We start from the raw sequence: 72,089 nt of genomic DNA on the forward strand, positions 1-72,089 counted from the left end.
ACACAGAGGGAATGTATTCGCTAATTAGATATTCCCTAATTATCATACATCTTTAGCTTGATTCATGGTTATTAATTAATCAGAAAGTTGATAAATTACATTCGCTAATTTGCCTCCATGAGAACGATGCTATCAAAACGAATAAACTAATATGACTATTCAATCATTTACAAACAAATTAAAATAGTATAGCTTAGGCGTCTCAATCAGAATTAGCTCAATAGAAAATACCAGATAGAGAGTATGAAGAATAACCCTGACTTGACCCTGGCAGATGTGTGTTTATCTTTTCTCCCTGACTTGACCCTGGCAGATGTGTGTTTATAATTCTCCCTGACTTGACCCCGGCAGATGTGTGTTTATCTTTCTCCCTGACTTGACCCTGGCAGATGTGTGTTTATAATTCTCCCTGACTTGACCCTGGCAGATGTGTGTTTATAATTCTCCCTGACTTGACCCCGGCAGATGTGTGTTTATAATTCTCCCTGACTTGACCCCGGCAGATGTGTGTTTATAATTCTCCCTGACTTGACCCTGGCAGATGTGTGTTTATAATTCTCCCTGACTTGACCCCGGCAGATGTGTGTTTATAATTCTCCCTGACTTGACCATGGCAGATGTGTGTTTATAATTCTCCCTGACTTGACCCTGGCAGATGTGTGTTTATAATTCTCCCTGACTTGACCCCGGCAGATGTGTGTTTATAATTCTCCCTGACTTGACCCTGGCAGATGTGTGTTTATAATTCTCCCTGACTTGACCCCGGCAGATGTGTGTTTATAATTCTCCCTGACTTGACCATGGCAGATGTGTGTTTATAATTCTCCCTGACTTGACCCTGGCAGATGTGTGTTTATAATTCTCCCTGACTTGACCCTGGCAGATGTGTGTTTATAATTCTCCCTGACTTGACCATGGCAGATGTGTGTTTATAATTCTCCCTGACTTGACCCCGGCAGATGTGTGTTTATAATTCTCCCTGACTTGACCCCGGCAGATGTGTGTTTATCTTTCCCCGACTTGACCCTGGCAGATGTGTGTTTATCGATCTTTCTTGGGTCCTTGAATCTCACCGATAATAAGCCCTTTATCGGGCAAAGTGCTTTATTAACATCAGTGCTGTGTGTGTGTGTGTGTGTGTGTGTGTGTGTGTGTGTGTGTGTGTGTGTGTGTGTGTGTGTGTGTGTGTGTGTGTGTGTGTGTGTGTGTGTGTGTGTGTGTGTGTGTGTGTGAAAGAGAACTTGTGTGTGTGAGGGCCTGAGAGGCTGAAGGTCACATGGCGGCGCACGGCTGCGAGGCGTCGGCCATGACATCAGCATGTTTATGATCCTTTTCGGTGCCATTCATCACAGAAATGAAGCCCAGAGAGAGAGAGGGAGAGAGAGAGAGAGATAGCAGCGTTCTGTATGGTTGACATCTCCTATAACCGTCCCTGACTGCTGTCAAAACAATACCTCCACAGATGCTGATGATGATTCCCACACAGCTAAACCGGTGTTGTTCTCCCCTTGACGAAGTTTGCCTTTCTTTTTAGAATCTCATCAAAGATACATTTTAGAATTGAGCATGAAGCTCCTCATGGATTGGGCTCAGGTGTGCCCAGGTGACCATGAGTGACCTTACACCCCCTTTCTAATATCAGCGCAGGCTAAACCATCGGTCTGTATTGATACAAAGAAGACCAATAGCTCAATATACAATAAACATATTTATCATACAAAAGAGCCCCAGCTCAGAGTGAAGTTTCAAATGTTTACTCAGTACAACTGAATGCATACATTCAAAACAGTGCATTTCCCAATTATACCTTCAGCTCTCACCCCCTCCCTTCCACAAAGATGTACTTCAGTACTTTTCCATCAGCCAGGATTTGTCCGTGCTCTTATGTCCATATCACAAGACTTCTTATCAGTCAGGAGAGGCCTTGAGTTATTGGGAGTACACATTCCTACAGTCCACTAAATAATTACACTCTCGTACACAAAGAACTTACATCTGTCACGTCCTGACCGGTAAAGTTTTTTTTGTTGTCATTGTAGTATGGTCAGGGCGTGGCAGGGGGTGTTTGTTTTGTGTGTTTTGGGGTTTTTGGTCTTGGGGATTTTGGTTCTAGTTTTCATTTTCTATGTTCCGTTTTCCAGGTTTGGCCGAGTGTGGTTTCCAATCAGAGGCAGGTGTCTTTCGTTGTCTCTGATTGGAAGCCATACTTAGGCAGCCTGTTTTTCCTTTGGGTTTTGTGGGTGGTTATTTTCCGTTATAGTCTGTGAACCTTATGGAACTGTTTGCTGTTGTTTGTTTTTTCTTTGTTTACGTGTTCTCTTAAAATAAAGAAAGAAGAATGAGCACTATACCCGCTGCGCCTTGGTCTGTCCTTAACGACGCTCGTGACAACATCTAACACTACTAACTAAGAAAAACAGGTTCCAAAAGGGTTCTTCGGCCGTTCCCTTTGAAGAAACCTTTTTGTTTCCAGGTAAAAGCCTTTTTGATTCCAGGTAGAACTATTTTGGTTTCCAAACAGAGCTATGTGTAAAGGGTTCTACCTGGAACCAAAAAGGCCTCTTCAAAGGGGACGGACAAAGAATCCTTTAAGGTTCTAAATAGCACCTTTTTTTCTAAGAGTGTACTGTCAATCTATAAGGATATCTATTCATGCTAAGATTATATAATTATATTAAACAGTAAAAATATAGAACACTTATATAAAGCAGTTATTTACAATCTATCAATATATTTACAGAGGGAAAATACAATTCTTAAGATTACTCGGTTGCAACAGAGAACTGATCGATTTCCTGGGACAGCCACAATTCCCATGCTTATATGCCACCTCCCAAAATATCTGAATCCATTTCTGCATCAGTTATTCGCGGTCAGGGTATACAAGACGAGGCCGGTGCCCTGGCAGGACTGCAGCGCGAGGTGAGCCGGTGAGGCCTGAACTGTTAAACGGCTGTGACGGCTCACTGAGCCGCTGCCAAAACAACCGGCACAGAAAATGACCAAAATGCATCTGGAGGCGGGCGGGGTGGCACAGAGAGGTGTGATGAAGAGATAGGATCATCCGGGGAGGCGCCCTCTGACAGAGGAAACATGCCATTAGCTATCGGCCACGGGCCAGAGAACACACAGAGAGAAGGCGAGAACGAGGGAGCAAGGGAGGGAAGAGGGAGGAGAGAGAGAGGGAATAGAGAAAGGGGGAGAGGGACAGAGAGCGATGCAGAATAGATTTGGGGTTGCAGAAGCAAGACACAGAGGTAGAAAAAGAAATATCAAATGGTGTAGGGAGAGGAAGTATAAACAGGGGCCACGCTTGGGTGACATAATCCCTAAATGTAAGGAACAAGGAACTAGAAGGATAGCAGAGCAGTAGACATGAACGATGGAGATATTCTTAGATAGCTGGGTAGGAGCCAAGGAACATCATGGGGCATGTTAGGGGAACCACAAAGGGTGACAGCCAAGAGGGGGCATGCTACTGTAGCGAATAGGGGGAGGTGGGGAGCCAGAGGCCCATGTTAGGCTAACAGGGTGAGGGTTTGTGTGAGGCTGTGTGAGCCAAGCCATGCAAACATGCTGCTGAGATGGGATCTGTGCTGTGTGTGTGTGTGTGTGTGTATGTGTGTTTGTATATATATGTGTGTGTGTGTGTGTGTGTGTGTGTGTGTGTGTGTGTGTGTGTGTGTGTGTGTGTGTGTGTGTGTGTGTGTGTGTGTGTGTGCGCGTGTGTGTGCTGTCTGTGTGGACATACGGAGGGGCTAGGGGAAGCAGAGGCATCAACAGGCATCACACACAAGCTGTCTGGCCTCCCCAAGCCAAGAGGAGAGGAAGGGAGAGGAGAGGAGAGGAGAGGAGAGGAGAGGAGAGGAGAGGAGAGGAGAGGAGAGGAGAGGAGAGGAGAGGAGAGGAGAGGAGAGGAGAGGAGAGGAGATGAGAGGAGATAAGGGGGCAGGAGAGCAGAAGAGGGGAACCCTGTCTCTCACAGACGGACAAGTGTCGTTTTAGACAGACATCTCACTACTCGCACATGCTTAGTGCCACACTGTATCCGTAGGGTGGCAACACGTCAACTGGCCGACAGATGATTCTAATGAATATCTACCTGAGATGTGTCAGGTAGAGACAAACAGACAGGAATACTCACAGGGATCTGTCCTGGCTGGCTCATCGTCAAGGCAACGGTTGCCGTGTTGTGCACCTGGCTGTTGTGCCAATGGATTTGTCAATACCGGGTTCCAAATGGAACAGCTGTAGGCCTGCTCAAGAGGTTCCCAATCAGACTGAGGTCCGTATGTGTTCGTTTGGTTTGGCCAAGAGAAGCTACGGCCAACTCACCGGACAGTAAACAAACTTTTGGTCTTCAAGAAAGCATGTCTAATGAACAGTAGTATATTCCCAGCTCATGCTATCCTGTTTACCTTTTGGACCACTACTCTGTCCATTCAAAGAGCAGTACATTTTAGGGTTCTACAGAGAACGTTCTTATCAAAAGGTTTTTTAAAACTATGCAGCAATAAAAACACATTATGAATAATCATGGGCTGCAACAACAACAATTTTCCTTCCAAAATTATTCCAGAAGGAGGCTGTTTACTGTATGTGTTTTTCTATAGTATGTGCAGAACATGAATATGCAGCTGGTACAGTACAGTAACTTCCTGGTCTGGTCCCGATGGTATTCTCCACTGCTGGTCTCTGTTGCAATGGCTGTTTATAGTTTGCCAACAGGTTGTGTGTGTGCGGAGGGGGGAAGTCGGAAGTAAAACCCTCTCCATTTGTTGAGGAAGATGGTGCTCCACCACTCCGGCAGATTCTCATGTTCAACATATTTCTACTGTAGCTTTAAGTGTCCTGAGGAAAAAAAAACGAATTCCTCAGAATGTATATCAGAATGTATATCATTGAGATGCGGTTTTAGCACTCATCAGCATGCCTTGATGTGCTTCTAAAGTCACAAGTCAAAAGGATTATGGAGTTGTGGAGGAGGTGAGTCACATACAGTGCCTTAAGTCACACTGAACCTCTCTTACTCATGTCTGGTAAAAAAAAAAAAATACCACATTATATTGCAGCGGCCCTACTGAACATTTCTAAACTGACATTTGTAATACATCCATGTTTGCCATCTTTGTATGAACAATTAGAAACTCAACAGTCACTCCTTAGAGAAAAGGCATTCACACCTACAGCCATTCAAAACATGACTTGGAATGAACCCCATCTAAGTAAGTGTTCAAGCTATATTTCCTACTGCTCTAGAAACCAACCAAAATACATGGTTGGACATTTCTCCGTCCCTTCCTCCATCTCCCTTCATGCTCTTGTTTCCACTTCCCTCGCCCCCTGGTCCTTTTTACAGTTAGCACAGCAGTGACCTCCAATGAGGCGTGAGCCACAACGTGTCACCCTCCTTCTGTCTACTCCTGTCTGTCACAGCATATCTATCTGCTCATCCAGCTCACTAGGACGTCTCTGGAACAGCTGTACACATATTTTTTTTATTTAACCAGGCAAGTCAGTTAAGAACAAATTCTTATTTACAATGACAGCCTACGAACAGTGGGTTAACTGCCTTGTTCAGAAAGACAGATTTTTACCTTGGCAGCTCAGGGATTCGATCGAGCGACCTTTCGGTTACAGGCCCAACGCTCTATACTACCTGCCGCCACACACAGCCAAAACCACACATACATGTACAGTATATAGCGCCTTCAGAAATGATTTACATCCATTGACTGTTCCCACGTTTTGTTGTGTTACAAAGGGGTTTTAAAATGAATTGAATTGTCTTTTTTTTTTGTCAATGATCTACACAAAATTATCTGTAATGTCAAAGTGAAAGAAAAAATTCTACCATTTACATTTTTATTTTATTGAAAATAAATAATGAATATACACTGAGTGCACTAAACATTAACAACACCTTCCTAATATTTTTGCCCTCAGAGCAGTCTCAGTTCGTTGGGGCATGGACTCTACAAGGTGTTGAAAGCGTTCCACAGGGATGCTGGCCCATGTTGTCTCCAATGCTTACCACAGTTGTGTCAAGTTGGCTAGATATCCATTGGACCATACTTTGAAAAACCCAGCAGTATTGCAACTATTGACACAAACTGGTGCGCCTGGCACCGACTACCATACCCTGTTCAAAGACACTTCAATATCTTGTCTTGTCAATTCACCCTCTGAATGGCACACATACACAATCCATGTCTCAGTTGTCTCAAGGCTTAAACATCCTTCTTTAACCTGTCGCCTCCCCTTCATCTACACTGATTGAAGTGGATTTAACAAGTGACATCAACAAGGGATCATAGCTTTCACCTGGACTCACCTGGTCATCCTATGTCATGGAAAGAGCAGGTGTTCATAATGTTTTGTACACTCAGTGTATCTTGATTAGATAAGTATTCACCCCCCTGAATCAATACATGTTAGAATCCCCTTTGGCAGCGATTACAGCTGTGAGTCTTTCTAGGTAAGTCTCTAAGAGCTTTGCACACCTATTTGCCCATTAGTCTTGCCATAGATTTTCAAGCCGATTTAAGTGAAAACTGTAACTACGCCAGTCAGGAACATTCATTGTCGATTTCAGTGTATATTTGGCCTTGTGTTTTAGGTAATTGTCTTGCTGAAAGGTGAATTCATCTCCCAGTGTCTGGTGGAAAGCAGATGGAACCACGTTTTCCTTTAGGATTTTGTCTGTGTTTAGTTCTGTTCCATTTATTTGTATTTTATTTAAACTGCCTAGTCCTTAATGATTACAAGCACACCAATAACATAATGCAGCCACCACCATGCTTGAAAATATGAAGAGTGGTACTCAGTGATGTGTTGTGTTGGATTTACCTCAAACATAGAACTTTGTATTCAGAATAAAAAAATGCATTTCTTTGCCACTTTTTGTGCTGTATTACTTCAGTGTCTTAATGCAAAATGGATGCATATTTTTGAATATTATTTTCTGTACAGGCATTCTTCTTTTCACTCTGTCAATTAGAATAGTATTGTGGAGTAACTACAATGTTGTTGATCCATCCTCAGTTTACGCCTATCACAGCCATTACTTTTTTCCTATCACAGCAATTAAAAATCCATAAGACTCTATTGACGCATCCTTGCTTCAATCTAACACGGAACCCAAACCGACTGCGCGTGTGCGCCATTGTGCATAAATGTATTTTGTTCCCCCACACCAAACACGATCATGACACGCAGGTTAAAATATCAAAACAAACTCTGAACCAATTATATTAATTTGGGGAAAGGTCGAAAAGCATTAAACATTTATGGCAATTTAGCTAGTTAGTTTGCACTTGATAGCTAATTTGTCCTATTTAGCTAGCTTGCTGTTGCTAGCTAATTTGTCCTGGGATATGAACATTGAGTTGTTATTTTACCTGAAATGCACAAGGTCCTCTACTCTTCCAATTAATCCAACATAAAACGGTCAACCAAATAGTTTCTAGTCGTCTCTCTTCCTTCCAGGCTTTTTCTTCTCTTGACTTTATATTGCGATTGGCAACTTTCCTAAATTAGGTGCATTACCGCCACTGACCTCGTTTATCTTTCAGTCACCCACGTGGGTATAACCAATGAGGAGATGGGAAAGGCAGGACTTGCAGTGCGATCTGCGTCAGAAATAGAACTGATTTCTATTTTAGCCCTTGGCAACGCAGACGCTCCTTGGCGCACACGAGCAGTGTGGGTGCAATAATTGAATAACATAGATTTCTAAATGTATTTTGCAACGCTTGCACACGCAACGCGAGCAGTGTAGTCAGCCTGAGTAACATCATTTTAAAAATCCTCATTAAAATCCATCAGTTTAAACCAAAGATTCCACATCTACAGTGAAAGGTGGCAGAGCTCGAGTGCTGTTTGTCAGACCATGAGACATCCCGTAAACAGTAATAAAGGTCAAATTCAATATTTAATCAAATAATGTTTTAATATATATTTTTTTATATATCCCTAAAGGGGTCATCAATTTCAAAATCAAATAGCTAGATGATCAATGGTATGACCATCTTAAAACAATTCCATATGTTAGCCCCCCCCACTCCACCCAAATGGCTTAGATTTTTTAGGTTTTAAACTGTGTAACCATTGGCTTTTTGCTGAAATCCTTGAGCGGTTTCCTTTCTCTCCAGCAACTGAGTTAGAAAGGGCGCCTGTATATTTGTAGTGACTGGGAGTATTGATACACCATCCAAAGTATATTTAATAACTTCACCCTGCTCAAAGGGATATTCAATATCTGCTTTTTTCTCCCTTTTTTTTCATCTACCAATAGATGACCTTCTTTGCGAACCATTGGAAAACCTCCCTAGTCTTTGTGGTTGAATATGTGCTTGAAATTCACTGCTCATCTGAGGGACCTTCCAGACAATTGTGTGGGGTACAGAAATGAATTTGTAAGTCGCTCTGGATAAGAGTGTCTGCTAAATGACGTAAATGTAAATGTAATGAGGTAGTCATTGTATTAAACACTATTATTGCACACGGAGTCCATGCAACTTATTATGTGACTTGTTAAGCAAATGTCTTCTCCTGAACTTATTTAGGCTTGCCATAACAAAGGGGTTGAATACTTATTGATTCAAGACATTTCAGCTTTTCATTTTAAATTAATTTGTAAACATTCCTAAAAACATAACTCCATGATGACAATATGGTGTATTATGTGTAGGCCAGTGACAAAAAATCTAAATCGAATCCATTTCAAATTCAGGCTGTATCACAACAAAAGGTGGAAAAAGTCAAGAGATGTGATTACTTTTTGGAGGCACGCATAATCAGTACACACTAAAAAAATGTGGGTTCCTGAAGGGTTCTTTGAGGAAGGTGACAGACCTATGCGGAACCACAATGAGTAAATAATCCCATGAGCTCTTCAATGGTTCTTTACAGTTCATGTAGTGGAGGCAGCTCATTGAAATATTTGGGGTAGAATATCTTGGGGAGTGACTTGCTCACAGCTCTTTTTTTGCAACAGTGAGAGTGTCAATCCAGTTGGTCTAATGGGTTGTGTGTTTCCATTACATTATTATATATCACTACGCCTAGTGTCAAATGAGAACCCTTGACTAAATTAGTCAGTTTGTTCTCAATTCTCTCCTCAGGGACCCCCAGCTGTTCCAGAGGTAGCTCACTTGATTCAACTTGTCAATTAACAGAATAATAGCACCTACTGAATTTTAACAATATAATATGGCTGACCGGAATAAAACACCCTGTACGGTTCTTCGAAAGCGTCAACTAATAACCTTTCAGATTGAGAATGGTTCTTCTTAGAACCATTCTCCATAAAGGTTCTATAAATAACCATAAACAATTGTTCTATATAGCCCCCAAAAGGGTTGTAACCATAGCAGAACCCTTTTTTAGTTCTTCATAGACCATTAGGAGAGGTTCTATATAGGACCAAAAAGGGTTCAGCTATGATTACAAGCCAAGTAACTCCTATCTGGTACTATTACGAAGAAGAAAAGCATGTGCACACACACACACACACACACACACACGACTAGTACTTCAGTGAGTCTTTCTGTTTTAAGCATTACATTAGTAATTCAGGGAGGATCTCCACTTTAATTTGCGACTGTGGTATCTGAGCGAGAAGCTCTGTTTCAACCGTTGTAGCACTAGTATAACAGAGAGTCCATCTCTGGGTTTAACCACGTTTCTTTTGTTAAACTCTGTTCACGCTCGGTGTGACAGTGGGTACGGAGGTAATTTCACACCTGACCAGGCTTACGATGCGCAGCCAAGCATCCCCAGACCTGTTCACCGTTCACCGGACGCCCCGCTGTTGCCATGGACACGGAGGTGAAAAGCATGTACAGTCACTCCGTTAAGTGACTGTTTAACATGGAGCCGCACAAAAACGGTTTGACTCCCGGGCTTCCAGAATATGCCATTATCATGTGTATTCATACATGGATAATAGAGCTATTTTATTTTATTAACTGTGGTTGAGGACACGACTGGGTCAAGTGAAGTGTTTTATGATTGAATGTATTGTATTGTTTGGGACAGAACCCCACCTCGCCTCCCACACATACTCTCCAATTCATACTGTACTTCCCACTCAACACACACACACACACACACACACACACACACACACACACACACACACACACACATGCACATGCACAAGCACTCACACCAAGGTTATTATAGTTTCGTGGTTATATATACATTTTTATTTATTTTTAAGATTTTGTTTTACTTTTTAGTTTGTTAGTTTTCAGATCCACTTTACTAGTTTTTTATGTAGTTTAGATTTTATAAAAACATGTATATTTCATATTTATATTATATCGTTTTCAGCCTATGTCTTGGAGCCATATATGTGTTGTGTAGGGTTTGTGTTTTTGGAGATGTCACGTCTTGCCACTGTGGGGCAGTAATGCATAAGGTAGGTTAGGTTAGGTTAGGTTTAAAGGTAGACTCAGCAAGATGAACAGTAGCACAGGAGGTTGCTGACACCTTAATTGGGGAGGACGGGCTAGTGGTAATGGCCGGAGTGGAAGGGTTTCAAATACATCAAACACATGGTTTCCAACAGTAGTAGTGGGTCAATTTCTGCAACAACCAGGAGAGTTGAAGCCCGTGGCTAAACTTCTCTGCTGTTTTGATCCTATAGCTACCATTTTGTAGCAGTGTGTAGCGCACCCGTGCACATGTGTAGATGTGTGACTGTGTCAGAGCAAAGTGTATCTTCTCATCTCAATGGGCGTGTTCAAGCGGATCACTTTCGTCATGTCGGTAACCATCGTTGGTAAAGCCTTTCAAAGTGTGTTGCATTCTGGGGACTTGCACCTACATGTCAACTGCATGAACTTGACAAAAATCATGTGATTACATGTCATGAAGTTTTGACTATGGGGTTAGATACATGTTTATTTAGACATTATCATTTTAAAAATGTTTATAAACAATGGCAACACTGCAATATTGATCTGAGCCTTGCTGTTAGAAAACCACATTACTGTCCGAGTTTCAGCTGTCGCAGATGCACCTCCACCGACTTCACTCTTTTCGATTTTAGTCGAAAATCGGTTGCTTTAGCCTTACCACTCAAAAGTGAACAATAATTGCGGTGCTGCTCATGGCAACGTCATCTCGCATAGTCTACCTTTAAATGATAAAGTCAATCTCAATGTGACCTGCCAGATTCAGAAGCTTGAAAACCCCAATACAAAAAAAGCTTGAAAACCCAATAAAAAAAGCTTGAAAACCCCATTAAAAAACAAAAACTTAACATAATTCAATATGGTTTTTATTTTATTTATATGTTGTAGTCAATGATAATAGTTTTAGTACAGTGGTTTCTTTCATTTCAGTTTAGTAAATCATTTTTTATGATTCATTTTGGGTTTTGGCCTAGATTCAGTCAGGTCAACCGTTAACCGGAGATAGCCAAGACGTTTTGGCGTGTCTGAGGTGTAACTGCATTGGAACTGTCAAATCGGTGAGCAGCTGCTCTTGGGATCATTGTCATAAAGCCACACCTGTCCCACTCGTGTTAAAGTTCAGAACGAGAAAGTATAGGCTACATAGAAATAATGACACTTAAATGGAAAATCATTAAAAATCATTAAACAAAATAATGAGTATTTCTATCAGACTAATCGAGTTGTAGATTACATCTCACATTCCAGTGTTCGAACTTAAACAAGGCTGCATGGGATTTCTCTCAATGCGGCTCTGTGCAGCCAATGGCAATGTCCACTTTAGGTATAATGCCAGGAGCCGCCTGTGGATTTGACAGCTGTAACGCCGTTCCAAAGCCGACACGGTCAAAACAACTGCTATGTGGATGTCGGCTAAAGCAGATCTGATTGGATAGAGCCCTGAGTTTCAGTTTTAGTTTACTTTAATAACCTTGGCTCACACACACACACGGGCACGCATGTACACACACATTGACAGCGTGTATACACACACACACACACGCACACACACACACATTCACACACAAACATTGTCACACGTACGTATCATGTAAACTTTGGCATTATTTGACACAGTATTTGCCATATTCATTCTTACCATTCGTAACACTTCACTAACCGACAGTAAGATCATTTGACATTGTGCAAAACCTTAAGGGTTATGACGGCGAGGGATATGAGGTCAAAAGGGCCTACATTTAAATAATTCATTCATATTTTTTGAAAGGGACCATTTCTCTGGCTGGAGAGTATAATTATGAAGGATGCTATGTTTAAAGGGACACATTTTCCCACTCTCGTTCAGGCTCATGCATATGCATATTCTGTGTTCTATAGTGGGCTAAAGCCTTTGTACGTTGTGTTTCTGATGACCTGAATGCAGGATGGTGTAGAACTTAACCCACCTCTCTAAATACTCCTGTCCCACACAACCTTACTGTAATATCATGTTGAATGATACATTGACTCAAATGTGTTTGCATCCTCCGCCTAAAGACTAAAGTTGCATCCCAAATGACACCATATTCCCTATAGTATGCGTTATGTAGGGAAATGCAAAATTAGAATGCAAACAACACACACATCAGGAATGAATAGTAGCATAGCCACCCAGTCTGTCTGTCTGTCTGTCTGTCTGTCTGTCTGTCTGTCTGTCTGTCTGTCTGTCTGTCTGTCTGTCTGTCTGTCTGTCTGTCTGTCTGTCTGTCTGTCTGTCTGTCTGTCTGTCTGTCTGTCTGTCTGTCTGTCTGTCTGTCTGTCTGTCTGTCTGCCTGCCTGCCTGCCTGCCTGCCTGCCTGCCTGCCTGCCTGCCTGCATGATTATCCGTCCTGATCAAAACATCCATGACAACCAGACAAAAATAATCATCACAAGATAGCGGTATGGGATATGTGTGTGTGTGTGTCAGCTGTAATCTTCCGCTTCCTGCTGCTGTGCGCTGTATGGCCTATGATGGCGGTGATCAGCGGGTGGGTGGGCTCCCCAGTCGATGCTCCTCGATACAGACATTACAGGAATCAAAGGAACCAGCTACTGTACCACCGCTGACACAGGCTAAACCAGAGCACTACAAACGCAAAGGGAAACCATGGACATTTCTTTGCGATCATGTTACTAATAAGGAGCAGTCGAAGGCTAATACTGCACTTAAAACATAATTTCCCTTGATTGTGATGGTGTATAGAATTAGCATGGTTTCTGAAATCATTCAGCATACTTTCATAACCACGGGGGTGGAGAATTGTCCTTCTAATGCCCTCCTCTTGAATAGAGCACCTCAGGAGGTCATGCATCTCCTCGATAGCCCCCACTTGACTGTACAGATATAGGATCTTAATTTGAGCCAGTTTCTGACAGCAGGAAAACAATCCTGCAGCAACAGGAAATGTGAATTATTAAGTGGATTATAAGTAAAGGACAGTTTTGAGTAGGGGTTCATAAATATTTTTGTTACAGCAAAGTCTGACATTTTAACCTGTTAGGGCTAGGGGGCAGTATTGACACGGCCGGATAAAAAACGTACCCGATTTAATCTGGTTACTACTCCTGCCCAGTAACTAGAATATGCATATAATTATTGGCTTTGGATAGAAAACACCCTAAAGTTTCTAAAACTGTTTGAATGGTGTCTGTGAGTATAACAGAACTCATATGGCAGGCAAAAACCTGAGAAGATTCCAAACAGGAAGCGCCCTCTCTGACAAGTTGTTGTTCATCTTGGCTCTTTTTATTGAAGACTGAGGATCTTTGCCGTAACGTGACATTTCCTACGGCTCCCATAGGCTCTCAGAATCCGGGAAAAAGCTGAATGATATCGAGGCAGCCTCTGGCTGAAACACATTATCGCGTTTGGATAGTGGCTGGTCAGAGTACTCTGAGACTCACGCTCGTGCACGAGGGCACGAGATGTATTTATTTTCTCTCTCTTTGTACGTATACAGGCTTTCCCGGTCGGAATAGTATCGCTTTTTTACGAGAAAAATGGCATAAAAATGTATTTTAAACAGCGGTTGACATGCTTCGAAGTACGGTAATGGAATATTTAGAAATGTTTTGTCACGAAATGCGCCATGCTCGCCACCCTTATTTACCCTTTCGGATAGTGTCTTGAACGCACGAACAAAACGCCGCTGTTTGGATATAACAATGGATTATTTGGGACCAAACCAACATTTGTTATTGAAGTAGCAGTCCTGGGAGTGCATTCTGACGAAGAACACCAAAGGTAATCAAACTTTTCTAATAGTAAATCGGAGTTTGGTGAAGGCTAAACTTGCTGGGGGTCTAAATAGCTAGCCCTGTGATGCTGTGCTATCTACTGAGAATATTGCAAAATGTGCTTTCACCGAAAAGCTATTTTAAAATCGGACATATCGAGTGCATAGAGGAGTTCTGTATCTATAATTCTTAAAATAATTGTTATGTTTTTTGTGAACGTTTATCGTGAGTAATTCAGTAAATTCACCGGCAGTGTTCGGTGGGAATGCTAGTCACACGCTAGTCACATGCTAATGTAAAAAGCTGGTTTTTGATATAAATATGAACTTGATTGAACAAAACATGCATGTATTGTATAACATAATGTCCTAGGGTTGTAATCTGATGAAGATCATCAAAGGTTAGTGCTGCATTTAGCTGTGGTTTGGGTTTATGTGACATTATATGCTAGCTTGAAAAATGGGTGTCTGATTATTTCTGGCTGGGTACTCTGCTGACATAATCTAATGTTTTGCTTTCGTTGTAAAGCCTTTTTGAAATCGGACAGTGTGGTTAGATTAACGAGAGTCTTGTCTTTAAAATGGTGTAAAATAGTCATATGTTTGAAAAATTGAAGTTTTTGCATTTTTGAGGTATTTGAATAACGCGCCACGGGATTACACTGGCTGTTGAGTAGGTGGGACGCAAGCGTCCCACCTAGCCCATAGAGGTTAAAGTGGAAATTAAAATACTTCAAAAGCCTTTTTAAATCTCGAATACACTACAAGTTTGCATTTACTGCCGTGCAGGAAAGTTCTTGGCAACAAAAGCGTGATTAATTTAAGATCCTACATCTGTACATGAGGAAAACAGACAGATGATTGAAGACACTGGACTATTTCCAGCAAGAGGGAAGAGGACAGCAATACCCGTTAATGGTTCATGGTGCTCTGAGCTGCCACAATTTTATGTGGTGTTTGGTCAACAATTACAGATGATTTTGTAGGTTTATGTATTCGACCCATCGGCTCAAATGGTCAGATTCAAAACAATTCTTGGCTATCTGCACACAGCGCGTCATCACAGTCTAAAACCGTACTCGTGCCCGTTCACACTGTGTCTCCTTCACCTTGACCTGGCCCTGTCGTGTCCCCCTACCAGGCTCCACTAGAACTGGAACACAGACACACACGCACATGCGCACGCGCACACACACACACACACACACACACACACACACACACACACACACACACACACACACACAGAGGGGCCTTTTAAATATGACTTCCAGAGCCATCTCTCTAATTGTCTCAGTAGAACGTTGCCTATTCCTCCACCAGGTCATACATTACTACAGCTGCAGCACAGAGAGGACAGGACAGGATACAAACAGAGGAGAGCATTGGTCTTTTCATCTTGAGTGGGAAAATTCTGCATAAAAATGAAATGTCATTTTCAAACATGGCCACAACTTTGGGGAGATAATGAGAGTTCAGAAGAATTGAACATGTGATAAACAACAGAGAGAGAGAGAGAGAGAGAGAGAGAGAGAGAGAGAGAGAGAGAGAGAGAGAGAGAGAGAGAGAGAGAGAGAGAGAGAGAGAGAGAGAGAGAGAGATAATACGTATGCCGCCTCACAATCATAACCATCTGAAAACTCACTCTCTCTCCTTCTTTGTCTCTCTCTATATATGTCTGTCTATGTTTTGTACATTCAGTGTATATTTCATATCAATATTAATATTATCCAAGTTTTTCTCATAATAGTCAAATCAAGTGTCTCAACGGGGGATGCAACTTAATATTAGGGAGGTATTCCTTATGTTTGGTTTAGTCAGTGTCTGCTTATGTATGTAAATCAATTATTGATCTGTTATGAATTAATATTCGGCTGAATGATTACAAATGGATTACAAGTATTACAAGGCCCCTTGATGACATGAGGCCTGAGGCAATTGCCTCTTCTGGCTAATGGTACACCTGCCACTGCTTTTATGTTAAATAATGTTTTATAATAAGTATGTGTCATCACATTCATAACCACCTGAAATTCTCTCTCTCTCTCTCTCTCTCTCTCTCTCTCTCTCTCTCTCACAATACAGTATGATGTCTGTTCACTGTTGTTATCTCACAATCTGATGGATGACAAGTCAACATCAATATTACAGTATAAACCTGGTTGTGTCTCAAGGCTGGTAATTACTCTTTCTTGTTCCTTCAATTCCATTCCAATAGAAAAGTGCCATTGGAACAGCATAACCAGCACGGCCAATCAAATGAAAATCCTTCTATCAAAATCATACAAACCCTAAGTGCCAAAACAGTAGTTATATTGTGGAACGTACGTGTCAAGCATATGGGAAATTGGTCCAGATTAGTTGGTGCAGAGAATGCAGCAACTGTCTGTGAGACAAGTGGCGCGAGACCATTTCTGATTTCCCCTGAATTACTTTCTTCTCACCCAGGGTTCTCAGGGAGGGTTTGCGATGGCCAGTAATACTGAAGGGACAGACGGGTGAAATTTGATTTTGGCTTTGTTCCTCTGCCCACCGCATACGTCCGCCAATCGCTAATTTATCTCTCTAAATCCTAACCCACACACTGGTTCCTGTAGAAAGCCCTGAGACCTTTCCCTAACATGATCCCCCCCGCACCGCTTTGAACAGACTTAATTCCCAACCTTGGAATTGTACACGTCTTCAACGCACACACCAAGAGGGAGGCTCTGGACGGATTAACCTTTTTGGAGTCTATGGTGATTTGTTGCCCTTTTCTCCATTTTTCTTCTTTCCGTTTTAATATGGAGGAAAGACTGAGTAAATTCTATCCTCTCTGTCAATAAAGCATACAGTTTGTCCTCTCATCATCCTCCTTTTCCTCTAGACAGACAAGACACAAATCCCTTAAGACTAACACCGGTTTGCCAGTTATTCTTTCAGTCTTTTGACTATGGTTAGAGAAATTATTGACAAGCTGTCAGTTTGCCTTCTTACAAAATCCCCAAATGTAGGAGGGGAGTATCATTATGAAATAACCAACCTGGCATTCCTTTACATCTTTGATGCCATGAGCTGGAGACTATGATCTGTATAATACACATTTCATTATAGGATTAACCCTCTGTAAAGACAGGTGCATGGTGTTGTGTGGCTTCCTTCCTCCTGTGCTGCCTTCATGTTGTTATAATTAGAAGGTTTTGTGGAGAGAAGGTAGGCCACCAGAGCAGCCAGGTCACTCAAGATCCACTTCGAAATTCGACATCCGTCCTGGTCCACAGGACGTCGGAGATGCCTTCAAAATCACTCGGGGCAACGGTGGGCGTTATTACCATCAAGCAGGAATGGGTTTTGCAAGGGCACTGTGGACGAGGATGGAGGATGGGTGTATTTTTTGCTGTGTGTTTTTTCCCCCTATCCCAAACATTAACCCTTAAAGGGGAATGGAAACACTTTAGGTAGTAAATCTAAGCAAAGAGATGTATTCAATCCACTAATACCAAACATGTGCATTTAACATAAAAACCTCTCTATATTTGGTCAGCGCCATTTTAAATTGCCATAGTGACGATTGACGCCATTTCTGGCAGGAATCAGCAAATTGTCTGTGGTGTTGTCTGCGGGGGAGTGAATTGAAGAGAGTGAGGTTAAGAGCGGACAACGGAGATGGCGACAACAAGTAGTAATTCAAACATGAACTGTATAGTGCCAGGCTGTATGCATTGGCTTCAGCAAAATCCCTCGGGAAACTACCATCGGCTGCCCAAGGAACCACAACTTTTGAAGAAGTGGCTGCATGTCCTGAAGAGGAAGGACGTGCCAGCTCGAACAAACAGGATCTGCAGACAGCACTTCGCGGAGGCAGACTTCATGATGAAGGGCACTTTCGATACGGCAACCGGGAGTTTCCAAATGGAAAGGAGTCATAGGTCTAAGTTGAAGCCTTCTGCTTGCGCTCCCATTTGAAATGTTGAGGGTTATGGTGTAGGGGTTACCGACCGACATTCATCAACATCGCTGACTTTGGAGTCAAGCAAAAGCGACTGAACTGACGAGGCGACGCATGTCAATGCAATGGAGCCTGTGGTAATGTTAACCGGTCATGACTGTTGTTGACTAGCGTTTAGACACTGGACAACTTTGTTGTAACTCTAATTGCGTCTGAAGTGTTTTGTGTAAAAACCCGCCAGCAAATAACGTTAGCAAACTGCATCTAAAATTGCAACACAGTTTCTCCGTGTACCCCTGTTATTAGGTAGTTACCTTAGCTAGCTTCCACCTCAGATAGTCAAGTACTGTAATACAATTTGTTAACAGATTCTTTTGTTGTAATGTTTTGTTAGCTCCACCTCATTTAGCTAGACTGAAGTTGACATAGCTAATATTTGCTGAAAAATAAATGTCCCTATATTTGCTGTGTGTGTATGTATGTGTTTTTGTGTGTGTTGACAAAGCATACAAAACAGGTAGCTTGTTAATCCCAACTGATATATTTGGGTTCAGTTGTCATAACAAAACGTTTGTGTGTTTTCATCCCTGAAAATGTTTTAATCCCTTAGGAGACTGTGCAAGAGGCAGAGGAGGTACATGCAAATCCATGTTATTTCTAAGGCTATTGTTAATTTCAAGTATATGCAGTGATTCTTGAATATAACTATAGCCTAATAGATGCCTTAACTGTTTTCTACCAACAGGAAAGAACGGTTAGTTAGTACAGCATGCCAAACTGACCCCTAGGTGCCAGAGTTTTCCTGTGCTGCGGTGGAGAAGAGGTCCACAGGGACCATCACTAAAGAGCTCATGGCCCAGCTAGATTGCGCTCACAACCATCAGTATACAAACGAGTCCTGCCCCTATACGCCACAGATGGAGCAGACGGAGAGTGAGATCAGTGAAGACCAGGACTCGCTGTATGAACCTGAGAGTTCAGAATCACAATCATCACAGTGCGAACCAAGATATACTATTGATCACTTTGGGGGAGCTGGCTGGTGTTCCGAAAATGGTGTATGTTCGAATTCAACAGCGAATTCAAAGATACACCCATCCATAATGGGAATCGGAGTGGAATTGTTTTTACACAGATTTTTTTACCCGTTTCGGATGTCAAACGGATGTCATACTTTGTCCCGGTCCTGCTGTTTCGACTCTCTCTCTCAAACTATGAATGCTCAGCTATGAAAAGCCAACTGATATTTGCTCCTGAGGTGTTGAACAGTTGCACCCTCTATAACCACTGTGGTTATTATTATTATTTTGATGTAAAAAGGGCTTTTGTAAAATACTTTTGATTGATTGTTTGCTGTGCTCTGCTGGATGCTGTGTATTCACTAACTTAAAGTCAACTTTGACTCTGCCAACTAGCTGCCCAGTGTAGTTACCATTCCTTTCCAAAAGATGGCAGCCAAAGCTAGTTGAAGTCGCTACTCCAGCGACAGGGACATGGGATTAGTGCGCACTGAAAGTAGTTTAATCTTCAAAGCAAGTTTATCTGGTTACGCTTAAACCTGTTGTTGTAGTGGACTAGCTAACTAGTACTATTCTTACATAAGGCGCAGGCATTAGGTCTATGTCTTGAAAGAAATGACAGCAGGCTAGATGTACTAAATGAACTGGTTTTATTCTAACTTAATTAAACCCTATGTACATGCCTTTGCTTCTGGGTATGCGTGCTTTATCGAAGAAACGACACACGCAGGGATGAGACGCCGTACACCTCGTCCAATTCTCCCTTGTGCCCATAGGATGAACTGGCGATAAACTGCCAGCCTGTATGCTCTGCAAACAAAATCATAAGAAAAGTTAGTCTGATACCGAAACTAAATCACAATGTATTTATAATTTATAATTCTAACCATTATTGGTTAGAATGAGATTTCATGAATCATGATGCTGTCTGCGATTCCAACTCCGGCCGTCTATTCTAAAGGTGAATGTTTTACCATCATTCTAAACAACGTTACAGTATACTGATTGTATATATTGAGCACCTACCCACTACTGATATTAACCATAAACACTTTATAATCAAACTAAATTTCACCAATTATTTAACTAGCATATCGGCTGCTGACTGGTCGAGCAACCTCTTCTGCCACAAAGTACATCATAAGGATTAGTGACATGTCCAATAAATACATCTCCATCCAGAAAGACTGACAGGAACCTCTGACTGGATGTAATACAGTCACCATCCAGACAGACTGACAGGAACCTCTGACAGGATGTAATACATCACCATCCAGACAGACTGACAGGAACCTCTGACTGGATGTAATACATCACCATCCAGACAGACTGACAGGAACCTCTGACTGGATGTAATACTGTCACCATCCACACAGACTGACAGGAACCTCTGACTGGATGTAATACATCACCATCCAGACAGACTGACAGGAACCTCTGACTGGATGTAATACTGTCACCATCCACACAGACTGACAGGAACCTCTGACTGGATGTAATACAGTCACCATCCAGACAGACTGACAGGAACCTCTGACAGGATGTAATACATCACCATCCAGACAGACTGACAGGAACCTCTGACTGGATGTAATACTGTCACCATCCACACAGACTGACAGGAACCTCTGACTGGATGTAATACAGCCACCATCCTCTGGGATTTTGTGCTGTATCGCCACCATCTCTCTACAACACACACACTCATACTCTAGCCATTATCTGGCAGCTTCCCCACTCACACCACTTTGTGTTTGGCTACTCCGACCCTCTATCGGAGGTGTTTCAGGCGGCATGTCTGTGTTGTTACTGCTAAGAGAACTAACTCTTTGAACTGCGGCGACGATCGGCTCAAACATTAACAGCTTCAGTATGTTTATTGGCTCCCTAGTTAACGTTATTTCATTCTCTGTAATAAACTAATTCTCAGACTCGGAGCTACTCTGTAAATTCAGCTATTTTTGTTCCAAAGTGTTCTCTCCTGCCAGTGATGAAACATTGCCAATATGGCGATTTACAGTTACAGTCAGTGGGTGTTCTAAATCCTAGTGTTTCGGGAATGAATGCCTAAACTTAACCATGGAATTGATTTTGTTTTAAGCCTATCCCAAACCTTAACCATTAGAATTAATGCCTAAACTTAATGGAAAACAGACAGTCAAAAAATAAAACAGAAGGAATAAGGTTTTCTGTCCTATACCAAGGAGAAACAAATTTACACAAATGTATAAATTTTTTCAACTGGTACCAGGTTACCTTCAGACAAGTCCAGTGACACTTTTGGGGGTCGTAGAACAATACGGAGAACACTATAGTATGCGCAACAGCTTTATCTTTCCATAGAGCCTCATCTTTCCAAGTTCATCTGTAGGCAAAACCATTACAGACATTTTCGTGAGAAGACCGATTTTCGGGATGTCTCCTGGTATGACGAACAGCACTGTAGCTCTGCCACTTTCCACATCAGATGCGTAAGACCGACATCGGTGGATGTTGCGGCCCATGCAATTGAGATGCAGCCCATGCAAAAATAAAAATATATCTCTAGCTTAAACAGGGATTTTTAAGATTGTTTTAATGATTATCTTAATTAGATTGACACACAGGTGCATCAATTGACTCTAGTTAGTTTTTACCCTTCAAAATGTGACGTGTATGGACAAAATTCGCATTCTGCAGTAAATCTGTGAGAGCTTGTTGACCAGAGACTCCTCAGAGATGTAGCAGCAGGTAATTTCTACACATGTCACTTTTTTATTTGACCCCATCTGCTTAGTGATATCAAGGAAATAATATTTGCCTAAGTCGTGTGTTCTTTTAGCTCCTACAACTTTAACAGTAGGTACATGAAGTGACGCACATACTTTAAAACCTGTTAGGGCTAGGGGGCAGTATTGACACGGCTGGATAAAAAAACATACCCGATTTAATCTGGTTACCACTCCTACCCAGTAACTAGAATATGCATATACTTATTACATATGGATAGAAAACACCCTAAATTTTCTAAAACTGTTTGAATGGTGTCTGTGAGTATAACAGAACTCATTTGGCAGGCAAAACCCTGAGACATTTTCTGACAGGAAGTGGATACCTGATGTGTTGTATTACCTTTAAACCTATCCCATTGAAAAACACAGGGGCTGAGGAATATTTTGGCACTTCCTATTGCTTCCACTAGATGTCACCAGCCTTTACAAAGTGTTTTGAGTCTTCTGGAGGGAGATCTGACCGAACAAGAGCCATGGAACGATGATGGCCCATTAGACACCTGGCGCGCGAGTTCATGTTGGGTACCCTCGTTCCAATACGTTATAAAAGAGTATGCATTCGTCCACCTTGAATATTATTCATGTTCTGGTTAAAAAGGCCCTAATGATTTATGCTATACAACGTTTGACATGTTTGAACGAACGGAAATATATTTTTTCCCCTCGTTCATGACGAGAAGTCCGGCTGGCTTAGATCATGTGCTAACAAGACGGAGATTTTTGGACATAAATGATGAGCTTTTTTGAACAAAACTACATTCGTTATGGACCTGTGATACCTGGAAGTGACATCTGATGAAGAGAATCAAAGGTAATGGATTATTTACATAGTATTTTCGATTTTAGATCTCCCCAACATGACGTCTAGTCTGTATCGCAACGCGTATTTTTCTGGGCGCAGTGCTCAGATTATTGCAAAGTGTGATTTCCCAGTAAGGTTATTTTTAAATCTGGCAAGTTGATTGCGTTCAAGAGATGTAAATCTATAATTCTTTAAATGACAATATAATATTTTACCAATGTTTTCTAATTTTAATTATTTAATTTGTGACGCTGACTTGACTGCCGGTTATTGGAGGGAAACGATTTCCTCAACATCAATGCCATAGTAAAACGCTGTTTTTGGATATAAATATGAACTTCATAGAACTAAAAATGCATGCATTGTCTAACATAATGTCCTAGGAGTGTCATCTGATGGAGATTGTAAAAGGTTAGTGCATCATTTTAGCTGGTTTTATGGTTTTGGTGACCCTGTCTTTGAATTGACAAAACATTACACACAACTCTTGTAAATGTACTGTCCTAACATACTGTAAATTTATGCTTTCGCCGTAAAACCTTTTTGAAATCGTAAAACGTGGTTAGATTAAGGAGATGTTTATCTTTCAAAGGGTGTAAAATAGTTGTATGTTTGAAAAATTTGAATTTTGACATTTATTTGGATTCAAATTTGCCGCTCTTGAAATGCACCTGCTGTTGATGGAGTGCACCACGGGTGGCACGCTAGCGTCCCACCTAGCCCATAGAGGTTAACAGCCTCACCCGCAACAGAATCAGAAAAAAAGCCAGGAAAAAAAGGAAAACAATTATACGAAAGAAAGCGGCTCAAAAAAGAAGCGTGCCTTTGTACTGACACGTGGAACAAGATGTTTCTCCAAAGGACGTTCAAATTGCTTTCAACAGAAATGAAATATAACAGTTTCAAACACACTTGACAGTGAAAAGTCACACAACACATATCCTAATTAGAAGGAACAAAAAAAATCCAGACATTTTAATATTTTAAAACCCCGGCAGGCGGTACATTGTTAGACAAACGGGGTGTCATTGTGTTGATTTTTTCCCCCCGTGCTCTCTTCCCTTTTTCTGCAGATTTATTTATTTATTTCAGGCTCCTGCGGTGCATTTTAACAAGGCTTTCGCTCTTTGAAGAGTTGGCCCGTCACATGGGATCAGCTGAACTCTGTGAGCCAACACTCCCCACAGAATTACTGTGACTTAAGAGAAGATTCAACACACAGAGACACACAAGCAAGCACACACATAAACATTTGCATACACACATAAAGCCACACACCCCCCCACACACACACACACACAAACACACACGCCAGGAGGTAGAGTCATTAGAATAGGAAATGCATGTAAGGTGTGTATGTATGACAGATGCCTCTCATTCCACTTTATGTAAAGATTATTTGCCCTACAGTGTAAAGAACATACGTTGTAAATATGAAGATCTAGACTGTGTGTTATAAATGCATTATACAATGATGGGTCTAATACTGGATGCTGATTGGTTAAAACCGCGTTCCAGCTCTTGCTCTGGAGTTACCACCTAGCTTGTGCTAACTCCAGCTGGAAAGCGATTTTAACCAATCAGCATCCAGGATTAGACCCACTCATTGTATTATACAGTTATAACACACAGGCGAGATCTTCATTTTTACAACGCATGTTGTAAGGCTATGATGTTGAAACGTCTATTCAATATTCCATCTGACTGCGCAATCCACTGTCTCATCAGCCCAGCCAGGCAATTTATAAACTTGATATCCACCGTAAAAAGCATCAAGACATTATCTCCCATATATTTTAGGGACTAGCATTTGGCTTTAAACAGCAGAGATTTGTATTAACCTTGCTGGCTGTCTCTCTGACATTTGCAACATTGTTTCAATATTGAAATTCGAACTCCAGCTGTCCCATAGTAGGCCTAATGAGCGTGTCGGGAGTTGGAATGAGACAGACAGTCTGGCAGCTTTTCTCAGCCAGTCGAAATCATGAATCAGCATCATTTTTATGGATATATACAAAGAAATGCCAATAGAAAAACACGAAATGCAGCTGTCATTCCAGCTTCAGTTTCAAGTGATTGTGTTAGCTGTGTAGTTGGCTACTCGTCCGAACAGTGTGCTGGCGAGAGAGAAAATGTTCTATGCCAGGCGAAATCGAGCATCATTGTTATGGATGTACTGTATCCCCATAAATGCACTAGAAAACAGCTTAAACAAATGCAAATGCATATACTTTGCTGTTACTCTGGTTGCACTGTTTGCTGTGACTGTGTTAGCAGATGTTGGCTAGTTAGCAAGCAAGTGATAAGAATGTTGCCAGCCATCATGGCAACAGAACATTTAGAATGAATGACTTCGTCACATCCATATATTTACAACAAAAAGACTGGGGCGCTTCTCAGGCAACCGAACTGATAGAAAGAACGACCAGCCAGCTTGGGTAGCAACCCTAGATTTGTGTAGGGACTATATCTAGTTGAAGGATGAAATAGCATGAATAAAAAAATCAAAATAATGTGAAAATATGTCAATCATTACTTGAATATGTTGGTAACCCGTTGTATAAAAGTGACAATACCCTCGAAGCCGGTGTTTGGAGGATATATTGAAGTTCTTTGAGAGACTAGTCAAGGATCATATCACCTTCACCCTACCTGATACCCTAGACCTACTCCAATTTGCTTACCTTCCCAATAGGTCCACAGACGACGCAATCTCCATCACACTGCAAACTGCCCTATCCCATCTGGACAAATAAATACCTATGTAAGAATGCTGTTTATTGACTACAGCTCAGCATTTAACACCGTAGTACACTCCAAACTCGTCATTAAGTCCGAGACCCTGGGTCGAGACCCGTCCTGTGCAACTGGGTCCTGGACTCCCTGATCGGCCGCCAAAAGGTAGTGAGAAAGAACATCTCCACCCCGCTGATCCTCAACACTGGGGCCCCACAAGGATGCGTTCTCAGCCCTCTCCTGTACTCCCTGTTCACCCATGACTGCGTGGCCAAGCACGCCTCCAACTCAATCGTCAAGTTTTCAGACTACACTACAGTGGTAGGCTTGATTACCAACAACAATGAGATGGCCTACAGGGAGGAGAGGGCCCTCGGAGTGTGGTGTCAGGAAAATAACCTCTCACTCAACGTCAATAAAACAAAGGAGATGGTCATGGTATTCAGGAAACAGCAGAGGGAGCCCCCCTCCCCCCATCCACATCTACAGGACAGTAGTGGAGAAGGTGCTAAGTTTTAATTTCCACGGTGTACACATCATAGACAAAGAGAAATGGTCCACCCACATAGACAGCATTGTGGAGAAGGTGCAACAGCGCCTCTTCAACCTCAGGAGGCTAAAGAAATTTGGCTTGTCACCTAAAAAATTCACAAACTTCTACAGATGCACATTCGAGAGCATCCTGTCGGGCTGTAGCACCGCCTGGTATGGCAACTGCTCCGCCCACAACTGCAAGGCTCTCCAGAGGGTGGTGCGGTCTGCACAACCCATCACCAGGGGCAAACTACCTGCCCTCCAGGACACCTACAGCACCCGATGTCACAGGAAGGCCAAAAAGATCATCAAGGACAACAACAACCCGAGCCACTGCCTGTTCACCCTGCTATCATCCAGAAGGCAAGGTCAGTACAGGTGCATCAAAGCTGGGACCGAGAGACTGAAAAACAGCTTCTATCTCAAGGCCATCAGACTGTTAAACAGCCATCACTAACATTGAGGAGCTGCTGTCAACATACAGACTCAAATCTCTGCCCACTTCAATAAATGTAATAAATGGATTTAATAAAGGTATCTCTAGTCACTTTATATAACACCGCTTTAATAATGTCTACATATCTTACATTTCTCATCTCATATTTATATACTGTATTCTACACTGTCTACTGCATCTTGCCTATGCCGCACGGCCATCGCTCATCCGTATATTTGTATGTACATATTCTTATTCATCCCTTTACATTTGTGTGTATAAGGTAGTCGTGAATTTGTTAGATTACTTGTTAGATATTACTACACTGTTGGAACTAGAAGCACAAGCATTTCGCTACACTCGCATTAACATCTGCTAACCATGTGTATGTGACCAATAACATTTGATTTGATTTGATATTGGCACGGTTTACCGGCCCATGGCTTTGTCTCGGGCCTAACAACACCCGTGCCAATATATCCTCCAAACACCGGATTCAAGGGCATTATCATTTAATTATGCATGTGACTGTGTGCATTATCTGGTGGGTGTTTACTAGCCTCACCAAAACATTTAATTAGCACATACTTGTATCCTCTACAGCCTTGGAACATGGTCACTCATGTCTAGAAGGTGCCTGTATTATTCATGTCTGATTTGGCCACAACCCCTAACGCTTCACTCAGTGAGCTGTTGGTCTGTCAGCCTGTCTGTCCTCTCCATGTCAGCGTGTCTCATTAGACAGAACAGCAGCAGAGCCATGTTTGATCATCATTATGTTTGACCTGAAGGGTCCTGCCTCAGTTAGAAAGGGCAACCACTCTACCCCCTTCACCAAAAACAGGAATACTAAGAGACGTTTCATGACATGGCCCCAATTCATTTGTCTGAGATTTTAACATCATTGCTTTTCATTTTAGTAATCGCCTATGAGTCATGTCCAAGGGACTTGATTCAATTGAACCCACGTTGCAGTATTCACACACTAGGATACAAACAGCTTTTCAAATAGAGTTTCTATTGCTAATACTATTGTGCTTGTCTACATGTTTATAGCACATACACTTGCACTTGTCTTTATATTAGTTGGGGAATATCTGAGTTCCCTTAACAGTCCTAACAGTTTCCTTTACACTAATGGTGAATCAGTGGCTAAAACAATTATCCTGCACCATGCATTATAACTATAGAGAACATTTAGCCACGCAGTATAGATCATACAATCACGCCCTGTGTGGGTTTGACTGAGTATATAGAGTCTACTACACTGTATGTTTACCTAATTTGAACCCTTCAGAAAGTAAACTATATAAAGCAACTTGTTGAAAAGACAAAGTGGAGAAAGCAGAATACCCATTTGATACATTGAGTGGCTAAAATTGCCTATGCGATGAAAACTTCTGCTCCTTCAGTCAGCAGTTTTATCCCAGAAAGCTATTTCCGTCAACAGTATTTTATCCTATCAGCTTTTGTGTCTGCCGTTGACTCTGCCTCTGTGTGAATATACTGGTCCCCAAGGTCAACGCTACTGTATGATGTTCCTCTGCTGTTCAGAACTAGTACGCTAATCTTTGTATCAGCATGTGACTTCATGCAGGGTTCCATTGCTTGCTTCACATATGGCAACCCTAAGGGTTCTTCATAGAACCCTTTTTGTAGGGTTCTTTGATCAGAACCCCAGGGCCCGGTTGCACTAGTTGGTCATAACTGGGTCGTAACGCGACGTCCAATGTAAAATGCACTTTATGCCGGACCTAAAAATGATACCTGTTGCACCACCTGGGCGTAAGCCTTTCGATAAGATACATCTGATATGTTCTACGCCTAGTAGAGAGCAGGTGTATGGTGTTAAAGTTGGGGACAATCTTCATCATTTTTAAAAGGATGTGAGTTTTGTGTTCATATTTAACAAACGTTATTTATACTACATGAAAGCATGCTAAATGTACCTGATCAGTGATAGACTAGCAAACAAATAGATGAACCACCCCCTCCACTTCTTTGCCCAGCATGATATCAAATAATCAAATATACAGATGGAGATTCAAAGAAAGATATTCACATTGATTGATTATCAGACAAGTCAAGGTCTTGTAGCTTATAGTCTATAGGGATTGTATGCAGGGCTTGTATTTAGGCTACTGTTGGGTAGCTAGGCAACGCGAGTGAAGAGCAAAATAATCCACTTTTTATACTAGGCTACATAACATGCCAGAAGAATGTTCTGATCAGTGGCAATACAGTGCATTCGGCAATACAGGTATTCAGACCCCTTGACTTTTTCCACATTTTGTTACATTACAGCCTTATTTTTTGTAAATGTATTAAAAATAAAAGTATTCAGACCCTTTACTCAGTGCTTTGTTGAAGCACCGTTTGCAGCGATTATAGCCTTGAGTTTTCTTGGGTATGCTACAAGTTTGGCACACATATATTTGGGGAGTTTATCCCATTCTTCTATGAAAAACCTCTCAAGCTCTGTCAGGTTGGATGGGAAGCATCGCTGCACAGCTATTATCAGGTGTCTCCAGACATGTTTGATCGGGTTCAAGTCTGGGCTCTGGCTGGGCCACTCAAGGACATTCAGAGACTTGTCCCAAAGACACTCCTGCATTGTCTTGGCTGTGTACTTATGGTCGTTGTCCTGTTGGAAGGTGAACCTTTGCCCCAGTCTGAGGTTCTGAGCTCTGGAGCAGGTTTTCATCAAGGATTTCTCTGTACTTTGTTCTGCTCATGTGTCCCTCAATTCTGACTAGTCTCCCAGTCCCTTCCGCTGAAAAAAATCCCCACAGCATGATGCTACCACCACCATGCTTAACTGTAGGGATGGTGCCAGGTTTCCTCCAGACATGGAGCTTGGCATTCAGGTCAAAGAGTTCAATCTTGGTTTAATCAGACCAGAGAATCTTGTTGGCAAACTCCAGGCAGGCTGTCATGTGCGTTTTACTGAGGAGTGGCTTCCGTCTGGCCACTCGACCATAAAAGCCTGATTGGTGGAGTGCTGCATAGATGGTTGTACTTCTGGAAGGTTCTCCCATCTCCACAGCAGAACTTTGGAGCTCTGTCAGAGTGACCATCAGGTTCTTGGTCACCTCCCTAACAAAGGGCCTTCTTCCCCGATTGCTCAGTTAGGCCAGGCGGCCAGTTCTAAGAAGAGTCTTGGTGGTTCCAAACGCCTTCCATTTAAGAATGATGGAGTCCACTGTGTTCTTGGGGACCTTCAATGCTGCAGAAATGTTTGGGTACCCTTCCTCAGACCTGTTCCTCGACACAATCCTGTCTCGGAGCTCTACGGACAATTCCTTCGACCTCATTGCTTGGTTTTTGCTCTGACATCCACTGTCAACTGTGGGGTCTTATATAGACAGGTGTGTGCCTTTCCAAATCATGTACAATCAATGGAATTTAACACAGGTGGACTCCAATCAAGTTGTAGAAACATCTCAAGGATGATCAATGGAAACAGGATGTACAGTGGTTGCTCCACTAAAAGTTTTGCGATTGTGCTGCTGGACTTAGAGGTAATTTGTGGTTTAGTATGGTACCCTGCTTCACTACTTCATTGCTCCAGACCAGTGCAAGGGGGAGTTAGAGCACTGATTATGCTTTTTGGTGCCAAGGCACTACTGTGTCTCTGTAGTACTGCAGCCTACTTCCGACCGGTTATGTTGTACAGCGCCTTAGTGGCGCTGTGGTTTAAGACACTGCATCACAGTGAAAGCTGTGTTACTGTAGATGCCGGTTCTATACCTCAGCTGGGAGATCCATGAGATGACTATAGGTATTTGGTTTCTCAACCTCTAACTGGTTGGGGCTAGGGGGCAGTATATTCACGGCTGGATGAAAAACTCTGGCCCAGAAAATAGAATATGCATATTATTAGTAGATTTGGATAGAAAACACTCTGACATTTCTAAAACTGTTTGAATGGTGTCTGTGAGTATAACAGAACTCATATGGCAGGCAAAAAACCTGAGAATATTTCAATCAGGAAGTGGGAGAAATTAGAAATGTAGTTTTTCTTTTTAATCCCTTGAAAAACTACAGTGACATAGGATTTACGTTGCACCTCCTAACTCTTCCATTGGCTGTCAACAATCTTTAGGAACTGGTTTCATCCGTCACCTGTTACCGGGTAGAAAATTGTGGCTCAGTCAATCACTGGCCAGTCTGAGGACAGGTGTCTTATGACGCGCATGCACGTGACTTCGTGGTTTTTTATTTTTCTTCTGGGATGAATACCTATTACCCGGTTGTAAAAATTATCGCAATTTTACGTTAAAAAATACCCTAAAGGATTGATTGTAAACATCATTTGACGTGTTTCTACAAACGGTAATGTATCTTTGAACATTTCGTCTATGGATTTGCGTCCACGCCACATGGCATTGTAAAGTGTTCTGGATGGGTCAACAAAACGGACATATTTGGACATAAATGATGGACTTTGCAGAACAAATGAACATTTCTTGTGGAAGTGGGTGCCCATCCGAGTGCATTCCGCCAAAGATCAGCAAAGGTAAGTAAATATTTCAAACATATTTTTAGAGATTTGTCGACGCTGTGGTTGTAGGCTAACTGTATAGCTTAGCATTGAAGGCTAAGTTCTGTACTCAGAATATTGAACAATGTGCTTTTTCCGTAAAGTTATTTTGAAATCTGACAAAGTGGTTGCATAAAGGAGTAGATTATCTCTAATTCTTTAAATAATTGTTATAAATTTTGTCAACGTTTATGAGTTCTTCTGTAAATTAAATGTGCCTATTCACCGGGGGTTATGGGGAGAAAACATTTTCTGAACGTCACGCGCCAATGTAGAAATTGGGTTTTTGGATATAAATATAAACTTGATCGAACAAAAAATGCATGTATTGTCTAACATGATGTCCTTGGAGTGTCATCTGATGAAGATTGTCAAAGGTTAGTGCTTAATTCTAGCTGTATATCTGGTTTTGTGATGGCTATCCGTGCTTGGAAAATTGCATTTTTTTTTGTTGCTAAGGTGCTATGCTAAAATAATCTAATGTTTTGCTTTCACCGTAAGCCTTTTTGAAATTGGACAATGTGATTGGATTAATGAGTAGAGTATCTTTAAAATGTCGTATAATACTTGAATTTTAATTTTGAGATAATTTTGGGGGGAATTTCGCGCCTTGCTATCTCACTGGTTGTTGTCCAACCAATCCCTTTAGCGGGATTGTATCTCGAAGGGGTCCTCAAACCGAACTAAATCATTCCAAATAACAAACTGGCTTTTTTTACAAATTAGTAACAATGTCTCACCACATGTTCAAAAATGTCCTTTTTCTCTCTCATTTTACATTATTTTAAAATGAAATCATCTCCAAAATAACAAAGCGATTATTATTATTATTATTATTCATTTAGAATTATATAAAAGACCCTTGGATATTTTCACAGATACATTATTAACCCTGTTATTGGCAGGACAATATATATTGGTCATGGTTTCCGAGTGCCGCACAATGGGATTGCCTTAATGTTCTCCAGCTGTATCCACTGAAATAGCGGTGGGCACACGAGGTTCAAGGCACGAGGGCAGGGGGCACAGGATGGGCCGCAGAGCCGCGCACAGAAGACTGAACTAGCCCACGAATTTGAAGGGCAGATATTATTAAATATTAGAGCATTAGACCTCTCACTAAAGGCGTGTTACGTTCCCCAGTTTCTGTGTTGTGGTTTGTATATTTTCATGTAGGTATTTCAGGAAATGGCTTCATGAAATTCTCCAAGCAGCTGATTGGTCGGCCCCATTGCTGATTGGAGAGCTGACCCCGCCCCCTCGTCAGGACGCAGCTGTCTCCCATTAACAACTCCTTCTGAAGCTTTATAAGCCAGTGTTCTGTTCCTCAGAAGAGAGAGATATTTGCTGAGAGAGGAGGCTAATGATTATAGCATGTTGGTTGTTGCTAAGACATTTGGTATGTACTGTGTTAGTTGTTGCTAAGAGAGCTGATTGTAATGTTCTGTGTTAGTTTGTTGCTCAGAGAGAGCTTCTTTAATGTCCTGAGTTTTTTTTCTCAGTTTTGTGGTGAAATTGTTTTGTTATTCTGTTTCCTTTGTTCCCAGGGGGGAAGGGGAAGGCACCTAGGGAGTGCTTAGGCAAGAGGCCCGCGGGCATACATTACCCGTAGTAGTTTGTTGTCTATACACACTAGGAAAGACCTGGGCAGACCATCCCCTGTATTTTGGTTAGTGTACCAGGTGGTGCTAAGTTCCGGAACTCCAATTTGAGCAGCAGCAACTGAAAAATGAGCTCCTACAAATATTGAAATTTACATGGTTTTTAGAGTGAAGTACATCGGAAAAAAGCAAAAGAGAACTGCAAGACTGAATAGGAGAAAAAACAAGCAACAAACAAAGATAGGCTTTTGAAAAATAACTATTTTTCATAAAATTGTAGTTATCTTAGCAAGCTGAATTGTTTACCAGTTGCTAAGCAGTTGCTAGGGACTCTTTTGGAAGAAGCTAGCTAGCTATCGAAGAACAACAAAGAATATCTAGTTAACAGAAGAAAAGAAAGAGAAAATCAGGACAGAAGAAAAAGGATATCAAAGTGAAACAGTTCTCTAAAGACACAGGAGACAATAATACAAGAAACAACACTTCTGTAGCTTGTCAACTATGTGTCTGTCTTCCCTGTTCTCTCCTCTCTGCACAGGCCATACAAACGCTTCACACCGCGTGGCCGCTGCCACTCTAACCTGGTGGTCCCAGCGCGCACGACCCACGTGGAGTTCCAGGTCTCCGGCAGCCTCTGGAACTGCCGGTCTGCAGCCAACAAGGCTGAGTTCATCTCAGACTATGCTACCCTCCAGTCCCTAGACTTCCTGGCGCTGACGGAAACATGGATTACCACAGATAACACTGCTACTCCTACTGCTCTCTCTTCGTCTGCCCACGTGTTCTCGCATACCCCTAGAGCATCGAGCCAGCGGGGTGGTGGCACTGGAATCCACATCTCTCCCAAGTGGACATTCTCTCTTTCTCCCCTGACCCATCTGTCTATCTCCTCATTTGAATTCCATGCTGTCACAGTTACCAGCCCTTTCAAGCTTAACATCCTTATCATTTATCGCCCTCCAGGTTCCCTTGGAGAGTTCATCAATGAGCTTGACGCCTTGATAAGTTCCTTTCCTGAGGATGGCTCACCTCTCACAGTTCTGGGTGACTTTAACCTCCCCACGTCTACCTTTGACTCATTCCTCTCTGCCTCCTTCTTTCCACTCCTCTCCTCTTTTGACCTCACCCTCTCACCTTCCCCCCCTACTCACAAGGCAGGCAATACGCTTGACCTCATCTTTACTAGATGCAGTTCTTCCACTAATCTCATTGCAACTCCCCTCCAAATCTCCGACCACTACCTTGTATCCTTTTCCCTCTTGCTCTCATCCAACACTTCTCACTCTGCCCCTACTCGGATGGTATTGCGCCGTCCCAACCTTCGCTCTCTCTCTCCCGCTACTCTCTCCTCTTCCATCCTATCATCTCTTCCCTCTGCTCAAACCTTCTCCAACCTATCTCCTGATTCTGCCTCCTCAACCCTCCTCTCCTCCCTTTCTGCATCCTTTGATTTTCTCTGTCCCCTATCCTCCAGGCCGGCTCGGTCCTCCCCTCCTGCTCTGTGGCTCGACGACTCACTACGAGCTCACAGAACAAGGCTCCGGGCAGCCGAGCGGAAATGGAGGAAAACTCGCCTCCCTGCGGACCTGGCATCCTTTCACTCACTCCTCTCTACATTCTCCTCTTCTGTCTCTGCTGCTTAAGCCACTTTCTACCACTCTAAATTCCAAGCATCTGCCTCTAACCCTAGGAAGCTCTTTGCTACCTTCTCCACCCTCCTGAATCCTCCTCCCCCCCCCCCCCTCCTCCCTCTCTGCGGATGACTTCGCCAACCATTTTGAAAAGAAGGTTGACGATATCCGATCCTCGTTTGCTAAGTCAAACGACACCGCTGGTCCTGCTCACACTGACCTACCCTGTGCTTTGACCTCTTTCTCCCCTCTCTCTCCAGATGAAATCTCGCGTCTTGTGACGGCCGGCCGCCCAACAACCTGCCCACTTGACCCTATCCCCTCTCTTCTCCAGACCATTTCCAGAGACCTTCTCCCCTTCCTCACCTCGCTCATCAACTCATCCTTGACCGCTGGCTACGTCCCTTCCGTCTTCAAGAGAGCGAGAGTTGCACCCCTTCTGAAAAAACCTACACTCGATCCCTCCGATGTCAACAACTACAGACCAGTATCCCTTCTTTCTTTTCTCTCCAACTCTTGAACGTGCCGTCCTTGGCCAGCTCTCCTGCTATCTCTCTCAGAATGACCTTCTTGATCCTAATCAGTCAGGTTTCAAGACTGGGCATTCAACTGAGACTGCTCTTCTCTGTGTCACGGAGGCTCTCCGCACTGCTAAAGCTAACTCTCTCTCCTCTGCTCTCATCCTTCTAGACCTATCTGCTGCCTTTGATACTGTGAACCATCAGATCCTCCTCTCCACCCTCTCCGAGTTGGGCATCTCCGGCGCGGCCCACGCTTGGATTGCGTCCTACCTGACAGGTCGCTCCTACCAGGTGGCGTGGAGAGAATCTGTCTCCGCACCATGCGCTCTCACCACTGGTGTCCCCCAGGGCTCTGTTCTAGGCCCTCTCCTATTCTCGCTATACACCAAGTCACTTGGCTCTGTCATATCCTCACATGGTCTCTCCTATCATTGCTATGCAGACGACACACAATTCATCTTCTCCTTTCCCCCTTCTGATAACCAGGCGGCGAATCGCATCTCTGCATGTCTGTCAGACATATCAGTGTGGATGACGGATCACCAGCTCAAGCTGAACCTCGGCAAGACGGAGCTGCTCTTCCTCCCGGTGAAGGACTGCCCGTTCCATGATCTCGCCATCACGGTTGACAACTCCCTTGTGTCCTCCTCCCAGAGTGCTAAGAACCTTGGCGTGATCCTGGACAACACCCTGTCGTTCTCCACTAACATCAAGGCGGTGACCCGATCCTGTAGGTTCATGCGCTACAACATTCGCAGAGTACGACCCTGCCTCACACAGGAAGCGGCGCAGGTCCTAATCCAGGCACTTGTCATCTCCCGTCTGGATTACTGCAACTCGCTGTTGGCTGGGCTCCCTGCCTGTGCCATTAAACCCCTACAACTCATCCAGAACGCCGCAGCCCGTCTGGTGTTCAACCTTCCCAAGTTCTCTCACGTCACCCCGCTCCTCCGCTCTCTCCACTGGCTTCCAGTTGAAGCTCGCATCCGCTACAAGACCATGGTGATTGCCTATGGAGCTGTGAAGGGAACGGCACCTCCATACCTTCAGGCTCTGATCAGGCCCTACACCCAAACAAGGGCACTGCGTTCATCCACCACTGGCCTGCTGGCCCCCTACCTCTGAGGAAGCACAGTTCCCGCTCAGCCCAGTCAAAACTGTTCGCTGCTCTGGCACCCCAATGGTGGAACAAGCTCCCTCACGACGCCAGGACAGCGGAGTCAATCACCACCTTCCGGAGACACCTGAAACCCCACCTCTTTAAGGAATACCTAGGATAGGATAAAGTAATCCTTCTAACCCCCCCCTTAAAAGATTTAGATGCACTATTGTAAAGTGGTTGTTCCACTGGATATCATAAGGTGAATGCACCATTTTGTAAGTCGCTCTGGATAAGAGCGTCTGCTAAATGACTTAAATGTAAATGTAATGTAAATGTGCTAGTTAGGTAAATAGTGGGTAGGCAGGTAAGGTAGGAGAGGGGGCTTTGATATTTACTTTACTTGCTTTGGTTCCGTCCAGCCCCTTTTCCCCAAACTTACCGTGCGATGGAATAAATTCCCTGTAAACGGTAATTCTCTGCTTTTTGTCATCCTTACTCACACCTACAGTCCATACCTCTTTCACACCATGGAGAGTTGAGTTGTAGCAGGGTGTTGCGTTCCCTCTTCCTAGAGGTGTGCGTCACTCAAAAGTTATACTAAAATCCGAACTGGATTAATTTAAAAATGACATGAAAAGCACACATTTGTAAATCCCAAACTCTAAAAGTAATTGGAAAGGTGGATACAAATTAATTGTGACATTGAGCTTACATCTTTATTGTAACCACAATGTTGTGTTTTATTTACAGTAGTGATGGACATCTGGTGGCATTTTGAAAATAGGTTTTCAAAAACTTGTAGCCCAATTAGCAGGACAATAGACTCTTTATAGCCTGGCTACCCTAGGTGTGACGGTCACACCTTTTTCAAAAAAAAATTGAAAGCGGGGAAAAATCCATATATTAGCCCCGTCATTGTTTAAGCCGCGAGGTTCAAAGCGTGGGAAAAAAGCAAATTAATTAAGCAAAAGTTCTTAAAATCAATCCTGCAACTTTTAAAGGATGAACCACTGTACCTGAGCTCAATTTCTAGGCTCATAGCAAAGGGTCTTAATATTTATGTAAATAAGGTATTTCTGTTTTAAATTTTTTTATACATTTGCAAACGTCTAAAAACCTGTTTTTCCCATTGTCATTATGTGGTATTGTGTGTAGATTGATGAGGGGAATTCATTTTTTTATCAATTTTAGAATAAGTATCACTACTCAGGATAAGACCCAGATGCAGACACAGGAGGCAGTTCTCAGATGATTTATTGTAAACATGGGGCAGTCAAAGGGCAGGTCGAGGACAGACAGGGGTTCGTGATCAGGTCAGAGTCATGTAGGTACAGGACGGCAGGCAGGCTCTGGTCAGGGTAGACAGAATAGTCAGAAACTGGAAAACTAGGAAACAGAACTTGAGAAAAAGGATGACGGGAAAGCACGCTGGTAAGACAAGACAAGACAAACTGGCAACAGACAAACAGAGAACACAGGTATAAATACACTGGGGATAATGGGGAAGATGAGCGACACCCGGAGGGGGGTGTAGACAAGCACAAAGACAATTGAAACAGATCAGGGTGTGACAATACGTCTGGAAAGTAACAAAATGTGGAAAAGGGGAAAGGGTCTGAATACTTTCCGAATGCACTGTATATGAGCAAACTAGACTAAAGATTATCGTCACTCACCTCAATTTAGCTAAAATATCCTAGTCTAATTGTAACCAAACATCCAAACGGAGATTCAGGGTCCCCACGATTGTCTTATAGCAGGGCAATGGCGCTGCCCCAATCAAAATGGCTCATCAGTAGTTACCACAGCCTCAAAGTAATAATCCCTGCCTATTTCTACAATTTATCTTCTTAAAATGTGATTTTAAACCTACCCCTAACCTTAACCCTAAGCTTAACCCAATATAGCTAATTTTGAATTTGTGGCTGTGCTATCTAGTAGAAACCATCAAAACGGTGCTGAAATTATAGTCGACCACACGCAGCTAATGCTTTAAATGATTTAAAATGGTTAGATGACTATGGGAGTTTCAGTTAGGGACAATTTGATACATTAGCCTACTTTATTACAATATTGCCGTCATTCAGTGATATTCATTCCCACAGTCATTATTTATGGACTCATCCGGGTTAAGAAAACGTGCATGCATAGTGGTGAGCTTTGTGAAGTGACATGCCTTGCAAAGTTTAGAACTGCCACAAGGATGGTAACAGCTTAGTAGCGGGTGCTGCCTATCAACCATCATCATGAAGCATAACATCTCATGAGTGCACATTGCTCATGTCGGATTTAGCTATGACTAGTCTTACTTTTGGTTGGTGCAACAGATGTACGTTCTGATCCCAAAGTCGGACGTAACTACAACCGACCTAGCATGTAAGACTAACTGGTGCAGCCGGCTCCAGGGGTTCTTCTTCACTGAGCCAACATTTGTTCCATATGGAACCCCTGAGTGCCATATACGAACCCATTTTGGTTCTATACAGAACCTTTTGTTTCAAGAATGTAGAACAAATCAAGTGTTGGCAAGTATTTTAACCTCATCAAAACGGAAAAGCATTGTCTCTTCGACTCTGTGTTTCTGTTCAAATTATGTTAGAATGCCGTGTAAAATGTAGTGAGGACAAATATGCTTAGTGTGGCAATGGTTGAAATCATCCATGAGCAGGCACATTAAAAAGCCTTTTCTAATCCATTAAGGGATCCAAACATGAACATAAAAGTCCAGTAGAGTAATGAAGCATATGAATATAAAACAAACAACAACCAAATCCCAGACAGACTCATTTCTTAGAATTTATTGACCTCCATCTCCACAATACAGACTCAATGATATCCTATATAAAAACATAGCGCGCAAATCAGGAAAATTCTCAGATTGTTAATGGCATTACATTTAGTTACAAGAAAACAATATATGAATGCAATTTCTTATGTACACCGTGCACCAGTAATGAATCCACCATCTTCATAAATACATACACTGAGTGTACGAAACATTAAAACCACCTTCCTAATATTGAGTTACACCCCCCTTTGCCCTCCGAACAACCTCTATTCATCGAGGCATGGACTCTACAAGGTGTCGAAAGCGTTCCACAGGGATGATGGCTCATGTTGACTGCAATGCTTCCCACAGTTGTGTCAAGTTGGCTGGATGTCTTTTGGGTGGTGGACCATTCTTCATACAAACCGGAAACTACTGAGCATGAAAAACCCAGCAGCGTTGCAGTTTTTGAGACACTCAAACTGGTACCTACCACCATACCCCGTTCAAAGGCACTTATAGTAAATATTTTTACTTGCCCATTCGCCCTCTGAATGGCACACTTACACAATCCATGTCTCAATTGTCTCAAGGCTTAAATATCCTTCTTTAATTTTAACCTGTCTCCTCCCTTCAGCTACACTGATTGAGGTGGATTTAACAAGTGACATCAATAAGGGATCATAGCTTTCACCTGGATTCACCTTGTCAGTCTATGTCATGGAAAGAGCAGGTGTTCTTACTGTTTTATATACTCAGTGTATGTTTGGAAAAACATTCCATAAGTCTCTCCTATAACTGAACATATAAGCAATCTCTGTACAATAATTTAATATTGAGCTCTGTATTAATTTGTGTGGCCTGTGTTCTCTGTCGTACAGTAAATCCATAATCCCTGTGAAAACAGTTTAAGATGCAGGAGCCCTCCACGAGCTGCCGGAGACCTACAAACGTCTTCCCCACCGGCGAAAGCAGCACATCTCATTAGTTAAATATGTTGTGAGCACATTGATTAGAGGCATTTCATTTACCTCTTCACACTAACGAGGGAGAACCTTAAGGTAAGAGACAGGGAGAACGATGAGAGAGAGACGTGGGGAGAAAGGAATGAAGAATGGATCAAAAGGTAAAACAGAAAACAGAGCCGTCTAAATAAAGAGATAAGATATAAAGGCATGTTGTGGACAGACTAAATGGGGAGAGAAAAAAAGACTTAAAAACTTGATAAATATTTCAATCTCAGCTTTGCCATCCAAAAAACACACAAAAAAACAACAACACAGAAATACAAAATGTTTTGAAACAAATCATAACAGTTTGACATTCTTATATGAGGCATCTCTCAAAAAATCTTGGAGGAACCCTGAAGACTGGAGCTGTCTGTCTTAACTAACCAATTCAGAAAATTCTGACTGTTCCTATTTGAGATTCCTGTTATTTTCTTCAGTATGCTAAGATAATATTCTTGAGAGGTCATTTGAATGCGATGCGCCCTACATTTACATGCTGTAAGCCGCATCCCCCATCATAAATTAGGCATGCCCATTTCCAACATTTACATAATAACTCTGAAAATAACCTTCCAAGTGCACGCACTTCCTGCTTTGTTAAGTCACTAAGCCCTTAATGAGAAACTGGCACCAATCGTCACCGACCCTACCTCCCCTTTATATGTTTTGCAGTCAACAATTGCCACTGTCAACATTCACCATAGTCAAGGGTGGCCGTAAGAAAACATTCCCTCGCGGACAGATGGGAGAAATGTTGATTGTGACTGCTCTCCTTCCCAACTTTTTTAAGTTGCCACTAATCAACAAGGGGCTGTGGAGGTTGCGGCCCAGGGGATGCCCGTAGCTATTTTCCAATTAGTGTCACCAGAAAGACAAATAAGACTTCTACACAGTGCTCAGAGAGGGTGGAGCGAGAGGGGAGAGAGATGGTGGAGAGAGAGGGGGGAAAGAGAGGAGAGAGAGGGGGAGAGAGAGGAGAGAGAGGGGAGAGAGAGGAGAGAGAGGAGAGAGTAGGGGAGAGAGGAGAGAGAGGGGGAGAGAGGGGCTGGGCTATTTTTTTCTGGGGGAACAGATTAAACGATTGTGACAGCAATTTCAAATAAACAAAATGTTCAGGCACAGACAGACAGATAGACAGTGTTGCCTGGGTCTGTCTCGGCTCAGAGAGTAGTCATTCATTACTCTGGCAGTGGAATTGATACAGAAACAGACGGAGCGTTGGCTATGCAGTACAATTAGCTCTGGCTTGTTCTGTATGCCGTGTCAGACTAGTAGCCTCCCCTTTCCGCCAAAGCTGCTTCCCGAGTTCAAACTCTCCATTTGCTGTGAGACTAGTCTAGCATCAACCAATCAACCAAAGATATGGAAATGAGGATGCAAACAGGTATAAGTCTCTTGGTTTGTCTGTAGGTTTATTGACATCTCTATTTAGCTTTCTGTAATAAAATGTCTGGTCCAGAACATAAAACATCAAAGAATCAATTTCTGACCTAAAGTATTGCTCTTAATGTCCAAGTGGCATTGTTCAGACAGTGACCATCGCTGTCAAACAGGCAAGAGATTACACTGCAATCTTCAATAAATAGGAAACAATGTCCAATTCTCAGCTGCTGTAAATCTCTGCAAAGTTATGCTGCGCTGCAATCTTGTCAAGAATAAAAATGTTTCAAAAACTTTTATTGCTGAGAGAAAAAAATCAAAAAGGTAGAGAGCTGTTTCTTGAAGACTATGTAACATCGTCCCTATCGCTCTCGTCCCCACCCATCATACATTAGCCATGCCTTGTGGCCTCTCTACATCTACTGAGAATATTTGAAGGAGCAGGAATCCATCAAGAGTAATGGTATTGCTGTATGCCCCCAGGGCAGCCGTCTTTAATCCTTACCCATCATGCTTCTGCCATAAAGTATGCAATCACGGCCCCATTCGCCCGCAACAGGCAAAGCAAGTCCCTCCTTAGCCAGAGAGCGTGTGGTCTTACTTCATGCTCTATTTAAGAGGGAATCACGGCTTTACTTCAGATTTATTTTTCTCTCTCTCTCTCTTTCCCTCACGTCTTTAATTATTAGATTTTTTTTTTTACCTTAACCAGATGTGTCAGCTCCCTCGTCTCTCCACTGCTCTCCACGCTCCCTCTCTCTTCCACTCCTTCTCCTCCCCTCGGCAGCTGTTCCCTTCCCTCGCTCGCCCTCCCGGCTCACTCCACTCAGTGGGTTTGGAACATCGAATAACAATAAACCTAACACACTACACTACAGCACAACACAGCACTACACACCACATGACAACACAACACAGCACTACACACTACACTACAGCACATGCAAACAACAACCAGCATCAACCACCAGTGAACAGTAATCAACAGTAACCATCCGCACAGCTCTTCTTAGCCAGTTTAACTTTGACCTCCACAAAGACAAATACTGTACACACAATGGAACTAAACAGAAGCGACTGTGAAGTAACTTGTTGTCAGAGTTAAACTTATTTCATCCAGGGTAGGGTGTCTAATAGATACTAATAGTAAAATAAAAAGATATATAATAAAATTGCTAAGCTGTGGGGGCTCATCCACCTCCATCCTAGTATTCTAATATGACAGTAATGACACATTGTCAACCATTTAATACCAATCACATAGTTCTAACATGGAAGCTTAAGCACATTTGGGTTTATGATCGCCCACACCCTCTAAACTTATTCTCACTTTGAAATGTAAATTCATGAAAGTGCCTTTCATATTTGAATGTCAGTAGTCTGGGATTTTTTGACTGCATCTTACTAACACACTAAAATGTCTGTCATTTTTCATCCCCTGCCTGCTGTAAAAAGCATAGAAAATGTTGGTTGAAAAACAGAGACTTTTTGAGTGCGCAACACTCGTCATGTTTTGACTACATGCTGGATATTACAGGAGATATAGGCCGACCTTGGAAGGAACTAGTACAAGTCAAAGAAGCCATGAGTGAATCAACTAAATGTGTACACACATGACCAAAAGCAGAAAAAGATTGCATTTTATTGATAACATATTGTGTTTTTTTTGGGGGGGGGGTTATTGACATACCGAAATTGACTGCAAAAATAACAAAAGGCGAACAAAAAAAATCCCACACTGTAGATAATCTTGTTTATGACTTGTGTGATAGGCAAGGATTTCACAGTAGCTCAATATGTTTTTGACGGTTTAGCCTTTATTGAGAAATTGGATTTCTTATTCTAATCTGTTGTGGTTATAAACTAACCATTTCTCTCGCTCTCCTCTCAGATCAATCACAGGGTCCCACGTCAAGCAGATACAAAACACATCCTTCGGATCTACAAGCACTGATGTCCTTCAATTAAGATAGTAGCGCATAAGGAGCAGAACGCTAGCAGCGCTGCACTGGCACAAATGGCTATTATGGTGGTGGGAGGCGTTTGTTAATCCAATTCAAGCCTGTTTGTCTAACAGAAGCCCTGCATGCACCGTTCTAACGGGAAGCAGTTTGAGGCGAGACAGCTAGACAGCTCCGCTCTCTAACTTGTCTGGAAGTTAACAAGGAGGGCTTTTCAAAGGGATGAGTAAACAGTAGAGAACAGAGGGAACGAGGCAGACAGGAGCAGAAGACAGAGGGAGGGATCAGGTGGGCTCGACAGGGCCGTGAAAGGTTTTGTCTCGACCCTGATTAAAGGAGGGATCTGTGTCCTGACCGTTTTAATACAGTGTCACATTATGTAAATCCCCCTCGGTAGAATTCCACAGATATGTGACTGTTTTGTAAAACCAGTTTCATTTGGACTCCTCAGATTGACCTCAATAGGTTTTCACTCCCCTTTTGCTTACTTTCCTTTGCATGCAAGAGAGGTGATGGGTTTCTCTTATGGTCTTGCTCTGTTAACCCTCACAAGCTACAAAAGTAATTAGAAGCTAAGGGGTTCTTCTACATAGAAGAGCATAGGAAATCCCAGGACATAGCGTCTACACTACTGTAATAAGCTCACATAGTTGCTGTCACAAACTCCAAATTCCACAGTTGTCACTGACTAGTTGGATATTCATTTCCCACTGAGCAAACCATTTATGTACTTACAGCATTCATTTTAATGTCATTTTTATCAGGTTTTTGCTTTGGCAGACCTTATTTTTTGTTGTTAACAATTGTCAATAAAAGTCTTGAATGCAATGCAATGTTAATGTCAAATAGATTTGTGTTGTACTTGTAGCCCTGGTTGTCCTGAAAAGAAAATGGTAAAACACTTCATTGTGAAGCTAAATATAAGGGCTGGACATGCAGATAAATGAAAGTCAGATAAATGAAAAGTACATTTTTGCCTGGGTCTCAGGACTGATAGTGTGAACAAGACACAAGGTTACAGGAAAACAACAAACACCTCCACAGTACAGAACATAAACACAGCTCTTTCTAACCAGTGAGTTTCCCAACCCTGGTCCTTGAGTACCCCCAGCCGCACACATATTCAACTTGTCAACTAATCATCAAGCCCTCAATGAGTTGAATGAGGTGTGTTTGTCCAGGGCTTCAACAAAAATGTGTACTGTTGGAGGTACTGGAGGACCAGGGTTGGGAAACACCGCTCTAGATGTGCAGTCCGCTCCATTCTCTCTCATGTATCTCTTATCTCAGATACCTTCCCCCTCTCCCATGCTGTCGTCCTCCACCTCCACCTCCACCTCCGCTCCTAGTGTCTGCCTAACTCCAAGCCAGCCTAATTGACAGCCTGGCCTGCAAAATCACAATGTTGCCCCCACCAGCCATCCCCGGATCAAACCCTCTATCAGACAGCTCCTACACTACAGCTGCCGTGCTTACAGAGTTGTAGATGAAACTTCCCTGCGAATGCAGCATGGCTGGACGTCACTCTGAAGGCAAAGGGATGGACTGGTGGACAGACTGTTTAACGATGTGGTAGCGCTGAGACTCAACCTCCACCCTGAAGTGTCAAGAGACTTTCATCCCATCACAGGCCCTCGCTTAGCTCTATCCCTATCTCTGTCTTTCTCTCTCACACACACACACACACACACACACACACAGTGCAGACAATTACAAATGTACACACACTCCTACTTCCACACCCTCCCACTATGTTCCTTCAGAAATGTCTACTGTGAGTTCTGAGATCTGTTTCTTTCTGTCTGTTCTCTGTAAGTTTCCTCTCTCCACGGTTCCCTCCTGTTTCGCCCACAGCCTCATCTTTTCCTGTATGTTTTGGACTGAGATGAGAGAGAGCACAACCGTATGTGCTGTAAGACTTCTCTCTGCCTAGGCTGATAGTGAAGAATGACATTCAAATGTCATCATTCTTTTTGCTGGTAAAATGGTGCCATTAACGTTAGCTCTATCTTTCTGAAACCGATGTTAGGAGTGTTCTAATTGCCAGTGCTCAAAATAACAACCCAATTGGCACACATACATGATATCATAACAATAGCAGGTATTCACATTCATATGGGGCGGCAGGTAGCCTAGTGGTTAGACCGCTGGACTAGTAACTTGAAAGGTTGCAAGATCGAATCCCCGAGCTGACAAGGTAAAAATCTGTTGTTCTGCCCCTGAAACAAGGCACTTAACCCACTGCTTCTTGGCTGTCATTGAAACTAAGAATTTGTTCTTTACTGACTTGGATAGTTAAATAAAGGTAAAAAATATACACTGCTCAAAAAAATAAAGGGAAGACTTAAACAACACAATGTAACTCCAAGTCAATCACACTTCTGTGAAATCAAACTGTCCACTTAGGAAGCAACACTGATTGACAATAAATTTCACATGCTGTTGTGCAAATGGAGTAGACAACAGGTGGAAATTATAAGCAATTAGCAAGACACCCCCAATAAAGGAGTAGTTCTGCAGGTGGGGACCACAGACCACTTCTCAGTTCCTATGCTTCCTGGCTGATGTTTTGGTCACTTTTGAATGCTGGCGGTGCTTTCACTCTAGTGGTAGCATGAGACGGAGTCTACAACCCACACAAGTGGCTCAGGTAGTGCAGCTCATCCAGGATGGCACATCAATGCGAGCTGTGGCAAGAAGGTTTGCTGTGTCTGTCAGCGTAGTGTCCAGAGCATGGAGGCGCTACCAGGAGACAGGCCAGTACATCAGGAGACGTGGAGGAGGCCGTAGGAGGGCAACAACCCAGCAGCAGGACCGCTACCTCCGCCTTCGTGCAAGGAGGAGCAGGAGAAGCACTGCCAGAGCCCTGCAAAATGACCTCCAGCAGGCCACAAATGTGCATATGTCTGCACAAACGGTCAGAAACAGACTCCATGAGGGTGGTATGAGGGCCCGACGTCCATAGGTGGGGGTTGTGCTTACAGCCCAACACCGTGCAGGATGTTTGGCATTTGCCAGAGAACACCAAGATTGGCAAAATCGCCCCTGCACCCTGTGCTCTTCACAGATGAAAGCAGGTTCACACTGAGCACGTGACAGACGTGACAGAGTCTGGAGACGCCGTGGAGAACGTTCTGCTGCCTGCAACATCCTCCAGCATGACCGGTTTGGCGGTGGGTCAGTCATGGTGTGGGGTGGCATTTCTTTGGGGGGCCGCACAGCCCTCCATGTGCTCGCCAGAGGTAGCCTGACTGCCATTAGGTACCGAGATGAGATCCTCAGACCCCTTGTGAGACCATATGCTGGTGCGGTTGGCCCTGGGTTCCTCCTAATGCAAGACAATGCTAGACCTCATGTAGCTGGAGAGTGTCAGCAGTTCCTGCAAGAGGAAGGCATTGATGCTATGGACTGGCCCGCCCGTTCCCCAGACCTGAATCCAATTGAGCACATCTGGGACATCATGTCTCGCTCCATCCACCAACGCCATGTTGCACCACAGACTGTCCAGGAGTTGGCGGATGCTTTAGTACAGGTCTGGGAGGAGATCCCTCAGGAGACCATCCGCCACCTCATCAGGAGCATGCCCAGGCATTGTAGGGAGGTCATACAGGCATGTGGAGGCCACACACACTACTGAGCCTCATTTTGACTTGTTTTAATGACATTACATCAAAGTTGGATCAGCCTGTAGTGTGGTTTTCCACTTTAATTTTGAGTGTGACTCCAAATCCAGATCTCCATGGGTTGATAAATTTGATTTCCATTGATTATTTTTGTGTGATTTTGTTGTCAGCATATTCAACTATGTAAAGAAAAAAGTATTTAATAAGATTATTTCTTTCATTCAGATCTAGGATGTGTTGTTTAAGTGTTCCCTTTATTTTTTTGAGCAGTATATATCTGCTCTAAAACCAGTGGATTCCACACCATTTAGTGTTGGACTTAATATTTTCCCTGGAATGAATGGGAGCTTGATTTACCCATTATTGTCATAGATCATTTTCTCACTCCCCTCCATACAAACCTTTTTAAATCGTTTCCCCTACCTATATATTCCCCCTCTCTCACACAAATGGATCTCCCAGCCAAGGAAGTCTTGACAGGTCCCAGTCTCAGCTTAAGATCCACCATGGTGTTCTACAGTCATGGAAATGGAGACAATCCCATGATATTAGCCCAAACACGCACGCACGCACGCGTGCACACACACACACATGCGCACACACACACACACGCGCGCGCACACACACACACACACAAAAAAAACACACGCTTATGCACACACACACACACAAAAAAACACACGCTTATGCACACACACACACAAAAAACACACACACACACACACACACACACACACACACACACACACAGAGAGAACTAGCACCTCTGCTGTTGGGGATTTGGCAGGGAAGGGCAAAGACTATTTGACTTTAGGGAGCTAAATTAGTCTTAAAATCAGTATTCCCCAGTGGTGACAAGTTTATAAACTGTTGGGGAATCGAAGTGATGTTTTATGTTAGGATGAGAGAGCCTTTATTGTACTTTTTCAGTATGTGCAAACCACTATTGTTATCTTGTCTGAACAGGTTATGATGTGTCTTCAGTATATTTGGTACTTGCAGGGTTGGAGTGTAAAGGATTACATGTAATTACATGTACAGGATTACAAAAAAAAAAATTGGAAACTGTAATCCATTACTTCACTAGCAAAAATATTGTAATCAGATTACAGATACTTTTGAAAAACTATATGATTAATTCGAGGATTACTTTTAAATTCCGAAAGGATATTTGCGATATATTCTTCTCTGTTTTCTCAATGACAATCAAATAAGCATTGAAAAAAGGTGCTAGTTTAAGTTAGTTCCACCTGAGGGAGTCTGTCCACAAGTCAGAGACCACTATGATGACACACCAAATGGGTTTGATGGACCGCGGGAAAAGAGCAGGATTATGTGGTTTTGTAGGCTACAGTCCAAGCTATGTCTTCCAATGATGTGACTGCTGTCCAACTTGTATAAACGGTTGGAGGTTAGGATGACAACAGTGGTGTAGTCTACGGCGATACAGATATCACTTGTTATTGATATCTACATAGCACATTGATGGGAATCACACTGCTGCTCTCTCATTTAGCTATTTGAGCTTTACGGATTGTGGTTGTTGTGGATGGCTGTTTACAAATATAAATGGGTATTTGAGCCCAATAATAGTTGAAATCGAGAAGTTGAATCATTGTTTTTGAAACGAGTGAACAGCCAGTGAAAAATGTGCTCTTGCAACAGCTGCATAGTGCGGATCCCAGCCACATAACCACAAACAATCTCCGACAAGGACATGAGGGGAAACAGAGGGTTAAATACACAGAATGTAATTAATGGGATAGGAACCAGGTGTGTAGGAAGACAAGACAAAACCAATGGAAAATGAAAAATGGATCAATGATGGCTAGAAGACAAGTGATGTCGACAGCCGAGCACCACCCGAACACGGAGGGGCATCGACAGATTTGACACTCGCACAGATTTGATAGACTTAAAGAGACAGTCTGTAGTTGCTACATCCATGTTTGGACTTATAAATTATATATATACACACACACACAGTTTGGACTCACCTACTCATTCAAGTTTTTCTTTATTTTTACTATTCACTACATTGTAGAATAATTGTGAAGCTATTATGAAATAACACATATGGAATCATGAAGTAATCAAAAAAGTGATAAACAAATCTAAATTTACTTTATATTTGAGATTCTTCAAAGTAGCCACCCTTTGCCTTGATGACAGCTTTGCACACTCTTGGCATTCTCTCAACCAGCTCCATGATGTAGTCAACTTAAATGCATTTCAATTAAAAGCTGTGCCTTGTTAAAAGTTAATTTGTGGAATTTCATTCCGTCTTAATGTGTTTGAGCCAATCAGTTGTGTTGTGACAAGGTAGGGGTGGTATACAGAAGATAGCCATATTTAGGAAAAGACCAAGTCCATATTATGGCAACAACAGCTCAAATAAGCAAAGAGAAATGGCAGTCCATCATTACTTTAAGACATGAAGGTCAGTCAATCTGGAAAATTTTAAGAACATTGAAAGTTTCTTCAAGTGGAGTCGCAAAAACCATCTAAAGCTATGATGAAACTGGCTCTCATGAGGACCGCCACAGGAAAGGAAGACCCAGTTACTTCTGCTGCAGAGGACACATTCATTAGAGTTTACCAGCTTCAGAAATTGTAGCCAAAATAAATACTTCACAGAGTTCAAGTAACAGACACATCTTAACATCAACTGTCAAAGGACACAGTGTGAATCAGGCCTTCGTGGTTGAATTTCTGCAAAGAAACCTTTACTAAAGGACACCAATAATAAGAGACTTGCTTGGGCTAAGAAACACAAGCAATGGACATTGAACCGGTGGAAATCTGTCCTTTGGTCTGATTAGTCCAAATTTGCGTTTTTTGGTTCCAACCGCCGTGTCTTTGTGAGACGCATAGTAGAGGAACGGATGTGGTTCCCACCGTGAAGCATGGAGGAGGAGGAGTAATGATGTGGGGGTGCTTTGCTGGTGACACTGTCAGTGATTTATTTAGAATTCTAAGCACACTTAACCAGCATGACTACCACAGCATTCTGCAGCGATATGCCATCCCATCTGATTTGCGCTTAGTGGGACTATCATTTGTTTTTCAACAGGACAATGACCCAAAACACACCTCCAGGCAGTGTAAGGGCTATTTTACTAAGAAGGAGAGTGATGGAGTGCTGCATCAGATTATCTGCCCTCCACAACCCAATTGAGATGGTTTGGAATGAGTTGGATCTCAGAGCGAAGGAAAAGCAGCCAACAAGTGCTCAGCATATGTGGGAACCCCTTCAAGACAGTTGGAAAAGCATTCCTCATGAAGCTGGTTGAGAGAATGCAATGAGTGTGCAAAGCTGTCATCAAGGCTAAGGGTGTTTACTTTGAATAATTTGATTTTATTTGATTTTTGATTAATATAACTCATAAATGCCTCATGAGCTTATAAGCTTGTTTGTCTCCAATGTTTGTAAACATTGTACATGTAAACTAACACTGTATATTCTCATAACATGGTTAAAACAATCATTTTGATATCATGGATGGTCAGTCCTTGCATCCATAGCTCTGTCTATTAATTTGAGAGTGGTTACATTTCTCCAGGCAATCCCTCAGCTTTTTAGCAAAACAGAGGCGGGTAACCGTTTTGTTATTGTTTCATCTGTGGATTTGCCCTTTAAACAGCTGCATATTATCAATATATCAAAGTGTCACCAACAAGAAGGTAAACAATGGGCCCATAGCTAATGCAGCATATGGCATTCATTCATCACATGTAAATAACACTTTTCAGTCGTGCTTAAAGCACGCCATTCCATGAGCAGAGCATTTTGATTTTCAAATCAATGAGCCCAATCAGTCCTCCATGACAACAAAATCATAAAGAACAGAGTAGGCCTGGCTAATAAGTCCTTAGTTCTGGGGTTATGCTCAGGTAAAACAATTTGGCTAATCTATACTTCCAAATTTCCAAGTCCTATTCTTGAAGATCAAGGGGTAGAACATTTATTGGAATGACTGGAATTCTGATAGACTTTGGTTTTTAATGTGAAGATATCATTTAATCGTATTATTATATGTAGTAGAAAGCAATGGGTTAGAAGAAGCCTACATAACCAACCCATAAAGTAAAATTAAACATCCATATATGGCCAGCTATGTAAACTTTAACACTGATTTATCCTGCAATAGATGTTTTTCGATTGGTAACTTGCATGTTTGTCTTCTTCTAAAGTGGAAAGTAATCTAAAAGTAAAAGAATGTAATCAGATTACGTTACTGAGGTTGGGTAATCCAAAGGTTACGTTACTGATTACAATTTTGGACAGGTAACTAGTAACTGTAACGGATTACATTTATAAAGTAACCTACCCAACACTGGGTACATGCAACATCCACCTGTCCTCACTTTTCTTCAGTTGCATGTGTTGTTGGTTCACGATACCAATCATTGTGTCACTTTCCACCTTGTGACAACCGTACCAACCAAACAACCAGCAACGTCAATAGAGTCATCCATCCTTAACAAACAAATTAGCCAAAGCATACGATACGGTTCTCAGATGTGTTTTCCATGAGGTTTAGTGGTGTGACTGTGACAGGCCAGGTATCTGTCTACGTCAGTATGTATGGGACTTCACCTCAACCTGGCCCTCAGATTGGCAGGCTTTCTGCCAGACCAATCCAGACATGTCACCTCACCTCATTAAGCAGACGGACAGGTGAGAGCGCTGAGACTGGTGAGACGAAGGGACAACTGTCAGTGTGTGTGTCACTGTCACGCTGCCCCAGCCATCCTGTCACCAACAAAGACATACCTCCCTGGCACCTCTCCTGTCCACCCCCTATACAGAAGCCAACTAGACAGACACCTGGACACAGAAGGTAACACACGTCAAACATGCGTGATGTCTGTTGGCTGAATCTCCCAACATTTGGCCACGCCATGGCAGGACAGAAGAAGTTACAGAAAGGAAACAGGAAGAGAAATTGGGCCAGAACAACAACAAACTTTTTGTTTTGTCATCAAACAGGATACAGTAGGCTCATCTCACAGAGCAGGGTTGTCAGACAGCAGCTGCCATGGCTCTGGCCAGTCCGGGCGGAGGCTCTTTGGCCGTGTAAATTGCATATGGTGGCGTTGCGGAGCGCTGCGGAGAAGAAGACTCGAGGCTGGAGAATTGCTTGTAGCAGTCTGAGGTTAATGAGTAAAGGCAGTGAGGCATTGCTGTGTGGTTGTCTTGTCATGTAACTTTTCTCCAACACATAGCTATCCTTGCATGCCTGGCACTACAGACCATAGCGTTCTTCTTCTTCTTCCACTTTCTCTTCTTTTTACACCACTTTGTTTATTTTGACTCCTGCCTTCACTAAATGTGACCAGAAGCTTCGGAGGCGTATAGTTTATTTCCCAGCTAATCAGAAGTCCAGTATGTGGTCAGAACTGCATTAAGGGGGCTGTCTCTTTCAGGCTATATTAACTGGCTGGCTGTGGAGACCATTATAGAGACTGTCTCTTTCAGGCTATATTAACTGGCTGGCTGTGGAGACCCTTATAGAGACTGTCTCTTTCAGGCTATATTAACTGGCAGACATGCGGAGACCCTTATAGAGACTGTCTCTTTCAGGCTATATTAACTGGCAGACATGCGGAGACCCTTATAGAGACTGTCTCTTTCAGGCTATATTAACTGGCTGGCTGTGGAGACCATTATAGAGACTGTCTCTTTCAGGCTATATTAACTGGCTAGCTGTGGAGACCCTTATAGAGACTGTCTCTTTCAGGCTATATTAACTGGCTGGCTGTGGAGACCCTTATAGAGACTGTCTCTTTCAGGCTATATTAACTGGCAGACATGCGGAGACCCTTATAGAGACTGTCTCTTTCAGGCTATATTAACTGGCTGGCTGTGGAGACCCTTATAGAGACTGTCTCTTTCAGGCTATATTAACTGGCAGACATGCGGAGACCCTTATAGAGACTGTCTCTTTCAGGCTATATTAACTGGCAGACATGCGGAGACCCTTATAGAGACTGTCTCTTTCAGGCTATATTAACTGGCAGACATGTGGAGACCCTTATAGAGACTGTCTCTTTCAGGCTATATTAACTGGCTGGCTGTGGAGACCCTTATAGAGACTGTCTCTTTCAGGCTATACTAACTGGCAGACATGTGGAGACCCTTATAGAGACTGTCTCTTTCAGGCTATATTAACTGGCAGACATGCGGAGACCCTTATAGAGACTGTCTCTTTCAGGCTATATTAACTGGCTGACATGTGGAGACCCTTATTAGAGACGGTCTCTTTCAGGCTATACTAACTGGCTGGCTCTGACCCTAGTCTCTGCTGGATATCACGTAATGTCTGATCAGTTACAGTACACATGGCTCTGCTATAGGTCTGGCAGAAGAAACAACAACAGGAACGAGCACCACAGCCCAGGGAGGGAGTCAGTGTGGCTATGGCACCTTTGAAGCACATATGATTCACCACTGAGATATAGCATGAATGCATAAACACACACACACACACACACACACACACACACACACACACACACACACACACACAGACACACACACACACACACAGTCAGATCACAAACAAGTCCTCCACTCAGTTTGGCTCCCACAGTTGGGAGGTTGGTAGGAAGGGGTAGGGTGGGGTTAAACTGTTAGACAAGTCTCCAATTTGTCTGGGCTGTGCATCTCCACACCTCTATTTTTTTGGGATCCCGGTGAGCTGAGAATCAAGGGTATGCCTTTAATTATAAGACTACATAGGAGTGGTGTGCTTGTAGGGACTGGACACACACACAAGTCCTGAAGGAGTGGGATGTGTGGAAGGGTGTGTGGCTGAGTGCGTGTTTTGATATCTCCTGATGAGTCTGTTTGCCAGAGGTCTACAGTACAGCCTCATTGAGTCTGAGACAAGAGGTTTACAGTACAGCCTCACTGAGTCTGAGACAAGAGGTTTACAGCACAGCCTCATTGAGTCTGAGACAAGAGGCCTACAGTAACAGCCTCATTGAGTCTGAGACAAGAGGTTTACAGTACAGCCTCATTCGGACTGAGACAAGATGTTTACAGTACATCATCATTTAGACTGAGACAAGAGGTTTACAGTACAGCCTCATAGAGTCTGAGACAAGAGGCCTACAGTAATAGCCTCATTGAGACTGAGACAAGAGGCCTACAGTAACAGTCTCATTGAGTCTGAGACAAGAGGTTTACAGTATAGCCTCACTGAGTCTGAGACAAGAGGTTTACAGCACAGCCTCATTGAGACTGAGACAAGAGGTTTACAGTAATAGCCTCATTGAGACTGAGACAAGAGGCCTACAGTAACAGCCTCATTGAGTCTGAGACAAGAGGTTTACAGCACAGCCTCATTGAGACTGAGACAAGAGGCCTACAGTAACAGCCTCATTGAGTCTGAGACAAGAGGTTTACAGTAATAGCCTCATTGAGACTGAGACAAGAGGCCTACAGTAACAGTCTCATTGAGTCTGAGACAAGAGGTTTACAGTACAGCCTCATTCAGACTGAGACAAGATGTTTACAGTACATCCTCATTTAGACTGAGACAAGAGGTTTACAGTACAGCCTCATAGAGTCTGAGACAAGAGGTTTACAGTACAGCCTCATTCAGACTGAGACAAGATGTTTACAGTACATCCTCATTTAGACTGAGACAAGAGGTTTACAGTACAGCCTCATAGAGTCTGAGACAAGAGGCCTACAGTAATAGCCTCATTGAGACTGAGACAAGAGGCCTACAGTAACAGTCTCATTGAGACTGAGACAAGAGGCCTACAGTAATAGCCTCATTGAGTCTGAGACAAGAGGCCTACAGTAATAGCCTCATCGAGTCTGAGACAAAAGGGCTACAGTAAAAGTCTCTATCTAACCTGTAACTAAAGCCAATGATTCAGTGATATGTGATATGACAAATAAGAAAAGCATCAGAATGATCCATATGTGGCAGGTAGCCTATTGGGGGGTGACAGGTAGCCTAATGGTAAGAGCGTTGGGCACATAGCTGGAAGGTCGATTGATCAAGTCCCCGAGCCGACAAAGTAAAAATCTGTCTTTCTGCCCCCGAGCATGGCAGTTAACCCACTGTTCCTAGGCCATCATTCTAAATAAGAATTTGTTCTTAACTGACTTGCCTAGTTAAATAAAGGTTCAAAAAACAATAATAAAAGACAGTATTTACAGCTTTCTAAAGAAATCTCAAATCACATGAATATCCTCAGTCTGAATGTTCAAACTGTCATATTAATAGAACCTTTTAATAAATTAAAATCAAATGATGTAACGACAGGTAGCCTCAAAGACATGACACGTTCGCCTCGCTGATAGAAGCATCACATCTCCGCTCGATGACAGTGCTTTGTAAGCATGTTGTCACGTCCAATCAGCCTGTCATTACGACTCTCTCCCCTGTGCTTGGTGACATCCTTAATGATAGCTTTCACTTCCTGGTTGAATGGATCAGATGGCGAGGCTGAACACGGCAGTTGTACTATTAATGACTTTAGGAGTTTGTTTTTTGATCATATCTCCTAGCCTGGTGACATTGCTGATCGTTAGCGTGCTGCGCACAGTGATGCTAATTCTCCCTGATGGTCCTTTCCTCGTAGCTTCATCATTACCTGATTATGCCAATCGTTAAGTCTAATGAGTCGTAGAGTAAAGTGAGCTTCACAACTTGATTTGCCAAAATTCAGTAAACATACATTCTATTTTCCTCCACTCTCAGGTGGGGGGACTTTTCTTGTTTGTTTCTGTAGATAGTTAGACACACAACAGCTTTGGTGTATTTCCACTTGAGTCCTATGTGATCACAATGCAGTACGTCTGCACTGAGGAAAGGTTAAGCAAACACTCGGAAAGGGCCAACTCATACTCAGCAGGTAGGATTAGACTTCTTCCAAACCCGCAGCAAAATCACTACTTTCATTATGCCACAATCATTCCAGAGTGTATGTCAACATACCATAGGTATATTGACATACATTAGCATGGATACTGGAAACAGTACACATGTAAATGTCTCTCTGATTCAATCTAGATTTTCAATCTTTCTTGTCCCCAAATACAAACAAGGTCAGAGCTAAGGAAGAACTGTAGCTCATCTTGAAGTTTTAATCTTAGTTGACACCGGCTCACTCCACATTTGCATTTACTCTGTACGAGTATGATACATTTACATCACAGGTGGCTGGTGGCACCTTAATTGGGGAGGGTCGAGCTCATAGTAATGGCTGGAACAGAATAAAAGGAATGGTTCAACACTCATCAAACACATGGTTTCCATATGTTTGATACCATTCCATTTACTCCATTCCAGCCATTATTATGAGCCGTTCTACCCCTCAGCAGCACCCTGTGATTTACACCACATGTGAATTCATTTCCAGAATCTGCACACTGATTAACATATCTAGCTCTCACCTGTATATGGAGAACAAGAGAGAGGGACACGTATAGCAAAGGGAGATAGAACAAAAACTGAAGAAAATATCAAATGTAAAATCAAATAAAAACATGTTTTAACCTGCTCTGTTCTAGCTCAGTGAGCATCCACAAAGAGTAACCCTTACTGAAACATAACTGTAGCTAGATCATAGAGACAGAAATAACTCTAAAACATTTCAATATGTGTTCTGACAAAGGCACCACAGCCTAAGACTCTATTCATTTAGATTTCATCAAACCTTGTAATACCAACAAGGACAAAAGTTCTAGTAGCGAGGTCTTTTTGGACATTTCAAAGAATGCTATCGATTTATTTTTAAACATGGTTGCATCTTTTCATTGAATAGGGACCAATTATCTTTAACATTGTGTGGTCGATCGAGCGAACAGAATAGTCATTACTATTTGTCCTTCAAAAGATTCCAATTTTTCTGTGTCATCTACGCCAAGATTGAAGTTCAGTAACCACCTAATATTATGGTAAAAATTACCACAACCACACATAGGAAATGGGTTTTTGTACTCGTCGTCCGGCCTGTCTCTACTCGTCGTCCGGCCTGTCTCTACTCGTCGTCCGGCCTGTCTCTACTTGATAATTCATCTTCCAGCCCCCAAGGTGTTAACGTGTGAAGACGTATTGTTGCTACTGTATGTATCACGATGACTCACTCAAGGACTTGTGATTAACACTCACATGGCAACAGACATAATCATAGGTCTATTGATCCCCATCCTGATCGATACACACTTTTGTCATGCAGGTAACATGCAGCAGCAACCATGGTCACTGACAGAGGCTTCATACCAGTTAGACACAAACCAGTACAGTTATTCTTCTGGGTGCTCTTACCAATATGGTAACTGGTTGGTTTGATAATAACGTATTTCATGAGCATCAACAGAAAATACCATTTGAACCGTGGCTTAATCTAAAATCAGTGACCAGCCTTAACGCTCACAAACGGGAATCTGACGACCAAACTAAACCCTTTCTACGCTACATCCGTGTCTGTCATGGACTGAAGAAGTCCATTTGAAACCCTTTCTACGGGCAGAAGGAAACAGCTCTCACTCGCCACCGCCACCGATATCATCTCCCTAAGTAACCGATTGGATCCCTCTCTCAACCTACCTTTTTCCTTCCTTCCCACCTCCCACCCCTTTGAATGGCGCTGCACAGTCACTATGATACTGCGTCAGCAATTGGACATGTGATCGCAATCTAATTTTAAAGCCCATTCTCTGAATGCCCCACGTGAACACTGTCCTTAGATCTCCCTGGGAGAGTAAATCCACCCCCCTCCCCTGGTAACAGTGACCAATGACATTAGCAGTTTAAACCATAGCCTTCTTCTGGGAGGTAGCCCAGAGATCTGTTATCTCCTCAATCCCACGTACTACCCAGCATCCTGAGCTTTCTTCATGGATTCCCAGGAAGCTGATGATGAGGATGATGGGTTTCCCGTTGGATTGTGATTTGTCTAATAATGCAAAAGCAGGGAGTGGATGTTGTCTCAGCCTCACACGTATTGGCAGTGTAGGAGTACTAGGTCATTGTTAGCTAAAGCTAACAACAGGACACGAACCTGAAGAGACATTGCTAAGGGGCTTATTGTTTGTGTTAGAATGAGTTGCATTTGATAGATAATTGGTTCATGGAGGAGTTGTAAATAGTGTATCTCTGTTTGTTCTTCTCCTGTCGAGTGGTGTTCCTTATTGGGAGCGCGAGAGAGGAGAAAGAAAAGCAATATGAGAAATGATCTTCAGAGAGTGTGCGGGAAGGAGAAGGAGGGGTGGCGTACTGGCATGGTAGGGATTGACATCTCATTATTATTGATCAAAGTGATGGGATGGACGGGCGCTCAGAGATCAATGCTAACAGAGTTTTAGCAGCTAATGAAGATTAGCGACAGTGTGGCTTGGAAACTTTTCACAGCACTCTAAGTCTTTAGCCTCTCCTGATCAATACATGCCTCGTAACATGGGGATGGGACACCCAGGCAGAGAACTGTTATGAATATCACATCATGTGAGAAGACAATGAGCGTTCTCAGAATGAGATGCAGTTTGGATCTTTGAGAGTGATGACATTGATTTTTTGCTTTGTTATGTTTGCGCAGAACTTAAATGTATCAATGCAGTTTGGATTTTTGAGAGTGATGACATTGATTTTTGCTTTGTTTTGTTATGTTTGCTCAGAACTTACATTTAACAATTTTGTCCACTGCAGCTTTCGATTTATGCAGTACTGTAGAATAGATCGACGGATATATCTTGTTTGAGTATGCCAAGTCTATATCAATGAAACAAGCAATCCCAGTTTTCCTAGAAAACGTGATGGTACTAACATGAGAGGGACATTATATATTCAAGATGATGATACTGTTGTTGCCTGTTTATTCAGGATTATCAGGATTATCCAGGTATTCATTTAATACTTTTTAGTTACTCGGCGGAAGCTTTCCCGATCAAAACATTCTTAATCTTTACGGTTAGAGATCTTTATAAATCCTTCACAAACGAATAAGAGAAATCATGGCTTATTCATAAAGATCGGAGATGATGTTGTGATGCATGTAACACTATCTTTTGTGACGGTAAAAGTAGCTGGCACCGAGTGTAATCATGTTTGACACAAATAAGATATTAAAATCAAATACGAACATGCGCGCCTATTTACACATTTATAACTGTGAAAATATTTACCAGGCGTGATGCTGCTGGTTAAATCATTTAAGGGGTAACTGACGTGTGTCAAAATCAGGGACGGAGGAAAGGGAGGCTGGCAGGAGGCCCCGCAGGCTGAGAGGAGAGCCACGATCATGCAACTTTGATTATTTCACTTTAACCCTCCCATTTAGTTTCCTTTCTTTTTTGTTGCTGTTGTTCTGCTGTTCCTTCTGTTAATTGGGTGTCCCCTGGGGTTCTGACAGAAAACCAAACTGACAGTGGAACACTTCTGAGACTGGAACCACTCCCAGCTACTGCTAGGAGAGCCAACACAACAGCACACCACCCTACACACTGGGCTTTATATTGTAGACACATGACTTTACTGATTATAGTAGAGATGAAAAGACTCCTGTTATTTCCCAGGCCATGCAGATGATAGGTTATACTAATCCATAAGAGTGACTTCTGATTTACAGCTGCTTTGTCTGTATGAAGACCTCAACCTTCACCTTTCCTTCTCTCTCTCTATCTGCTCCTCTCCCTCTCGCAATCTATTAAACCCATGCCATATAGATTTATGAAAATGAATCGCAAGCTCAAAACAGGGTATCACAATGGCTTAACCCCTCGGTGCTCATTTTAATAGTGTTTATCATGTATTGTTGGTATCACTGGGATTAACTCTATGCAACATCTGCTTCTGGCTTCACTCTGTTTCTGTTACAGTAGTTTTATGCAACAAATATAGGAATACATTGTTAACGCTGAAATCTGGGTCAGATTGTTGTCTGTGCGTGTGTGTGTGTGTGTGTGTGTGTGTGTGTGTGTGTGTGTGTGTGTGTGTGTGTGTGTGTGTGTGTGTGTGTGTGTGTGTGTGTGCGTGTGCGTGCGTGCGTATGTGTGTGTGTGTGTGTGCATGGGTGTGTGTGTGCGCATGACAGTGTCTTGTTATTTGTGGATTTGATAACCTTCCTGTCCGTATATTTTGTTATTGACGACATGTAAACTTTTTTTTTTTCTCCATTTCAGGCTCATTTAAATTCTGTCAGCTCCACACCTTGCTATGTTGGTTTATGACATTCTTATTCATTTTATTTGCATATTTATGTAGGTAGGGAAGTAAGAGAGGAATCCATTGCATGGAGAAATGCATTCACCCAGGTGCTGTGTAGTGTGATAAGATTCTATACACTGCAATTTCCTGAAAGCTCGTCATAAATTCCATGCAAAACGTGATTCGACTGGAGAAATACAAGTCTGCAGTAATATCCCTGGTAAAGACGTTTTACATTACATCCATTTAAAACATGGTATGTTGAGTAGATAAAACATATTGATTCATATACAGACTATGTAACATCTTAATAGAACAGGGATACTTTAACCCACCCAAATGCTGCTGAAGATCTGTCCAGAGTGAGTGTGTGTGTGTGTGTGTGTGTGTGTGTGTGTGTGTGTGTGTGTGTGTGTGTGTGTGTGTATACTTCCGTGTGAGTATGTGTGTGCATGATACTGTCAGTTTGCTGTGTCAGTGCAGTATAAACAGCGTATGGGATTAGAGACTGGCCGTGGTGCTGCTGGCGTGTGACTGGGTCATATGGTCACGCATGGAGCTATCGTAACACGATTATGGGCTGAGTAAACGGCAAAGCGCAGGCGGTACAGCGGAGCTCTCACATCAAAACCCTCCTGTCTCAAGCACGTCATGCTGGAATGCGTGAGAGCCAACGCACACAAGATGTGTTGAAGAAGAAGCTGGAAGCCACAGGGGCTCAGCCTAAAAGATTAGAACGTGTAAATCTACCTGCGACCCGGCGGATTTGGACTGTTTTGTTGGTGTTGAGCGTGCAGGATACTCTGCTGCATGTCTAGCTCCTGGAAGTGAATGAACACTAACAGGAGAGTGCACAGAACACAGGAACAGAGAACTAGGGGCTTCAACATTTCGGCATCTTTACACAATATCTCAGAGTACGGGAGGCAACAGCTTATGAGAAATAGTGAGAGAGAGGACTACATCCAGAGGAAACACTGTACGGATAACTCATTGTTAGATTAATACTGATAAGGATGCATTTATTTATTGCAAATGCTGTTGGTTACAACATTACAGGCAGCCCCTCTCTAGGGGAGTGAAAGTCTGTAAGACGACGGACAGAAAAACTATTTTATTAGCGTCCATCTAGCTTTTAACAGACAGCTATGGTACTGACACTGTGAGGTTACAGTGGTAATGCTGTGATGATGGTAGTGTATGGGAGACCAACACAGTCCTCTTGGCACAGTGGGAGTGTTTTGGCAGTGAGTAGAGTAGGGATTGAGTTATTATCGAACCGCACACCCATGATGATGATGATGGTAGTGCTGAAGGTGGGAGAGGGTAAGACTGAGGTCATGCACTGACTTATACTGTGTGTAATTAAATATACTCTATATAATTCAATATGGCTCTCTCTCTCTCTCTCTCTCTCTCTGCTTCTCCTTTAGTGTAACGCGGCCAGTAGCGTGTGTGGTGTGTGAGGGAGAGAGGAGGAGGCAGAAGGAGAATGCTGCTGTCTGTTGTGAGGATGTAAAACCAGCCGTGACCTCCAAGTCTTCCCCAGACAGAGCTGTGACACACTGGTGTCTCGCCATATCCTGACGCTCTGAAGGGCATGCAGACCACACACACACACACAGAAAGGGCCCGTGAGCACGCTCATACCTCACACACACATTCATTAGTGCGATATGCCTGCTACCTTTTACGGTTGTCAATTTTCCCGAAAGGGGCTTGTATCGTGGCCTGCAGACAGAAGAGCTGTCGCTCTGCATCAGATCATCATCCTGCCATCCAGCTCTGCCTAGAGTCAAAGTCTCATCTTCATCTGCCACGCTGCAGTGCACCAGGGCCAGGTCTAGCCTTTTGGGGGCCCTAAGAGAGATTTGGTTGGGGAGGGGGCACCTCGCAGCAAGCCATTTTAGTGGCCCCCTCTTGACATTGGAGATAACAAATATACTTAATGTTCATTTCCCGCAATTCTACACATTTTGCCATGAAGTGGAGAGACATTTTTGCAGTTTAAAAGCACATTTCCTGTCATGTTAATATGATATCTGAGTGTGAATGACTAACAAAATCAATGGGGACCCACTGGAGGTCAGTGCTCCTGGGCAAGTTTAGACAGCTGGCCAGACTAACTACCAATCTAAAAATGGTTAACTAACATGGATAATTGAGTGACTGTAAGTGACTAACATAACAGGAGAAAAACGGTTGATGCACAATCAAATTTGGAAATTGCCCCCGGTGTATTCTACTGTTCTAACTGTCAATGGTAGGTTGACACCCCGACTGAGTTCCTAAAAAAATAAAGCGTCTGGGGGCCTTAAGCAACCGCTTATTCCACTTACGTCTGGAACCGGCCCTGCAGAGCACCACCACAACAAACACTGTCTCACATACTCATGCCTTATCAACTAGGGCTGGGCCAATTGTATTCTGCATGTTTTAAAAGACGCTATCCTTTCTGTCACCAGCACAGTGGAGGAGGTCAGGAGACATGTCTGACTTTAAGATCTCTATTTTCAGTTAAGTCTGGGTTTTTTTGTGTTTTTTTACCCAAGTCTAGAAACTGGATACAGTATAGTAAGGGAATCTGGAATGAGCATGTTAACATAGAACAGGCCTGGCAGCCTAGCCAGGAGGGTTCCTGCACTTAGTAAGACCGTGGAGTCAAGAAAATTAGAAGTAATACAGAGGTTTAGCAATGGCGAATATCCCTTACAATTCCCACCCAGTCAGCCATTTTGGGATGGCTCCAGCAGAGTCCAGCAGACTCTAAGCAGCACTTCACAACCTGCCTTTCTGTCCGTTACCAGCTAATGAATGAGATCAATGAAAACTGCTTTGCAGACGTGAGTTGGTCACAAAGACAAAAGAAACAAGAGATGAAGCTTTCAGGGCAGAGCAAGAGAAGGACGGAGAGGGAGAGGGAGAAGAGAAAGCCTTGTGTCATGGTTGAATGTGATAGGATGTGAAGTTACCGTCCACAGGTAGGGCGGTGGGGGGAAGGGGGGCAGGCCCAACGCTTAGGGACACAGATGGGAAATGTCAGTCCGCTGTGTCGCTCTCCTGACGACCAGACTGTAACCGTCCATCACACAGATGCACACAGACAAAGAGAGGGGTGCGGAGAGAGGGATGGAGGGAGAGTGTGGGGGGGGGGCAGGATGTGAAGAGAGGTTGGCACATCAGACCCGGTAGAGACGTGTGTGGGTGTGTTTGAGGGGATGCATGTCCTGAGAGCCAGAGCTTCTCTCTCTCTGTCTGTGTGTGTGTGTGTGTGTGTGTGTGTGTGTGTGTGTGTGTGTGTGTGTGTGTGTGTGTGTGTGTGTGTGTGTGTGTGTGTGTGTGTGTGTGTGTGTGTGTGTGTGTGTGTGTGTGTGTGTGTGTGTGTGTGTGTGTGGGGGGGGGGTAGGGGGGTACAGGCACTTTGTGGATTGTATCTGGGATGACAAGAGCGTGATGACGGAAATATGAAGTGACCCTGCTGCTTCAGTTACACACTGCTTTACAGAAGATCCTTTCCGTAGACACAGAATACAACAGCAAGGCCAGGCAGAGAGAGAGAGAGAGAGAGAGAGAGAGAGCCAAGGCCATGCTCAGGAATATACTGTTTTCTCTACCTTCACTATACAGTGAAGGTGAGACAGAAAGAGAGATGGAGAAAGAGAGAGAGACAGAGGGAGATAGAGAGAGAAAAAGGGGGACTAGAGAAAGAGGGGGGGAGGGAGGAGGTGGGAGAGAGAGAGAGACAGAGAGAGATAAGGAGAGAGTGAGTTTATAATGGTATGCACTATGTGAAGTGCGCTCACACTTCAGAATAGAGATTTAAATTGTCCCGTGGTGGTAAATCCCCATGTTGAAAACACACAAAGAGCAGCGGGGGGTGGGTCTCTCTCTCAGGGTGTACTAAAGCCCATATGTCACCAGCTATGCAGTCAAGTGCCATGGAAATCCTGTTGAGCTGTTGTAAAGCAGCAGAACCCAGCTCCATACAGACAAACTAATAAACTGCTATCTGAGTCCCAATCCTCTTAGAACGCTTCACCAACTCCCACCGCTTTAAAGAGGGATATACTGTACCCACACACACACACTCAGACGGGTGTGTGTGTGTGTGTGTGTGTGTGTGTGTGTGTGTGTGTGTGTGTGTGTGTGTGTGTGTGTGTGTGTGTGTGTGTGTGTGTGTGTGTGTGTGTGTGTGTGACCACGCCACTCACATAATTAGAGAAAAACTATTGTCCATCCAAAAGGATTCCTTCCCTGATCTGAATAGCTAGTGCTTCATTGTGTGAAATTCAGACGGCTTTCAGGACAGAGTTCCTGAAAGGTTCGAGGCCATTCTCCAGCGCATAAAAGAAGCCAGACCTTTAAAGAAAGTAATGACTCTGTGATAGAGTGGATTAATTGGTAGTTATTAGTATTCCCATAGTCAGTGAGAAACAGAGGAACAGCCTAACTGTTTTTCAAGATGTCTGTGGTGTTGGTTCACTGTGCCTAGAGATTGGTACTCACCAAGGGAACAACGGTCTCCAGTCATAATTAGCTCTACCAGTCAAGTGTCTCTGATTGGATTACTGGCCTCTGCTTTTGGGGCGCTGCACTTCCAAGGAAAGAACCCTGAATGGCGGGAGTGATCCGAAACAGAAACAGTGTTTGGATAGACTGAGAGAAAGGGGGTTGTTAGATTGTAAGCGGAGATAGACAAGGCCGTGGGAACACTGCAGGACATGAGGACAAGTGAAAGACCCCTGGAAGATCCTTGGAGCTCTGTCTCACCCCTCTGGAAGATCTGGACAATACTGGGGCATTTGGCAGCCTGCTCTGTATCTTTCTCTCGATATGTTTGTAACCTCAGTTCTGTTTCATGCTTGAGGTTCCCATGTTTGTTTTTATACTGTATGTGTATAGTTTTTTTATAGACTGCAGATTGGAATGTGTTACTAGACAGGTTGAGCTTTGCTACTGAACAAACCAACCGTATTCTCTGTAGCAGAAAGACAAGGCTGGATATGGCTGGAGAGGAGAAATGGAGTCTATTTGCAAAAGAGAAGACAAAAAAGTCTGAACAGATATTGTTCCCTTTTTGCATTTGATTCATGACTCGTTACGATAATACAGCGACAATAACAATATGAATGCATTCATAGAGCAACAAGCTGAAGGACAATACTGTAGGAATAATTACAAGAGCTGAGAAACTAGACAATACAATTGTGTTGTGATCATGATGAGCAGCCTCAGTTTGTATTATCTTTCTTTCTAGGCCATATAATCACATTTCACATCCAGATGTTTGATGTCTGCCCACAATGTGGATAATGCGATTCAATTGCTCTGGTAGCTAATTTTATTATGTTCAAAGTTGCTACTGAGTGCATTTCCTTAGCAAACAGATTTGACTTCTCTAATCTACCACCATCCACTATTCCTACTTTAATTTGAAGTACTTATATGCAATGTTATAATTTCAAACGTACCGTTCATTGCTTGGATAAATATAAACCTTTATTTACACATATTTGCCCAAAAAATGGGAAATATGACAGATTTAATGGTTATCATTAGCCATTAAATGTATGTTACTAAACCTGCTAAAGGTGCCCGTTTGGTTGTTTGCATCTGATGTGTTAATACAGCAGGCAGAGGCAGTGTTTCACATGGACCTGGGTCTTAATGTATAGCTGTCATGAATAGCCCTGGGGGTCCTGATTTCAGACTCTACAACATCTTGAGACCCCCCCCCCCATACACACTCATAAACACAGGCTAGCGGCACGGTTGATCAAGTGAATAGCCATGAAACCAAGGGTACCCCCTTTTCTCCTTGGGCGCCGAGGCCCTAGTCTCACCTCCCCATGCAGTCCCCTCTAGACCCCTAGACCCTCTGCCAATGGCATTTATATGGTAATTAGGTTTAGAGCTGTCCTGACCACACCACAGCATTCCCCCAGCCCCTGACTGACAGGAGACCTTTCTCTCAGCCCAAACAAGCGAGCTAAATCCATTCCAGAATTACAGCATGTGAAGAGGCTGGGTTCGGCACAGCGCGGCGCAGGGCAGAGGTGAGAGGGGAATGTCGCCAACAGCTATTTAACATAGTTATTCATACTGTAACAAATCAGGCGGAAGATGTGCACAAGAGAGGGATGGAGTGAGGGAGGGAGACATTGGACATCTTTGTAGAGGACCTAGGTATTTTTATGTCCCATTCTTAGTTGAGAATTGACACATGTCACTGTCCATTCAGTTGGAGAACACACTTTGTTTTATGAGAAACTCAATGATTGGGTTTCTGTGATCATAACCGAGTTTCCAGAGAGGAAAAAATAGACAGGTTTGAAAAAATATAGTACGACATTGTTTGTTTGTTTTTTGAAATACATTTTGTGATGAAATCAGTCACTTGGATGATGATCAGAACTCATTTTCTACTGGGATGTTTAAACAAATTCAGCTTATAGCTTATAGCTATGGATTGGCTGCCGGTAGGTTTTTTCTTTGCTACAGAGAAACACTCAGGGACGATATGGAGACTGTCAAAACTAAGCTAACTGTGTGGAGTTATATTTATCATAGAAACAATGGGGTAGCTATTACTTATTATGCTAGATGGCCGTCAGGCATCAAACATTCACACTGGTGTGTTTCCTGATGTACTGAATCTTACACCTGATATACTCAGAGGATTTAACATGTTCTGCCTTGTGGTTAACCATCTACTAGCCTGCAGGGCAACCCTCGAGAGCTCTACAGGAAGTGGATGGCGGGGGGGGAGCGTATTCAACGCAACACAGGACGTGATGTCAGAGGGTGGGTAAAGGCCCCAGGGCTGGTTTTAATTACCATATGAATAGCTCCTCCTCAGTCTCCTGCTATTCTAATCAGTCAGGGTTTTTTTCATCAGGTGTAACTGTTCTACAGAACACAGCCAATTATAGAATTATGTTTTTCTCACACCTTCCGATTCCAACTTTGCCATGGCTTAAAAAGTGTCAACACCCAACTGATTTGATCCAATTGATCATTTTCAGCTTGATATTATACCACATGTCCCTTTGAATTCATGTTGGACGTGGGAGAAACTATACTCCCAGGGTGTAAATGAAACAAATTGTTGTGTGAATTCTCCCACTGATGTTTCGTTCTCCAAAGACTAACGCACAGACAGACGTATGTGTTAGACAGCAGGGGAGAAGTTTAACAACAAAAAACAAACCCGTTGATGAGCTATATTTTGTCTTATAGGGGAATGTGTGACATCAACGTTTCTCAGAAGTCAGTAAATAAGACAATATTGCCAGTAGAGTCAGAGGTTTTAACTTAATGAGATTTGTTCCTGTGGATTTGCAGCTCTTACATTTCCTTATTCGCAGGTTCCTCATCCGTTTGATCACCTAACACGCGATTACTTAAGGGAGCTGGATTATCTGCCTGGGAGAGGTCTGCCTGGCATCCTAGGTGCGTCTCTCTCTATACTCTAAGAGGCTTACGTACGGAAAAATATGAAGTATGTGCTGGCTAATAGCCTTATTTCCCCCCGGCATTTCGTTTCTTTAAAAGAGAAAATCTGATTCCTTCCCAAAAGTTGGTCACATTTATCGCTGATTTGTCATAGACACTACAAATCCAGTTTTAGCATGTAATACGTCTGAACAAGGTTATAAAGCGTTGGGTTTTAACGTTGCCACTGCCACACACAACGAGAGGTAGCCTTTGAACAACACAGAAGTGGCTGTTACAGCATGGATTTGTGTTGTGACAGTACAGTGGAAACAGAGTGAAAACTGGGTTCATTCGGAGTTGGCCAGTGCTATTTCCCCGCTGATCTCTAGTGCAGTACTGCCGTGTAGGGAGGCCTTTGTATTAAAGGGATTTTTATGCAGCCAAAACTATATGGGAGGGAATTTTCAGGGTGCTTTAGGGTAATGATGTCAACATATACTTTCTCATTCACCTCCATCGTTTATACGCTCTCTCTACTTCTCAATTTCTTTCTTTCTCTGCCTCTCCTGTCAATCTACCCCTTTATATTTCTTTCTCTTACTACATATCGCCACCACTCTCTTTTCCCTCTCTCTCGCTCCACTCTTTCTCCTTCTCTCTCTCTCTCCCTCTCTCTCCTCTCTCTCCTCTCTCGCTCATCCATCCTCTCAGACAGAGCCTGCGTCGTCAGCAGAACCAACAGTGGGGGTCATTTCAGAGTAGGTCCCATGCATTGCTAATCAGACTCTCATTCACCGCACAGCGCATCTAGATGGGATTAAACAGCAGCAGGTATAGCCTGCCTGCGTTCCTGAGCCTGGAATTGTGTTAGCTGCGAGGTAAATCAAGCAGTTCTTAAACACAGTATTACTTTCAGGGGGTCTTTACTAAAGCAAAAGAGCACAGTTGTACCTCCAAGTCATTTCAACCCACACAGCTCCTTTCATCTGGTTTGTAGCCCACTCTTTTTCCTCAGATGGGGAAGAAAAATATTATTTTCTAGAAAAATACTGAGATTTACAGTAGTCGCTGTCTTTTAGCAAGCAATTTTAATATGAGCTCATAGCAAGACCAATTTATGAATATATGCATTTAAAAGGCACATTGAAACCTAGGGGCGCATAGGATTTATAAATAGGCGGAGGATACGGTGGGGTGTCACTATGTGTTTGTACAGTACATAATAAACATGTTTGCTGGCAGGGCTTTTTTCACGTTGCTTCTCTGTGTGTACCGTGACCCACCAGACATTTAGCCCCACAAGGAAAAACATGAAAACAAACTTCCCTTTGGGGTCACGGTGACGTCGATTGACGGTAAAGGGAAAATGTCACCGTCCCGCATACACCGTACGTCTGTGCCTCAATCAGCGTCATGGAGACGAGGGTCCGGTCTCTGTTTTTAATGAGGCTCACGTAAAAATGATCGGAGGGATTGCTAAGGAGGTCAAGTGCAGTTCTCAACCAGACGGAACACTCCAGGCTGAATAGACTAAAGATGACAACCTGCCTACCAATCTGCTTTATTGTCACTAGGGAGTTTTTCGGAAATCAACCTTGTGGATCAACTTTCAACGTCATGAAAGCACTTTTAAAGAGCAACCAGGCATCCTCTACTGACGGGATAAGGTCAATACCCTTCCAGGATACCCAGGCCAGGTCGTTTGACCGCGGACCCATGAAGCACGCAGGCATTGAGGCAACGATCACTGAGATCCTGGTTGAAGAAAGCAGAGGTGTATTTAGAGGGCAAGTTGGTCAGGATGATATCTAAGAGGGTGCCCACGGTTACGGATTTAATGTTGTACCTGATAGATTCCTTGATCATTTGTGTGAAATTGAGGGCATCTAGCTTAGATTGTAGGACGGCCGGGGTGTTAAGCATATCCCAGTTTAGGTCACCTAACAGTACGAGCTCAGAAAATAGATGGGGGGCAATCAATTCACATATGGTGTCCAGGGCACAGCTGGGGGCTGAAGGTGGTCTATAACAAGTGGCAACGGTGAGAGACTTGTTTCTGGAAAGGTGGATTTTTAAAAGTAGAAGCTATAATTGTTTGGGTACAGACCTGTATAGTATGACAGAACTCTGCAGGCTATCTCTGCAGTAGATTGCAACTCCACCCCCTTTGGCAGTTCTATCTTGTCGGAAAATGTTATAGTTAGGGATGGAAATTTCAGGATTTTTGGTGGCCTTCCTAAGCCAGGATTCAGACACAGCTAGGACATCCGGGTTGGCAGAGTGTGCTAAAGCAGTGAATAAAACAAACTTGGTTAAAGTTTGTTTACTAATACTGTATGTATATTTATTTGTATGCTTGTTTATTTGTTTCATAGAGCTCTCTGGAGATTTGAATAATTGACTCGATTTGTATTCTCTTAAACACAGTCAGATGAGGACTCCAGGGAATTGTGGGATTGATAATTCCCGAAGCCTGAAGTTAATCACCATCTGGTCTCTCAAACATCCCTTTACAGCTCAGATAACTTAGTATTTTAGAGAGAGAGAGAGAGAGAGAGAGAGAGAGAGAGAGAGAGAGAGAGAAAAAGAGAGAGAAAGAGAGAGAAATAGAGAGAGATATTAAATGAAAAGCATGATGCCTGTGTTTTGATGACACACCAAAAAAATCTACATTTCTTTCCAGATTACAGATGCACTTCTGCTTTAGAGCTCCATTCTGACACTTCCGTTTTGAAGTGGTGATATATTGTTTTTGTTCCTAATGCTGACTTTCTGCAGATCTTATTTCAAACAAGTACTGTATACTATTGTATTACTGTATGCAAATCAATTCAGAATTCGACATTTAAAATGAGGCCGAAAGCATTGAACGGAAAAGCTAAATACAACATTTAACAATACGACCATGTAGAAGTCAACCACCACAGCAATGCCAATGCCAATCCGCAGCGAAGCCAGTTTGAAAACAAAACAGAGCTAAATGGACAAATACGAACTGCACCGACACCAGCAGCACACACACCAGAATGAAAAGCCAAACACTGCTACTTGCTACCGTTCCGATGATTTAGCTCTGCATGTCTCCCCAGTGGATCATACGGAACTTTTGGTGTGGCGTGACAAATGAAATGTTATTGGGCAGTCTGAGGTTCATTCACTTAGTCCATATCTCCTGCTCTGACAGTACCTGCCGCATCAATCACAGTATCAAGGAGGGGAGCTGGATGGAAGCTGGATGGATGGATGGATGGATGGATGGATGGATGGATGGATGGATGGATGGATGGATGGATGGATGGATGGATGGATGGATGGATGGATGGATAGATAGATAGACAGATAGATAGATATATAGATGGATGGATGGTGCTTTATGGTTCTGGACACATTTCCATTCTGACGTCTTTTAGTGCGGCGTTAGTGTGACATCACCAGGCATTTTAGCCGGTGTTGATGCGGCATCATGACAGCGCCAAGGATATGTGGTGTGATGTTTGGATTTAATTAAGGTGACGTTTATGTAAGCTTTGTATGATGTTCAGGGTTATGGTGGAATTAACATACATTGTATGCTAAATTTGACTGGTAGGGTGAGTTTTCTTAGAAATGATCATCTCCCCATTACAGGCATACACACACACACACACACACACACACACACACACACACACACACACACACACACACACACACACACACACACACACACACACACACACACACACACACACACACACACACACACACACACACACACACACTACCCCATCCCAGCCTAAAGGGCTTTAACAAGAGCCAACCAATAGACATAATGCGTTTATGACTCTGTGCTCTCCAAATCTTATTTATATTGATGTGCACTTTTGTGACCTTGGGACTATAAGGTTCTGTCTGCGCAAAGCATATTCTGAGATATTGAGTATTAAAGTTTTCCCATCCCAGATCTCAGTCCCACTATCTTTTGAAGTGAATTATTCTTTCATAACCCATTAAGGTGCTCATCTTAAAGGTACCTAACGTGCAGAGTATTTGTAAATCCGTTTTGTTTTGGGGGGGGTGCAATGGCAGATAGAACCTTATGGCTCTGACACAGTTTTTAAGAAAACTGTAGCTATTTGAACATGGGCACGGTAACGGAATTGATTTCAAAGTTGAACAAACCATACATCTCTGTGCACAAGGAGTAATTTTGACAATTTACACTGAACATTTAACAAAAACACATTTTGTGGAAGAACTGTGCAGATGCAAAGTTTGGTAACAGAATTTCGGCAAAAATCTCCCTCTGTTTTTTGTGCGACCACATATTCCAAAAACTCTTAAATATCTGCTCTGAATTTAGATTCAAAGATGTCTGCAGAGAGAATGGGGTGTCAGCTATGACATGACACCTTGAGTTTAAAAAAATCTCTTTGGGTTATGGAACTACAGTAAGTGAAGTAGATTTACATCAGTTAACAGAATTATGGTAACTGAATTACATCATGGGTCCCTGATCTGTACTACACAAAAAGGCATAATTATGGATATTAACGTCATCTCTTCATGGTGATGTATCCTACATAAGTACACAAAGGTAAACAAGGCAATATCCTTCTTTGCATATTTGGGTATTATTCCACACACTATTATTTTAATGAGTACTGCCCTCAAACAAGACAAAATCTGTTTGGTCTGGACTTCTATTTGTTTCACAGGATTGGGCATCAAAGTACAGCACAGTAGAGCTCAGTAGAGTACAGTATAATACAGTACATTATGGTGTACTCAACTCTATTGTGCTCTACCGTGTACTGTACTCTACTCTACTGTACAGTACTGAACTATATTTTTCTTTACTGAACTCTACTTTACTAAACTATAACTTTGTTTACTGTACTCTACTGAACTATACTCACATTTTCTTTACCATACCATTGTCACGTCCTGACCA

The sequence above is a fragment of the Salmo salar genome, chromosome ssa09 (assembly GCF_905237065.1).
Source record: "Salmo salar chromosome ssa09, Ssal_v3.1, whole genome shotgun sequence".
NCBI classification, from domain to species: domain Eukaryota; kingdom Metazoa; phylum Chordata; class Actinopteri; order Salmoniformes; family Salmonidae; genus Salmo; species Salmo salar.